The sequence below is a fragment of the Salvia miltiorrhiza genome, chromosome 6, assembly GCF_028751815.1.
Source record: "Salvia miltiorrhiza cultivar Shanhuang (shh) chromosome 6, IMPLAD_Smil_shh, whole genome shotgun sequence".
NCBI classification, from domain to species: domain Eukaryota; kingdom Viridiplantae; phylum Streptophyta; class Magnoliopsida; order Lamiales; family Lamiaceae; genus Salvia; species Salvia miltiorrhiza.
This window is the reverse complement of record NC_080392.1, coordinates 20,168,966-20,241,054: the sequence shown is the minus strand read 5'-3', so window position 1 is coordinate 20,241,054 and position 72,089 is coordinate 20,168,966. Positions and strand designations below refer to the sequence as shown.

The following is a 72,089-nucleotide window of genomic DNA, read 5'->3' as shown; positions in this document are numbered from 1 at the left end:
TAATCAAACACTTTCTTAATAATTGATTTTTAAAATACTTTACTTTTAAATTTGATAATAAGATTTTGATGCTTGTAGAATATGTTTTGATTTTTTAAAACGGTTAATAATAAACATTTATAACATAAAAAATTAAAAAAAATATAGTGTTGGGTCCCTTAGGGTTACTGAACTGGTGTATGGGGGGGTAATACACCAGTAGGCTATTTTTAAATAAAATTTGAAACTTCTTTTCTAAACTGAAGTGAGTATCAAAATTGATACTGATGTGAGTTGACTGAAGAGAACAGTAAGTTGAAGATCAGTTAAGACAGGTGTAGACTAATACTGATATTATTTCAGTAGGTTACCTTCAGTGCGAGGAACTTGTCGACACACTGATAGTTCAAGTAGGGCTTCAGTCTATTCAGTTTTAAATAATCAGAGAAGTGTTAGAAATCTTATTAACTATTCGTTAGTTAGACTGATAACACTTAGAGCGGAAACGATTTTATGAAATAGCCTTTAAATGAATCACTTTGTAAGTTCTTAGGGTTTCTCTTTTCACTTTAACAACTTCAGTATGAATAATGATTTGTGCACAGATAAGGAAAATGTAAATACTGAAATCAAGAAAGAACACAAAGAGTTTTTACGTGGTGCGAAAAAATAATTTCCTATGTCCACGGTCAATCAATCACACTGACAAGTCACTTGGCTTGTGCTTGCGGGTGCACAACAAACCTTGGTTCTGAAACTCAAGTTTCAGAGCCAACATAATGGGTTGGACTTTTCTCTTCCTTAACACGCAGTTGCTGAGACAAGACACGTCTAGCTTGTGGTGGTTAAGGTTCTCTGAGTTCAGACCGACATCTCGAACTCTCTCTCTCTATCTCAAATAATCTTTTCACTCTTGTAAAAAGGGTTCAAATCTCCAACTACTGATTACCGAGAACATGCTCTCGAGTAATCAAAACTAGGCTAAGGATAAGGAATATTTGCCTAGTAGCTTCTAAGAGAAAGTTGATATATCAGGTGAACTGATATTTAACAATGGAGGATTCTCTTCTTCGATTCAAGGATTTTGGCTAAGTGTAAACTGAGTCTTTAGTTCGGCAGAGCTTCAGCGTATGTTCTTGAATCGGTGAGGTCGAAGGTTGAATCTTGAGCCCTATTTATAGGCAAATGGAATATCCGTTAGAGGGAATCCTTCAATCTTATCTGTCGTTTGACTTGTCAATTCAAATTTGGCTCAAGTCTTTGTCCTCTATCTCATTTACGTCGAAAGAGGCATGGCTTTTCTGAGCTAGGAGATGGTGTTACAGTGCAAGGTAACACGGAAAGGGAAACTTTGTAGGTTGAAGGATGATCCACCATATCCTTGCATTTAAGGCACTATCCTTAGTATTAAATGCGGCGTGTACTGGAAGCATTGAAGTTGTCCTTTGTTAACACTGAGTGTGTTATACATAACTCCATCTGCAGTCCGCGTCTTGCACTATCAGTCCGAGGTTTCTAATCAGAACATTCCTTTCAGTTGCATTAATTGAATGCTCTTCGACTGATCAGTTGTACTGAAGAGATTTCCTGATACTTATACTTCTGTGTAGATTCTGCATTGAGTTTAGCATTTAATTCAGGTGAACTTCAGTCTTTCATTCTTCAGTCTTCACGATTTCAGTTCTTCGGTCTTCAGTTGTTGGTCTTCAGTCCTTCACACTTCAGTGCTTAGGTCTTCAGTACTTTCGTTTTCAGTCCTTGCAACTTCAGTGCTTTGGTCTTCAGCCTATACTAGAAAAATGAACTCTAACAGTTGAGTTCAGAAATAAATTCTAGTCTAGTAAAGTAAAGTCTAAGGGTTTCGGAATCATCAAAAGTAGGGTTAGGATATTTCTTCTTATTTCCCAACAGATAGTCATTTATGTTAAATGTATATCTCATTCTTATCGAAAACGAAGTTAACATTAGCTATTATGTAAACTTACGCTAAAATAACACTGATTTTGTATCTAAAATAAAACGAAATGTCTTGATTTAAAAAATACAGCAAATTTTTTTATTACAAGAATATGATTATTTATAAAATAAATTAAACATGTAAAAAAAATCGTATATTTGTGAGTTCAATGGGCTAATCCGAAATCAAATGGATTAGGATTAAAGTCGAAATATTTTAGGCCAAAAAATAAAAAAAAAAATGATTAATCCGATAAAAAAATAATTCGAAACCGAATGAGCTTATTCGAAATCGAGGAAACTAGCCCGATTAACATCCTACATAGTTATTAGACGATCAGTGTATTCAGAATCATATTCCCTCCGACCGCCAAAATTATGTTACAATTATTATATCGGGCGTCCGCCAAGATTATGTCACTTTCCTTTTAAGGCAATGGTCCCACCATCCTCTTTAATATTTTATTCTTACTAACACTCTTTATTTACAAAAAAAACTCACTCAAAATTCAATCTCAACCACACATCTCATAAAGTGATGGGACCATTTCTCCACTACATCAAAATCATCACCAATTTTATTAAATCTTGTGCCCAAGCAATTTGATATAATCTTGGCAGATAGAGGGAGTACTAAATTGTAGCATTATTAGATTAATTTTTTAACGAAAAACAAGCATCATGATTGTCTTAAAAAATTCTTTCGATGAAATCGGAGAGAGAATCTTTATAAAATCAATGTCTTTTTCAAGAGTATAATCTTTAACTACACAACATGCCTAATATCGCTCCATATTACCATTTGCATTAATTTTTATTTTAAATATTCATTAAATATTCAAAGAAATAAAAATATCGTATTTTTCGTGGATCGAGAGAGTACATAATTTCATATTAATAAAATTTTAAGATAAAATAAATAAGAAAAATATAATTTAAAAAATTAAAATATTAAAATTAACAAAAAACAGTTGAAAAAAAATATAGTTGCAAGGAAAATATTGCTCACTTCGTCCCTGAAACATCTTTCTAAAGAGCCAACACGAATTTTAATACTCCCTCAGTCCCAATATTCATGGCTCGTATTCCTTTTTGAGTCGTCCCACGTTACTTGGCTCGTTTCCTTTTTAGGTATAACTAGTACGTGCCCACTCGTGCAATGCACGACCATCATCGAAATTGGACGATAATTTAAATAAATAAATATAAATATTAAACATAAATTATATATAAGTAAATATAAATATGAATCTCAATGAAAATCAAATTATCCACAACATAATCTCAATAAAAAAATATAAAGCTGAAAACATTTGAAGTTTTAAGTTTTTGATAAATATAATTAAATAAAATTAAAATATAAATAAATATAAAATATGTTTTAAAAATTAAATAATCCACATTAATTACTCAATAAAAATATGAATTTGTAAATATAAATTTTCAATTTTGTATAAAGTGTAATAATAATTATAGTTATTAAATAATCAAAAATAAATTATTCGTTTTAAATTTATTTTTGATTATTTCTATACTATATTAAATTTAACATGTATATTAAATATTTTTTTCATGAATCAAATTTTACGATATTTAGAAAATAATTAAAATATTAAAAATATTAAAAAATTTGTTGGAGAAGAGAGAGAAAGAAGAAGAAAGAAATAGTGGGAAAAACTCTTTTCTACATATATATAATATAGATTAAATTAAGTGTTATTGGGCTGATATGTACATAGATAGATATGGGTTTGATTTTTAAAGTTATGTTTTAGTGGGTCAATAGTGTTGGTTAGTGGGATGCGCTAATGGTGTGGAGTATGTAAGTTTAATAAATTGTCATTAAATAATCAGTAAATTGTTGTTAAAAATTTAACGCTGAATAATTTGTCGTTAAACTGGCTCTTTATATAATATATAGATTAGGGAATAATTAAATGCGTAATTAACCCTAAAAACACACACCACCCTCCAATTTCATCCCACCCTCCTCTAACATCTTTCTCTCTCTCTCATGCGTCTTTTCATCCCCACCCTTATGTTGTTTGGTTTGTGGGTGAAGGGATCGGAGGCGCCGTTGGCCGTGTACGAAAAGGGTGCAATAGATCTCTGATATCTTTTTCTCTCTCAGGTGTTGCTGTTAAGTTTTTGGGCGGTTTTTGATGTTGTTGGGTTTGTCGGCGAAGGGAGGCGGCGTTAGGTGGGTGGTATCGCAGTCGGTGGGAATTAGAGGAGGCAGATGAGATGAAGGATGGTGTCGGTGGATTTGGAGATATAGAGCTTCGGCGACGGCTCTGTCAATCAGAGCAAGAGGGGAACGGGTTTTAGGATCCGATAGAGAGATAAATGAGGCGGTAGCACAGTGGTTTTCGCTGGTCGGACTGTGGGAGGAGATTAGGGAAGGGAGAGCAGAGCCGACTGTGAGAAGAGATTGGGGGAGAGAGAACAACACTTCTTAATTAAAATTAACCCTTAGGGCCTGTTTGATATGGGTTTAAAAGCAGGATAAGTTAAATTAATATGTATTTATGTAGTGTTTGATATTATGTGTTACTAATATGGTCAACTCCAGGTTTATCCCAAGACCCTAGCTTATTTTGTGGGATTAACCCACACTAATTATCCCACCTCCCCCATGGGATTAACCCACACTAATCATTCCACCCCCTCCATAGGCTACTAATTTAGGTATTTGATATGTTAATCCAACCTATTTCAATGGATACCAAACACTTTTTGGGATTAATTAGCAATGATATCAAACACCCATCTGAGATTAGAAATCATGACTAATCCACACTAAATTATCAGGATAATTTATATCCTGATTAATCCAATACTGAAAATCAAACGGGCCCCAAGTTAAGTTTGTGGAATACACATTTTACCTCTTAATTTACTCTCCTAAATACCCGTACCCAAAAGAAATGAACCATAAATATTGGAAGGGGGTAAAAGTTAAGTGTGTATTTGATGAGTGGAGAAAGGGGTCTCATAATTAGTAAAAAAATAAGGGTTAATTGCCCCTAAATACACAATCTTTCCTTAAATTCTACAATTGCACATCACCTTTAAATCCGCCCCAAAATACATCACCTTTATATTTTTTCTGTTTTTACACATGACTAAAAAAATCCTTAAGAAATAAATTAAAGTGTTAATTTATAAATTTAAATATCTTTTTAGCAGCGGAAATATAATAAAATAAAATTCTTTATTTATTTTTATAAAGAATTTTATTTTATTATATTTCCGCTGCTAAAAAGATATTTAAATTTATATTTAACACTTTAATTAGATTAGGGTGTTACCACTTCAAATGACGTGGCTTCCAGATTGGCAAAACTGTGTCGTTTTGAATGTTATGATCGTATATGTTACCATTTTATTAACGTGGACAATAATTGCATGTTCCCACACTAAGTATACTATGTATGCTTATCCCAAATTTAATATTTCAGGTAAATGACATTGGAGGCGTGTGGAGAGTTGAATGGGCGCGTCGAACCTCTTTAAAAAAAATTAAAAAAAAAATTCTTTCAAACTCATTATATTATTCATGTGGTACTTTTGATTATTGTAACTCTAAATTTCAAATTATATAGAATTCGTGTGAAATTTATTAAAATAAAAGTTTCATTTTATTTTCTTAATGCCATGACTTGTTTATTTTTTTAATTCAAGTTCTTTCTAAAAATTTATTAGAGAATTTATTTCTTTACGAAAATACTTATATATATATATATATATATGATTTTAAACTTTATAAAGAATTTTATTTTATTATATTTTCGCTGCTAAAAAGATATTTAAATTTATAAATTAACACTTTAATTTATTTCTTAAGGATTTTTTAATCATGTGCAAAAACAGATAAAATATAAAGGTGATGTATTTTGGGGCAGATTTAAAGGTGATGTGCAATTGTAGAATTCAAGGAATGGTGGTGTATTTAGGGGGGGATTTTAAAGGTGATGTGCAATTGTAGAATTCAAGGAAATGTGGTGTATTTAGGGGCAATTAACCCAAAAAATAATGATATAAAAAGTGATGATAACGATTAATGGTTCAATTAAAATGAAAAGTGGTGGATCCATTTGTAGCAATTAGTGAACTATATGAGAATTGTAAAGGTAATAGTTAGTGAAATTGTTTCTGAAAATAGTCTAAGAAGTTATTTCGGGGACGAACGAAAGTGAAAATAAAAGAAGATGTTTCAGGGACGAAGGAAGTATTACTTAAAAATATAGACGTATAATACTTCACCCGTCCACAAAAAATAAGTTCATTTTTACCATTTTGGGACGCCCACAAAAATTAGTCCTTTTTCATTTTTGAAAACTTTTTATTACATGGTTGGTCATATTCTCCACTCACAATACAATTAATTATCATTATAAACGATACTTTTTAAGTGAGACATTTTCTCTACTCACAGTACACTAATTATTTTTATTAAAACTCGTGTCGTCCTTTTTAGGATTATTTTTTATGGACAGGGAGAGTATGTTAAAATTTTAAATTATTATAACTTGTTCATTTTAATTCTATTTTTTATATATCATATATCAAATTAAAGGTCATTTTATGATCTTTCGTTCAAGACGTATATTACATATTTGATTCAAAATATAATTAAATGAGGAAAAGATAAAGAAATTTTAATTCTAAAAATTAGTGGAAGTTAATTGAGAAACTAATCACTATTAATTTGATTTTCATGTATTAATTTTAAATTTGGCATAAATTATTGTATTAATTTTTCCTTAATTTATAAAATTGACATTGAAATTGGTTTGATTACAATTTGAAAATGGAGATGCTTAGTATTTTGTTGTCTTGTCATTTTAAGATTCTAATTCATTTTTCAAGTAAATTCATTTTAGGTACTTAAATAGTTGTTTTCATGTTTGTGACTCATTCACTGATACTATTATTGAAATTTGAATAAACTTTCGTTTTCATTAAAAAGTAGGAGTATTTGTTTTCTCTGTATATCGTCCGTGTTATAAAGATTTCTGAAAATTGTGCACCACTCTATTAACATTTATACATACGAACTAATAATGTTACTTTCTTCAGACTTTAATGTAAGGGTTATAGGATTAAAGTAGTATATTTATTGTTATCTTTAATATTTTCTAAATAAAGAGCTATAGTAAAAATAATATTTAATGTCAGAACAATTAGAGGCATGGAATGATTTTTGGAACTAATTGTCAAAAACCATCTATGAACCAGAAAAATTAACTACTACATCGATAGTTCATACTCCTTTTTGGGGATGTCAATTTGGTTGATCTTATCGGATTACAGGTTATTTAAATTGAAATTTTTTTGGGTTATACATTATCGACTATAACTTTAAACTTTCGAATTAAACCAAATGCACACATAAATAGTGAGAATTATCACATATAGCCCTCTTTCATAAAAACATAAGTTTTATAGCCCTAGTTTATAATAGATAAGTTATATAGTCATTTTAGGCTTAAAAGACTATAACACCCTTTGATTTTTTTGAAACTTCGAGTGCTCGATGGTGTACTCGATGGCACCATCGTGTACACCATCGAGTAATGAAAAAAATGAAGATTTTCTACAACACTATCGAGTAATCGAAGTACTCGATGGTGTACACGATGGCACCACGAGTACTCGATGGTGTACTCGATGGTGTCATCGAGTACAAAAAAGTCAAAGGGTGTTATAGTCTTTTAAACTTAAAATGGCTATATAACTTATCTATTATAAACTAGGGCTATAAAACTTATGTTTTTATGAAAGAGGGCTATAATAAGATTTCCCTCACATAAATAAGTGATATTTTAATATCAACTTACATAATAAATATTTCATTTATCCACTAAAATTATGATATTTTTGTTATGTTTGACGTTCATCAACAATATGACACTTTCCTTTTGAAGACATAGAGGGTGTTTGGCTGAGCTTATAAGCTCCTCAAAACAGCTTATAAGCTGTTTAGGAGCTTATAAGCTCCTTCAAAGTGTTTGGCAAAATAAGCTCCCAAACAACATATAAGCTCCAAAAATAAGCTCCCCAAAAAATAAGTTCATCTACCCCAACTTATTTTTTTATAATCTCATGTTAGGTCCGGGGGGTCTCGAATAGGTGTATGGGGGGGGGGGGAATACACCTATAGGCTATTTTTATGACTATCTACAAACCTCAATCAGAGGGATCTCAGTCAGAGATAGAAGCGAAACTTTACACGCAAACAAGACACCTGTTTAACCGAAATAAGTGTTGACCAACAGGGTTGACGACTGATACTGAAAGCTCTTCAGTAAAGAGTTATCAGTTAAGTCACTGGAACTTAACTGATCCACGTAAGGGCTTCAGTCGTGTTTGCAAAGATGAAGATGATATCTCTCTTCCTTACTATCAGAGGATAGTGAGTCAGATTGATATCATACGCAGCGGAAATTAAACTTAGTTTCGAATAGCCTCGGTGGAGCAGATAGTTGGATTAAGGTTTCTCTTTTCAGTTAGTCAGCATTCAGTTTTATCAATTGAAATAACACAGTTATGAATGTAAAACTGAAAGCTGTAAATAACACAGAGACTTTTACGTGGTTCAGAAAAACTCTTTCCTACATCCACGGCTGGTTGATCAGACCAACAATCCACTCCGCAAGTGCTTCCCTGGTGCACTGCAAACCGTGAACTGAAGATAAACTCTCTCTTCAGCACCTACACACCTCGCGTAGGGTTTCCCTACCTACACACCTCGCGCAGGATTTCAGCACCTACACAGCTCGCGCAGGATTTCCTTGCTAAGCACACGTCGTGCTCAGACTTCCCTATCAGAGTTCAGAACACCTTCTGAAACTCCGAGTCACTCAAACACTCTTATGGGGAAGAGGTTTAAACGAGTGCCAACTATACTTACAAAGAACGAGTTCTTTGAAGCAAGTTTGACCTTTGGCTTCTGGGTACACAGAATATATGCCTAGGGTCTAAGAGAATGTATGTAATCAGCAGTGACTGATTTTGGCTTTGGAATTCTCTTCTTCGATTCAAGCTTTGGGCGGTTTAAGCTTTAGGCTGAGTAGCTATTTCGGCAGAGCTTCAGCTTATGTCGTTGAATCGGTGAAGATTGAAGTGATCCTCGAGCGCTATTTGTAGGAGAACTCTTGAATAGATCCGTTGGCGTAAATCGTCCTCAAGATTTCTTCCGTTGGAGAGCAATTCGAATTTGGGCTGAGGCTTCAATCTTCGAGGTTCCTTGTCTGTGTGGAAACGGCTCTCTTTGATGGACAGGAGATGTGACATCTCTGAAAAGTAACCACCAGATAGGAATGACCTCTGCAGAGATAAGATATTGAGATATCTCTGCATTTAATGCGGCTGTACTTGAGCGTACGTGGCTTCCTCTGAACGTTGGAAGATCAGTCCTAGGAGGAATGTTCAACTGATACTTGACTTTAGTATCAGTCCATGGCGCGCATTAAATAATCAGTCTTCAACTGATTCTTCAACTGATACTTCAGTTGGTAACTGCAGTCTTCAGTCTTCAGTCTTCGTTCTTCAGTCTTCAGTCTTCAGTCTTTGACACCACAACTAAACTAGAAACGAACTCTAACACTTGAGTTCAAAAACGATTCTAGTCTATTACATTTAAGTCCTATGAATTTTGGTATCATCAAAACAAGGGTTAGGATATTCCACAAGGTTCCCAACAATTTCCCCCTTTTTGATGATGCCAAAACCACACAGCAGTTCTAGACAGCAAAAAGACTGAGCTCACAGTACAAGTTCTAGACAAGGGGTGAAATCTGTTCCCCCTTAACAACAGAACCTAAATAACTTGTACTCAGAGCAAGAACGAAAACAGTTCTAAACACAGAACAGCAAGAAGACAGAAAAATAACCATAAATCATAGCCTGGACAAAGAGTCATTGTCTTCAGGGTGAGATCAATAAGAAGTTCATTTCATTAAACGGACTGATAAGCCATCAGTCTAGGTACAGAGCAAGACTTACATTGGAGTAAAAAGTAAAACATAAACATCATGGATAAACCATGGACTCCAGCAGTCTGCTTGGCTGCGCCTTGAACTTCTTGATCTTCATCTTCTGTCTTCGTGTCTTCAATGTTCCTAAGCTTGTTCCAATCTCACTTGTTTTCCGTTGAATTGAGGTCTCTTCTGAAACGTCATCCTTCTAACTTCTGGTGATCCTTTGCTGTTCCATCATCAGTCAAGAGTTAGAGGACAGGAGCAACCTCAAGAAAAGGTTTCTCTCTGACTTCTGACTTTCCCAACTTTCCCCCTTTTTGGCAACATCAAAAAGAGAGATGACGATGGAGGCTATGATCAGACGGTACCCAACTCCTAGTCTCAGAACCTCGTGAGAAGATTTGAGAACAGAGTGAGTCCGGATAAACAGAAGAGGAGGACGTCAGTGGTGGGGTGAGGAGATGAGGGAGACGGAGAAGTGAAAGAGGACAAGAAAACGTAGAAGGCGGAAGATAGAAGAAGGCTGCCTTGGAAGAAGGAGAGGGCTGCCTTATGAGGAGAAGGATCAGGTTGGTGAATTGGAAAGAAAGAGAGAAGAGTGAAGGGTGTGAGAAGGAAGAATCGAAGCGGTGGCAGCTGAGAAGATTAACACCGTCGATTCGCCGTCCCGGGGTCTGTGAAGAATAGACCCGGTGCGGCTGAAGATGTCGGCCAACAACAAGAGTGATCTCGTTGTTTGTTGCAAGCCAGGGAGGAGCATGAGATATGCGATACGGTATATCTCCTCCAGAAGCGGTGAAGCTTCTTGGCGCCAGGCATGAGAATGGAAGACACTCGCTTCGCTGGATACAAGTGAGGGTAGAGCAAACTTTGACGCCGGAGAGACGTTGTGATCCAGTGGAAGGGTCCGGTAAAGACCAAGACTATGAGCGTCATTCTTCCACTCCATGACTTTGCAGTCATAGATTTCTCCGTTAGTCGGAACAATTTTTCTGCAACTTTGGAAACAATTGAAACTTTTTCTCACAGTGAAAGCTGTGGAGAGTTGTTAGTTGATGCAGAAATACTATGAAGACAACATGGTATAAATAGACAAGATGTGAACCATGTAGAAGATGAAAAGGTTTTTCGAAAACTGTGCCTTAAATGCAATTGAAGAAAAAATTTCGCGTCCGCCGTCACTGCGAGGGACTTCAAAAGGCATCATTACATATGTCATGTCAATGAGCGTTTCAAGAAATTTTATTGCAGAGGCAAAAAGGTTGGAAGGATTTTTGGCAAAAAGATCAGGACAAGTTCAATCAAAACAGATTTTCACTTTATAAAAATCTTGTCCTATTTCGGATATTCCAATTCCAACAATTCCAATAATCAGTTAAAGTTTTTGAAAGAAACTGATCAGTTAGAGAAAAGATTTTGAACTAAAAACTTAAAGCTCTAAACTGAAATAACTGATTTTGAAAAGGTAAGCATTTTAAAATACTTACTGATCAACTGAACATAGTAGTCAGTTGATACCACGTGATCCTGGATGATTCATCAGGATGACTTCCTCTTCAGATGAGCACTTGGACTTCATTGCTTTTTACGTCGACGATCGTAGAAGCAGCAGTTGGTTGACCACCAGTCAGCATGACTGTTTGAGAAAATCTTCAAACACAGCATCACTTTTCAGGGTTGATGAGGCCAATCTTTGCACAAAGATCGTTGAACCTCTCTTCTGGAAGAGCCTTGGTCAGCAGGTCCGCTCTCTGAATAGCAGTGGGAATCCATTCCACAGAGACATTCTTCTTTTCGACATGATCACGAATGAAGTGATGTCGAATCTCAATATGTTTGACTCTGGTGTGATGAACTGGATTCTGGGAGATTGCAATAGCACTGGAGCTGTCGCAATAGATAGGAACTTCCTTTTCCTCGATCCCATAGTCCTTTAGTTGATGGACTAACCACAGGATTTGTGAGCAGCAGCTTCCGGCAGCAACATATTCAGCTTCAGTTGTAGAGGTGGCGACTGAAGTCTGTTTCTTAGAAAACCAAGAGATGAGCTTGTTGCCTAGGAATTGACATGTTCCGGAGGTTGATTTGCGATCAAGCTTGCATCCACCGAAGTCGGAGTCTGAAAATCCGGTGAGTTTGATGTCGTCCTCTGCTGGGTACCACAATCCTAAATTGGGTGTGCCCTTGAGATATCTCAGAATCCGCTTAGCTGCATCTAAATGAGCTTCCTTAGGATCTGATTGATATCTTACACAAACCCCGACTGCAAATGCGATATCTGGTCTGCTCGCAGTCAAATACAGCAAAGATCCAATGATTTCTCTGTACTTCTTCGAAGAAACAGAGCTTCCTTCTGAACCTGGATCAACTTTCTAGTTTGTGTTCATTGGGATCTTGACTGACTTCATGTGCTGAATACCGAACTTAGCTATCAGCTCCTTGGCATACTTGGACTGGCTGATCAGTATTCCTTCTTTGGTCTGCTTGACTTGCAATCCGAGAAAGAAATTCATTTCTCCCATCATGGACATTTGGAATTTGTTCTTCATGATGTCAGCAAACTTATTGCACATGTGTTCGGATTTGGATCCGAAGATTATGTCATCGACATAAATTTGAACAAGCAAGAGATCTTCTCCTTCTTTGAGAGTGAACAACGTTCTGTCCACAGATCCCTTTTTGAAGCCTTGTTCAACTAGATACTCCGAGAGAGTATCATACCACGCTCTTGGTGCTTGCTTCAACCCATAGAGCGCTTTCTTCAGCTTGTACACCTTTTTTGGTCCAGCAGCCTCAAATCCTGGAGGTTGTTCTACATAGACTTCATCTGTGAGCACTCCATTGAGAAATGCACACTTGACATCCATTTGGTGTACCTTGAAACCTTTGTGAGCTGCAAAAGCTAAGAAGAGTCTGACTGCTTCCAATCTGGCAACTGGGGCAAATGTCTCGTCGTAGTCGATTCCTTCTTCTTGACTGTATCCTTTAGCCACAAGCCTTGCTTTGTTTCTCACAACGTTTCCTTCTTCGTCTTTCTTGTTCTTGAAAATCCATTTCAAGCCAATCACCTTTGCATCGTCTGGTCGATCCACAAGCTCCCAAACAGAATTCCGGTTGAATTCATTGAGTTCTTCTAGCATTGCGATGACCCATTCTGTGGACTTCAGAGCTTCTTCAATATCCTTCGGCTCTGTAGTTGATAAGAAACAACTGGAATTCTTATCTTCGTTGATGCAGTTCTGATTGATGTCGAAGACGAGGTTGCACATAGATCTCCGAGTCTTGACGCCATCTGATGGTTCTCCAATGATGTTCTCCTTAGAGTGGAGTTCAAACCATCTTCGATATTTCTTGATTTCTTCAGGAGATGGTGGAGCTTCTTCAGTTAGAATAGCTCTGGGATGTTGAGCACTTTCTGGAGCAGGGGAGAGTTGAGCTGGGGCGGCTTCTGCGCGTTCAACTTGAACTTCAGCAACTGGAGTTCCCCCTTGACTATTGCCATCTGTATTGGCTCCAGTTTGAACTTCAGACCGTTGGTTGATCTTCTGATACTGAATCATCTCAGTATCTTCATCCTTGCCAGGTCCCCATACTAAGACAGTAGAGGACTCGTCAGTATGGATTTCAGCTTTGGAACCTTCAGTGATCTGAACATTCTTTTCAGCATCTTGTTCCCTGAAACCATCTGTAGACTCATCAAAGATCACATGAGGTGTTTCTTCTACACATAGAGTTTGAGTATTGAACACTCGATAGGCTTTGCTTGAACGTTCTGTTCCGGAGTATCCAAGGAAGACTCCTGGATCAGCCTTGCAATCGAAGGTGTTCAACCTCTTCTTATCGTTGTTGTGTATGAAACACTTAGAACCGAAAGCATGAAAGTGGGCAATCGATGGCTTTCTGTTCTTCCATAACTCGTATGGAGTTCTTCCATGTCTCTGAGTGAGGAAGGAGCGATTCTGCGTGTAGCATGCGTTGTTGACTGCTTCGGCCCAAAACTTCAAGGGGAGTTTTGACTCGGCTAGCATCGTCCTTGCTGCTTCCTTTAGAGACCGGTTTCTTCTCTCTGCAACTCCATTCTGCTGTGGAGTTCTTGCTGCAGAAGTTTGATGACTGATTCCTTGTTCATCACAATACTCACGAATGACAGTATTGAGGAACTCAGTCCCACGATCTGATCTGATGCTGATGATGTTGACTTCATTTTCAACGCTCAGTCTCTTCAACAGCTTTGGCAGTTCCTCCAGTGTCTCCTTCTTTTTGAAAAGAAAGATAACCCAGGTATATCGTGAATAATCATCCACAACTACCAAGGTGTACTTCCTACCGTTGTAGCTTCTTGGAGTGATCGGGCCAAACAGATCCATGTGAAGTAGATGCAGAATCCTTTCAGAGGAGTGTCCTGTCTTTGACTTGAATGTTGTCCGCGTCTGCTTTCCTCTGAGGCATGCTTCACATTCTTGCTTCTTCTGGAATACAATAGAAGGGAGTCCTTCTACCAGTTGATGTTTAGCAAGTTCGTTGATCGTCTTGAAGTTGAGATGGTTGAGTCTCTTGTGCCATAGCCAATTGAGCTCTGAGCTGCTTTTACTGATGAGGCACGTTTCTGGTGGGCTGTCTTCCCAAGAAACGACGTAGAGACTTCCTTGTCTGAATCCCTTCAGAACCACCTTCTTCTGATTGTTTCTAACAGTGAATTCATCCTTTTTGATTTTCACTGTGAAACCACTGTCACAAAATTGACTCACAGACAACAGATTATGTTTAAGACCAGAAACAAAGCTAACATTACTGATACTGGCGTTACCCATGTTGAGCACACCATAGCCTTTTGTTTCTCCAATCGAGTTGTCTCCGAATGCAACTTTGGATCCAGCTTTCTCAACATACTGGGATAGATATTCTTTGTAGCCCGTCATATGCTTCGAGCAGCCACTGTCCAGATACCACGTTCTGATTGAAGCTTTGGCCTCTTCCTTCTTTTTATGTTTCCTGACATTGACCTGCAAGAAAGAGTTGCTTCAGGCACCCAATCAAGCTTTGGGTCCTTCAATGTTAGTTCGAGTTCCCTTTGGAACCCAAATCTGCTTCAGAATTGGTCTGGCTGATTTCTTGCGCATTGTTGGATGTCTGATCGGTGTCGTTGGCGCTTCAGGTGGCATATGAGCATTTTTCCGTTGAGAAATCCTTTTGAAGGCCTCACTCTTGTAGCAGTTCTGTCTGGTGAGTGATTGAGGTCTTCTTTGCTCGCCGAAGTATCTTCCGTGAGATACTTTAGTCTTTGCAGACTTATGGAGATTTGTCTGACGTCCAGTGGCTTGTCGTCGAGGAAGTGGCATGGCTCGACTGGACTCAGCATTGCTTGATCTCCATGGATGTTGTTCTTTCTGAAACTGAACTGAGGATGTCAGTTTCTGACTGATATGGCCTTTCTTCCCCCTGGGTTGATGAGAAAGATTCTTCTTGGCTCCTGATGTTCCTTCCCGGATCTTTGACTGAAATCTGCTTTCCAGCCTTTTCAATATGATGATCTGGTTGGGAGCCTCCTTAGCTCGTCTGTAGCTTCGTGGAAGTGGAACATTTGATCTGGCCATCAGTCTGCGCTTGTGAACTTCATCCATATCATGATCTCTTGATTCTTCTGAGGTTGTGATTTCAGAAGGATCATTCTTAGAGATGATCATGATATCCTTTCCTTTGGCAGCTGCAACCTTTCCTCCGATGCTGTTGACCAGTCCTTTCGATGGAAAGTTGCTCATCATGGGAGACTGCATCATGCAGTTCTTGACTGTTTCTTCCAGCTTGTGATTAAGCCTTTTGATTTCATGAGAAGCTCTTTCACATTCTGAGTTGGAGATTCTGAGCTCTTCTTCCAGTCGGCTATTCTCCATGATTAGCTGATCAAGACATGTTTCATCCGGAAAGTAGATGATTGTCTGATGTTTAGCTCATTCATCATCGATCTCCTTGTCCTTTTTCTGATTCTGCTTGAGGAGATCTTCGAACATTTTCCTCAGCTGACAGTGATCAGTCAGGAGCTGATCAAACTCGTCAGTTTCAACGGATGAGCTATCTCCAGATTCTGAGTGGTCTCCTGAAAGCATCAGGAAGTTATCAGTATATGGAGTTTTCGTGAGAGATTTTACCTCTGGGCCATTCATTCCATTGTCGTGGCTGTTGTCAGCTACACTTTCTGATTCGTTGGCCATCAGGGCTCGGCTCTCATCATCTGAGCTGGAACTGTCGAAGTCGGATGATTCTGATGTGTCGTTGGAAGAGTCAGCATCATCAGCAACCATCGCTTTCTTCTTCAAAGATCTGCGATCTTTCTTTGCTTTCAGTTCCCTGCGCTCAGCTGGAGTCAGATCAGGACATTCATGCTTAAAGTGTCCTTTCTTTCTACATCCATAACATTCCAATTCTTTGATGTCGTAAGCGGCTGACTTCCTTTCTCCGCTTCGATCTGTGGAATGTCTGGAGTCCCTTTCTCTTTCTTTTCCCTTGTAGTGCTGCTTGTGGAACCTTCTGTACTTCCGGAACTTGGACCCCATCTTGTTGAATCTGTCAGTCAACAAGGCATATTGACTGAAGAAGTCCTCAGGGTTGAGTTCCGTTGGCTCCTTGATCTGCTTCTTGCCTTCTCTGGTTGAGGCCTTCAGTGCAACTCCTCTTGAGGTTGATGGACCATCTTCGTCTGATCCTCCAGCCTTCTTGTTACCAAGATTTCTCAGAAGATCGAACTCATTTGCCATGAGATCGGAGAAAAGCTTGTTTGTCGGGAGCTGACTGAATCCTGGCTTATGCTGATGAGAGACTGAGTAGATCTGCCATTCTCCTCGTGGCAGTGCTCGAAGAATCTTCAAGTTGATTTCTCGTTGAGTGTATTTGTCTTTGGAAATGGATTGAACTTCATTCAATATGAGATTGAATCTTTGTTCCATCTCCTCGACAGATTCATTCTTGAGCATGAGGAAGGAGTCGAATTTCTGACAAGCTATGGAAAGCTTATTCTCCTTGATCTCCTCAGAACCTACGCACATTCTTTCCAGAATATCCCACATCTCCTTTGCTGTCCTGCACTTGATGATCTTCATGACATACTTGTCAGGAATGGTGCCGGAGATGATGCTTTTGGCGAGGTTGTCTAGCTCATCTTGCTTCCTTTCTTCTGTGGTGAAGTCTGCCTTTGACTTGGGCTGGTCCTCATCGTAAGGTTCCTGACGGATGTCAGTAGGAACCCTTTTTACAGTTTCGGTGATAATGATTGGACCGCTGGTGATGACTTCCCACATTCTACAATGTTGGGCAATGAGGAAGCTTTCAAGCCGAAACTTCCATATGTCGTATTTTTCAATACAAAACATAGGTAGAGAAGATAATCTGCTGTGGTTAGTCTCCATCAAAAAAGAGAGAACAGGTAACAGCAGATAAAGCAAGTAGCAAGCACAAAACAATAAGAAAGAGTAAAACTTTTTCGAGACCTTTAATAAGGATCTAGTTCAAGTAGAACTAGTCAGAGACAGATAGTTCTTGCGAACAACCTGCTTTGATACCAATTGTTAGGTCCGGGGGGTCTCGAATAGGTGTATGGGGGGGAGGGAATACACCTATAGGCTATTTTTATGACTATCTACAAACCTCAATCAGAGGGATCTCAGTCAGAGATAGAAGCGAAACTTTACACGCAAACAAGACACCTGTTTAACCGAAATAAGTGTTGACCAACAGGGTTGACGACTGATACTGAAAGCTCTCCAGTAAAGAGTTATCAGTTAAGTCACTGGAACTTAACTGATCCACGTAAGGGCTTCAGTCGTGTTTGCAAAGATGAAGATGATATCTCTCTTCCTTACTATCAGAGGATAGTGAGTCAGATTGATATCATACGCAGCGGAAATTAAACTTAGTTTCGAATAGCCTCGGTGGAGCAGATAGTTGGATTAAGGTTTCTCTTTTCAGTTAGTCAGCATTCAGTTTTATCAATTGAAATAACACAGTTATGAATGTAAAACTGAAAGCTGTAAATAACACAGAGACTTTTACGTGGTTCGGAAAAACTCTTTCCTACATCCACGGCTGGTTGATCAGACCAACAATCCACTCCGCAAGTGCTTCCCTGGTGCACTGCAAACCGTGAACTAAAGATAAACTCTCTCTTCAGCACCTACACACCTCGCGTAGGGTTTCCCTACCTACACACCTCGCGCAGGATTTCAGCACCTACACAGCTCGCGCAGGATTTCCTTGCTAAGCACACGTCGTGCTCAGACTTCCCTATCAGAGTTCAGAACACCTTCTGAAACTCCGAGTCACTCAAACACTCTTATGGGGGAGAGGTTTAAACGAGTACCAACTATACTTACAAAGAACAAGTTCTTTGAAGCAAGTTTGACCTTTGGCTTCTGGTACACAGAATATATGCCTAGGGTCTAAGAGAATGTATGTAATCAGCAGTGACTGATTTTGGCTTTGGAATTCTCTTCTTCGATTCAAGCTTTGGGCGGTTTAAGCTTTAGGCTGAGTAGCTATTTCGTCAGAGCTTCAGCTTATGTCGTTGAATCGGTGAAGATTGAAGTGATCCTCGAGTGCTATTTGTAGGAGAACTCTTGAATAGATCCGTTGGCGTAAATCGTCCTCAAGATTTCTTCCGTTGAAGAGCAATTCGAATTTGGGCTGAGGCTTCAATCTTCGAGGTTCCTTGTCTGTGTGGAAACGGCTCTCTTTGATGGACAGGAGATGTGACATCTCTGAAAAGTAACCACCAGATAGGAATGACCTCTGCAGAGATAAGATATTGAGATATCTCTGCATTTAATGCGGCTGTACTTGAGCGTACGTGGCTTCCTCTGAACGTTGGAAGATCAGTCCTAGGAGGAATGTTCAACTGATACTTGACTTTAGTATCAGTCCATGGCGCGCATTAAATAATCAGTCTTCAACTGATTCTTCAACTGATACTTCAGTTGGTAACTGCAGTCTTCAGTCTTCAGTCTTCGTTCTTCAGTCTTCAGTCTTCAGTCTTTGACACCGCAACTAAACTAGAAACGAACTCTAACACTTGAGTTCAAAAACGATTATAGTCTATTACATTTAAGTCCTATGAATTTTGGTATCATCAAAACAAGGGTTAGGATATTCCACAAGGTTCCCAACATCTCACATGCAACAATCATTTTAGAAATATTTTTCAACTATAATTTATTGTTTTCATTATAAATCATTCAAGTTCATTTTTCTTCGATTTTCTCTCTCTAAAAAAATATTTTCTCTCTCTAACAAAAAAATTATCTCTCTAGCTTATAAGCTCAATTATCCAAACACTTTGACAACTTATAAGCTTTTAAAAATTACATCTTATAAGCTCTTGAAACATCTTATAAGCTTCAAGAGCTTATAAGCTCTTTAAAATAAGCTTAGCCAAACACCCTCATAATTCCACATTTTATCCTTATATTTTAACCTTAAAAATACTCCTTATTTATAAAAAAAACCTACTTTTAGCCACGCTTAATTCAACCTCGACCACTTATTTCATTTAATGACGAGACTCCTTCTCTATTACATAGAACTCACCAAATATTGCATTAAAACTTGTGCACAACTAAATTGACATAGTTTTATGGACGGAGGGAGTAATATGCAATTTTAAAGGGATAGGGAAGCACACGTTTTTTTTTTAAATGATTATCATTTTTAAATTTTTATATCTAAATATTTTATGTTGATTATTAGATTTAAAATACAGATAAGTGAAATTATAAGTATAACTTTCCATTATTTGATCAAAATATATTCCACAAACCTTTAAAAAAATACTATCTCCGTCCACAAAAAATAGTCAATTTTTGTCATTTTGGAATGTCCACAAAAATTAGTCCATTTATATTTTTGGAATGTTTCTCTCACATGGTGGACCTTGTAAACACAAATTTTATTGTATTCAATTTAATGAAATACAAAAATGTGTACAAATCCAAAATATATGGGTTGAGACGAATTTGTATGCGGGTTGCGAATCTCCACTTGATCCTCTGATTATCCTCTTCAAATGTTACTTGCAATCTTTGGAGGGAAGTACGCCTTCTTGATCTCCTTGGATTTGATTTGATGACTTGAACTTGAATTTGAATTTGATGACGTCAATCCGGAGGGCTTCCACCTTATTTCTGAATCAAACGTTGACTTTGATGAATTTGATGAAGAACGTGTTGACTTCCTTGTAGAACGCCTTGAAACTTGAGCTTTGGGCTTTATAACGTTGATGCAGAGGGCCTACGCCTTATTTCTAGATCGAGCATTGGATTTGACTTGAGCTTTTGGGTTGCTTCCACGAAGAATGCCTTGATTGTTGGAGATGACTTCGTTGTAGTGAATTACTCCTTCAATGCTTGAGCTCTCAAATGATTTGTGTGTGTTTAGCACTGATATGGGGACCCCTATTTATAGTTGTAGGAAGAGTCAGGCTTTGGGCCAAAGCCCACATGATTATGGGCTTAGGGCTGACGTGGCACGATCCTATTGGCTTTTGAAGATTGATACATATCAATATTAGATTTGACTTGCTGCCAAAGAAATTGATTTCTATATTTGAAATATGGTAATATCTTTATCAATAATATATCATATTTAATCTTGGATTTCATAAGATTCCAAAATAAACAAAGATATAAAATTAATAAAATATTTTTTATTTTTGTTAAAATTCGTGCGCCTACAAATGCCCCCTCGAGACTTGTTCATGGACGACTTGTTGTGAAAATGAACGAGTCTCGACAATTTTGAATTTATTAGATAGTTTATACTCGTATCAAGGAGTCTTTCACTTGAATTTGAATTTGTAGACATTTTATACTCGTGTCAAGGAGTCTTTCGCTTGAATTTGAATTTGTAGACATTTTATACTCGTGTCAAGGAGTCTTTCGCTTGAATTTGAATTTTTAGACATTTTATACTCGTATCAATGAGTCTTTCACTTGAATTTGAATTTGTAGACATTTTATACTCGTGTCAAGGAGCTTCTTGATAGTTTAGGCTCTTATCAAGGAGCATAATTGATAGTTTAGGCTCTTATCAAGAAGCATTTGACTTTATGAATTTCAACTTGAAGATTGGTTTGTGGTCACATTTGAAGTTTCTTCATCATCTTCACTAGGGGATTTCTTCATCATCTTCACTTGGGATTTCTTCAAGAGATTTGCCCCCATGACTTGCTTCTTCGTCTTCTTGAAAGTCGTCTGACATTTGCATGTGTAGATCATCAACTTTATTTGCGATCATGCTTAACTCCATGTCATGAGCTCTAGTAGTCAACTCTTCAAACGTATTTGGTCGAATTCCTTTTAAGATGTATTGAAGGCTCCAATGCATGCCTTGAATGCACATCTCGATTGCTGAAGCTTCAGATAGTCGATCTTTACAATTTAAGCTCAAGTCCCTCCATCGGTTGATGTAGTCGATGACTGACTCTTCTTTCCATTGTTTTGAGTTTGTAAGCTCAACTATGCTCACTGTTCTTCGAGTGCTATAGAAGCGATTGAGGAACTCCTTTTGCATTTGCCCCCAACTATCGATGGAATTTGGCTCCAAGTTAACATACCAATCAAATGCATTGTCTTTCAAGGAACAAACAAATTGCTTCACCAAGTAATCTCCATATGTTCCCGCATCATTGCATGTCTCTATAAAGTGAGCCACATGTTGCTTTGGATTGCCTTTGCCATCAAATTGTTGAAACTTTGGAGGCTGGTAGCCTATTGGCATCTTCAAGGAGTCAATCCTTGTAGTATATGACTTGCTATAAGTCCATGCTGATTTCGAGGTCCCTTCGAACTTATCTTTGATCGTTCCCATGATGAAGTCTTTGAGTTGATTGATGTGAATGAAGCCTTATTATACTAACTTTCAGAAGCAAAATAATGATGTTGAAAAATCAAATAATGAGAATTTTCAAATAATCATATGAACACTTGTTTTCGAGTCAACCTTATAGGGCTCAGGCTAATTTCAAATCAACTCTATCAGATTGTCAGACTATTTTGTTACAAGTCAATAAGGTTGAAATTTTACTGGGCTGATTTTTTTCTTCAGCCCAAACCCTTTCAAGTTACTGGATTATTCGGGTCAACCACAAGTTTTGGGCTGAATTGACATCCCTACTTCTTCCTATTCAATATATATATTTTCTTTGTACCACTTGATTTGGCCTGCTTTCATTTATGGGTTGTCTCATTCAACTTGACTTATTTTCTTTTTAATAATCAATTTTCACTACAACAAATATAAGTTCGCACACTTTTACACACTTCTACACTATAATCTTCTTCTTCTTCTAAATAACTGTATTAAAAGGAACTAGATCAAGTTAAGTATCTTTCTAATCTTATGCACACAAATTAAGAAATTTTATATAAAAAAATTAGCCTTGATAAATTATGAATCTATAATTAATAAAGAGTGATAACTATAGGTTTTAAGGTGAGTTATTAGGGGTAATAATGAAATGACCCGGGTTCGATCCCTCTTGGGAGCGAATTGGAGATTGGAGATATAAGGTGGATTTGGTGAATGGAGAGATAATGTGGTTCTTGGAGTGGATGGGGGAACTAATTACTAACATCTAACATGACTTTGCCCGATCAAAAAAAAATAAAAATAAATAATTATTGTAAATAATACTCCCTCCGTCCACGAAATGAGTACCCATATTTCCATTTTCGTCCGTCCACGAAATGAGTACCCATTTCCTTTTTTGGCAAGTGTACCCCACACAACACTTTAATTAATACACTAAAAAAGGTGGGACATTTATTCTATTCACACTACACTCAATATATTTCTTAAAACCCGTGCCGTCCACAAATGGGTACTCATTTTGTGGACGGAGGGAGTATTATTTATTATTATTGTACATTACTTATTCATATATATATATATATATATATATATATATATATGATGGATTTGAAAGAGACGGTTAATGAGAATACAGAATCTGGTTTCTGTCTATTCTTTCTTCTTCTCTTCTCTCTGCATCTTCTACTTTTTACTTTGGAATTGCTTGCTCAAGGGGATATTACAATACGTTATCAGCACGAATCTCTAGCCAACTGGGTGAACACGGAGATAGACAATAAGAAAAAATCGTATTTTTCTTGCAAGGTAATTTTTTTTTTTTCACTTCTGAATTCAACGCGATAAGGAATTTAGTTGCATAAAATGACCGAAACAAATTTAGGAAGAAAAGGAAATACAAACAAATCCGGAGAGAAAAAGTAAAAATTTACAGAATGGTGGCGTGCGTGAGAGAAAGCAAAAGAGGAAATTAGGATTGCCAGAAATTAGGACCCTAATTCGAAAAGGTTGAATTTTGAGAACTGAGAGAATATTCTTATATCTTGTGGTTTAGGTTTTCCTGTACATATAGTTAGATGTATTTTTTCTAATAATCTCGATGCTTTATTTTGGTCAATAAATGCCAAACATTAACAAAATTTTGCATTGCTTTATATGTACAATTATATAAATTCTGTTTATATTAAAAAATATATATATTTAATATGTTGGGATAGGCGTATTAATTTCTTAAGGATCTTCTCCCTACGGGATAGAAATTATTACGTCTTAAGGATCGTCTCCCAATTATAATATTTTTATTGCTTGTTATTTTTTATTTTTTATTTTTAAAATGAATTGGTTGACTAATAATTGTGTATAATTGTCTATTTTCCTATTGGTAATTGAATTTTTTTTTTCTTTTCATTATTTGTTATAGTTTGAATATGTCTGATATCAACAAAAGAGAATTCACCGAGCTTGCTCTTGATGGTGGTAACTATTTAACTTGGGCTTTGGATGTTGAAATATACCTCGCCTCATGTGATTTGAGTGACGCTATAGTTCCAGATTCTTCATGTAGCTCCGCCCAGAAGGCGAAAGCTTTGATTTTCTTGCGTCATCATTTGAATAAGGACTTAAAAAATGAGTACCTTACTGAAAAGGACCCTGTTGTACTATGGCAATCCCTGAAGGATCACTTTGATCAACAAAAGGCCATTATTCTCCCTCAGGCACAATATGATTGGCTGAATTTACGCTTTCAGGATTTCAAGTCCGTGATTGAGTACAATTCTACCTTACATCGTATTGTGTCACAGCTGAAACTCTGTAAGCAAGAAGTTACAGAGATTGATTTGATAGAGAAGACTCTATCTACTTTTCATGCCAGTAACCTTGTACTCCAGCAGCAGTACAGAGCCAAGAATTATACTAGGCATTCAGAACTCATTTCTGCTTTACTTGTAGCAGAGAAACATAATCAGCTTTTGATGAGAAACCACAATGCAAGACCAGTTGGTTCACAAGCAGTGCCTGAAGCACATGCTACCACTTATAGAGGTGGTCGAGGGAGAGGCCGAGGAAAAGCGAATTGGTCATAACGTGGTGGAAGAGGTTGGTCCTATAGAGGAGGTCGAGGTCGAGGTCGAGGTCGTGGATACAATCATATTGCTAGATTCCAAAGTCATGGAAAAGGATCTCATAAGACATCGCATCCACAAGAAGCAAGTACATCTCATCAAACTCCAGAAACACAACAAACTTGTTACAGGTGTGGGTGCGATGGTCATTGGAGTCGTACATGTCGCACCGCCAAGCACCTCGTTGAAGCATATCAAATGTTGCAAAAGAACAAGAAAGGCAAGAAAATTCGAAGTGAAATACATCATGCCAGTTTGCCTGAAGCAAATTTGGAGTTTAATGCCGATGATGATGATTTAATGCAACTTGATCTTGAAGATTATAGAGATCAAAAGTAATTTGATTTGTTGGATTATTCAGACATTTTAGGATTTTATTTATGGTTCGCGTTTTATTTGCAAACTGTTAGTAATTTAGTTTGTTTTTGTGTGTTTGCAATACTTAAAATTCTATTATTATTGTGACCTATTTGCTATCTTTATTTGCTATTTTCTTGATTTATATATTTTTTTTTTTACTTCTTTGCTTTTAGAATGTCAAACTCAAACTTGCAACTCATGGAGAATGAAAGTACATTGTGTCTAGTGGATAGTGCCACAACACATACTATACTTACTGATAGAAAATATTTTCAAACTCTTACTGAAAAAAGGGGGAGCGTCACTACAATTGCAAATGACAATATCCTTATTGTCGGCTCTGGAAGAGCTTCTCTTATACTCCCCATGGGTACAGAATTAATTATCAATGATGCACTTTTGTATCCACAATCAAAACGTACCCTTCTTAGTTTTAAAGACATCCGACTAAACGGTTTTCACATTGAAACTGAAACCGATAACAATAGTGAATTTCTTCTCATCACTCAGAATGTTGGATGTAGGAAACAAATTCTTGAGAAGTTCCATTCTTTCTCCTCTGGGTTGTATTATACTCATATTAAATCTAACAATCATGTTGCGTTAAGCATAAAATTTAAAGACCCAAAATCTTTTATATTATGGCATGAACGATTGGGTCATCCTGGGCATAATATGATACGTCGGATTATTACTAATGCTATTGGGCACAATATACAAACAAAAGATCTATCACCTTCAAATGAATTTGTTTGTGAAGCATGTGCAAAAGGTAAGCTTATAGTACGACCTTCTCGTACCAAAGTGAAATTAGAATCTCCTTCTTTTCTTGAACGAATTCAAGGAGATATATGTGGACCAATTCACCCAGCGTCCGGACCATTTCAATATTTTATGGTCCTGATTGATGCTTCTACTCGATGGACTTATGTATGCTTATTATCTACTCGCAATAAAGCATTTGCAAAGCTTATTGCCAAAATAATTGAATTAAGAGCTCAATTTCCTGATTACCCAATAAAGTTCATTCGAATGGACAACGCTGGTGAATTCACATCAAAATCTTTTGATGAATATTGTATGTCATTGGGTATCAAAGTGGAGCATCCTGTTCCATATGTCCACACACAAAATGGTCTAGCTGAATCATTGATCAAACGTTTAAAACTAGTAGCTAGACCATTGCTACAAAAATCAAACTTACCTATTACTTGTTGGGGTCATGCGATTTTGCATGCTGCAAATTTGCTCCAAATCCGACCAACTGCATATCATGAATATTCCCCAATACAATTAGTACGTGGTAAAGAACCAAACATTTCCCATCTGCGAATATTTGGTTGTGGAGTTTATACTCCAATAGCGCCACCAAAACGTACCACAATGGGCCCTCAGCGTAAGCTAGGTATATACGTGGGTTATGAATCTCCATCTATAATTAAATTTCTTGAACCCATGACTGGGGATCAATTTACTGCCCGGTACGCTGACTGTATTTTTGATGAAGATCATTTCCCAACATTAGGGGGAGACAAAAGCCCAACTTCAACACAATGTCGAGAAATTTCATGGAATGAAAAGAATCTTCACTATTTAGATCCACGTACTAATGAATCTGAACTGGAAGTTCAAAGGATAATTAACTTGCAATATTTAGCAAGTAATTTGCCAGATGCATTTACTGATCATAAAGGAGTGACAAAATCTCATATTCCTGCTATGAATGCACCACAAAGGATTGAAGTTCCATATGGACAAAATAAATCAGCTGATAATCCCGAACGCCAGAAGCGTGGGAGACCTATTGGTGCTAAAGATAAAAATCCCCGCAAAGCAAAATCAAATAAGAATATGATATCACTCCAACAACCTCTTGAAGAGGATCATCCTGTAGATGATAATCCTAGTACTTCTAAAAGTGCACTAACTAATACTGGGATTGCGGAACAACCAGATCATAATATAATGGGAATTGATAAAAATCTGGTTGATGTCAACATTGAAGTTGCTATGAACTTTATAAATACGGGAGAAACTTATAATAGAAATGTTATTGTAATAGACGATGTATTTGTCTCAACAATTGCATGTACTATTTCAAATGATAATCTGGATCCAGAACCAAAAACAGTAGCACAGTGCCGGAAGCGCTCTGATTGGTTGAAATGGAAGGAAGCAATTGAGGCAGAGTATAACTCGCTAAAGAAAAGAAAAGTTCTTGGTACTATAATACTTATACCCGACAATGTTGAACCATTGGGATATAGATGGGTATTTGTACGAAAGAGAGATGAGAACAATGAGGTGGCAAGATATAAAGCGAGATTAGTAGCTCAAGGGTTTTCGCAGAGACCTGGAATTGATTTTGATCAAACATATTCTCCTGTTTTAGATGGCATAACATTCCGCTATTTGATATCTCTGGCATCATCAATGAATTTAGAAATGCAGTTAATGGACGTCGTGACTGCATATTTATATGGGTCACTAGACGCTGATATCTATATGAAAATCCCTGAAGGATTCAAAATTCCTCATATGAAGGAAAATGAAACTCGTGACATGTATTGTGTGAAATTAGAAAAATCGTTGTACGGTTTAAAACAGTCGGGAAAGATGTGGTATAACCGACTTAGTGAATTCCTCTTGAAGAAGGAATATGTGAATAATGATATATGCCCTTGTGTGTTCATTAAAAGATCACAAAATGGTTTTTGTATCATTTCTGTTTATGTTGATGATATAAATATAATTGGAACACGCAAAGAGGTTGAAGAAGCTCGTTCATGCTTAAAGATGGAGTTTGAAATGAAAGACTTGGGTAAAACCAAGTTTTGTCTCGGCCTGCAGATCGAGCATCTCCCTGAAGGAATTCTCGTACACCAGTCAACTTATGTGAGTAAGATTTTAGAGAAATTCTATATGGATAAATCACATCCACTTAGCACACCTATGGTTGTCCGATCACTAGAAGTAGATAAGGACCCATTTAGACCTAAAGAAGATAATGAGGATATTTTAGGACCAGAAGTTCCTTATTTGAGTGCAATTGGAGCACTACTTTATCTCGCAAATTGCACAAGGCCTGACATAGCATTTGCGGTTAACTTGCTAGCAAGATTCAATGCTTCTCCTACACGAAGACATTGGAATGGTGTTAAACACATACTTCGTTATCTTCAAGGTACAAAAGATCTTGGTTTGTTCTATCCAAGAAACCAAGACATGACATTGGTAGGCTATGCGGATGCTGGTTATTTATCTGATCCCCATAATGCTAAATCTCAGACTGGTTATGTTTTCCTCTGTGGTGGTACAACTATATCTTGGAGATCTGTTAAACAGACTCTAGTTACTACATCCTCAAACCACTCAGAGATTATCGCTTTACATGAGACCGCTAAAGAATGTGCATGGTTAAGATCATTGATACAACATATTCGCGGATCTTGTGGTATTGCAGATGATAAATCTCCCACTGTCCTATATGAGGACAATGCTGCTTGTGTTGCACAAATGGATAGCGGGTACATTAAAGGAAATTTAACAAAACATATATTACCTAAATTCTTTTACCCGCATGAGCTCCAGAAGAGCGGCGAAATTAAAATAAATAAAATTCGCTCTTGTGATAATCTGGCAGATTTATTCACAAAATCCCTTCCTACGTCAACTTTTGAAAAACATGTTCATAATATTGGAATGCGTAGGCTTAGTAGATTATTAGTTTGAGGGGGAGCGAATTCATTATACCTTGAAGGTGTATTTTTGTTGTACTCTTTTTTCCTTACTAAGTTTTTCCCATTGGGTTTTCTTAGTTAAGGTTTTTAATGAGGCAACAAATGCAACACAAAGTTATACATATCACATGTACTCTTTTCTTTGACTGTTTTTTCCCACAGGGTTTTTCAGCGAGAGAGACATGAACATAATCAAGTAATGTCCAAGGGGGAGTATTGTAAATAATATTATTTATTATTATTGTACATTACTTATTCATATATATATATATATATATATGATGGATTTGAAAGAGACGGTTAATGAGAATACAGAATCTGGTTTCTGTCTATTCTTTCTTCTTCTCTTCTCTCTGCATCTTCTACTTTTTACTTTGGAATTGCTTGCTCAAGGGGATATTACAATAATAATAATAATAATAATAATAATAATAATAATAATAATAATAATAATAATAATAATGTTTGAAAAAAGTCTAAAAAGGATACTTATGTTAAAAAAAAGCTAAAATTATTCAAAACGACATTTGAATAGAAGATTCAAGAGAATATTTATAAATAGAGTTTATTGAGGTTGGGATAAAAGATCCCGATTCCCGACCATATCAAAAGATAATTGTCTTTCAAGGGTGCATTCAGATATGAGATTGAGATTAATTAACAGATTAAATGGGCCCTAAATTATCCAAAATAAACTATTATATATAAGAGAGGCCAACACTCATAACGCATGATTAATCTTAGGGTGATTCTATTCATAGCCCCCGTTTTACTCTCCATAGCTTCCTATCTAATAAATAATAAAAAATATTTATGAATTTACTATTTTATCTCATACCCCCAAAAAATGATAGATTTATATATATACAATGAAGAACGAAGCACAGAAATACAAGTTCCCCTCCGGTGACAATTCATCGATTTCAGTTTACAATTTCGATTCCAAAAATATTCATTCGTGAAAATTTATGAAAATTCTACAAAAAGTTCATTTTAAATATTCCCAAAAAAATTGGGTTACTCTGTTTCACCGTTTGAGAGGTTGGGGAAATCTTCTGCATCTTACACCCCCATCAATTTCTTGATACATGAAAATCTTGATTCCAAAAATTTGGGGGATGAATCGATCTTTCTCTCTGTTTTTTAAAAAAAGGTGAAGAGACTTCAACATCTTTGAATCGGAGGCTTTCCTAAAAAAAAAAAAAATCTTTGAATTGGAGGATACCGTACTAGGACCTAGGGAAAAAGAAAGGGGTTATTGCCAGAAAATACATATACTTTGTCAATTTTCTGGTTATATCATGACTTTATAATTTGGCCAAAAAATACATCAATTTTCAATTTAATTGCAATTATAACATGACTTTATAGTCTGGCCAGAAAATACACCAAATTTCAATTTATTCTCAATTATAACAAGACCTTATTTAGATTATTTTTCATCATAGATGTATTAATATGTATTGTATTTATATTAAATTTTTATATATAAAATATTTTTAATTGATTGATTAATTTTTATAAAAATTAAGTTAGATTATTAATTATTTCATAATATATATATATATATGTATATATATATGTATGTATGTTTAAGCCATCAATATAATATCTTGTTTATATATATATATATATATATATATATATATATATATTTGATTTTAATATTCTATTAATTTATTATATATATAATAAGTATTTATTTATTTAAATTGTGAAATTATAAAATATTAGGACCAATTAAAAAAATTACGTACATATATAATAGAAACTATGTTAAAAAGTAAATAATATTATATATTATTTACATATAGATGTATATTTATCAAATATATATGTATTTATATATAGTATATTGTGAGATGAAAAGAAAATTAAAAATATTTAATGTATTAAACTTGATATTATTATATCATGTTATAATTGAGAATAAATTGAAACTTGGTGTATTTTTTGGCCAAACTATAAAGTCATGTTATAATTGCTATTAAATTGAAAATTGATGTATTTTCTGGCCAAATTATAAGGTCATATATAAACCAGAAAATTGACAAAGTATATGTATTTTCTGGCAATAACCCCAAAAAGAAAATCTAAGTTCATCTTCAACAATGGGATTAATCTGCACTCTCAAAAGTAGGGGTGTAAACAAATCAAGCCGCTCGCGAACTATTCGGAGCTCGGCTCGAAAAAAGCTCGTTCAAGTTCGTTTAAAAAAGCTCGATAAATAAACAAATCAAACTTGAGTTTAGTAGTATTCGGCTCGTTAGCTCGTGAACATGTTCGTCAAGTGATTCAGCTTGAAAAATATAACTTATTAGTATATACAACTTATATTTATCCACTAAAATTAATAATGATTGTATTAAATCTCTAATTAATTTTATTTGTCATAAGAAAATAATTAATATATTTATTATTTTAAATAAAATAATTTATTTTTAAAATAAAATAATCAATATTTTAAATATAAATATAAATTTAGAAAGTTTGTATAGGCTTGTGAGCCACTCGCGAACCTCAAAGTATTCAGTAAGTAAAGTTCGAAATTCGATTCGATACTAAACAAATCAAACTTGAGCACACCACTATTCGGTTCGGCTCGGTTCGATTACACCCCTACTCACAAGTGATCGGCCATCTCCGAAATCTCTATTAACAATTAATTGGCGGTGGGTTAGCAAATTGGGAGAGGAAAGTGAAGACAACTTTCTAAGTGCTAATTAATTATTTTGATTTTTGAAGACAACTTCTGCATCTCGAAAAGAGATAACAAATTATTTTGATTTTCTTTTGTGTTACCAATCAAAGGAGAGGTATGAATCAAATCACTTTTATTTGGAGTTATGGGTAAAATAGTACATTTATAAATAATTTTTATTATTTATTAAATGAAAGGCTATGAAGAGTAAAAATGAAGCTATGAATAGAATCACCCTTAATCTTACATTGCATTGCACCGAAATTAAGTCACAAGCAAGTCCATTTAATCGAACAACATCATAATATACCATGAAACTAGATTTGTCTGATCCATCAAACCAAACACCACCTAAATGTTTCAGGTTGTACCAATAATCCACATTACCTTTCATAAAATAAAATAAAATAAAGCCCTAATGGAGAGACTGTTACTTGCACTAATGCTGCTTCTGCTTCATCGGAATTCCACAATTGCATTGATCCCTTTGCAAGTCGCACTAAAACTGAAGTATCAAAGATAAATACAAGACTCCTATCAATATATAGCAGTGCTACATAATCTCTATTACAATATGCAGTTTATTTTTCTTTCTTATGATCAAACCTAAAACAACACTAGCAAATTTGCGAGCATCATCATTCCCCTTGGAAAAACAGATGAGAGAAACTTACAGCACTAGTTTGTGGCTTCAATTTGCTGAAGACAAAGCATAGTAGAACCTCATAACTTCCCCTTGACATCAGTCTTCTTCATCTTCTTCAGAGAATCGAACAACGAAGGACTTTCTTGGTTGCTTGATGACTTCGCGAATGGATTAGATGGGCGACTAGAACATGGTTTATCAACCTTTGTGGCCTTGGTTGCTTCTCTAGGATTGTGTACTCCATTAGCGTTCACTTTCTCCGTCACCTTCAAGTCCATAGTTCTTCCTAGTGTCATAGTTTTACTTTCTTCATTCTTTCCATTTCTGTCCTTGGTAGGCTCTTCAGAGTTTCGTGGTCTTACATTGGATGTGGAAGGCAATATGTGGGCGGGAGATACAACTGCAGCTTCTGCTGCTCTATTGATTTCTGCAGTAAAGAACTTTGTAGATGCAACTTCTGTTTTAAGAGAACCACTGTACTTGGACTTGCTGTCAGGGAGTGCCGTGTTCCCATCCCTTTCACTGAGCAACTTTTCCTGTATTGATGCATGTGAGAAAATAAGAAAATGAAAAAAATCGGATAATTGGAGAAACCATCTCGAGTTATGTTTGGACTTGGAGGACCTTAGCTGGGAATTCAAATCTCACCTCCACTATACCATTGAAACGCTCAGCCAAACTTGGTAGCTTTAATGCAGTAACAAGTTTTATGGCTCCTCTAACTGATTTTTCAAGTGAAAGAAGTTTTACAAGTTCAGTGGCTCTGACTGGTTTGTCACCTGGAAAAGAAAATAAGAAAAATTGGTTGAACTATTAATCGTTATTACTTACATCTCAAGCAATGGAGATGATGGAAAGCAAAAACGAGTTCATACAAGATGTGCGTCTAGTTGCAGAATTACTTACTGTTGCAGCAGGACGCAATGAGCCTCAAGATGCATCTGTCAAGGGCAGTTTCAACATTGAAAGCCTCATCGTCAAGTAAGGTTGTATCAAGACCAGAAGCTGCTCTTTCTTCTATACTTCTCTGGATCTGAATATACCCACATTGATAACTCAGCATCACAGAAAGAAAACAAAGCAATATATAAAGTTTTATTCATCTCCTCACAGAATGCAAACTTAGATGATTTTACAATTCAATCAGCATCTTTACGAATTTGCAAAACATATTGAAAAAACTATTGAATACTACTATAAACATTGAGTATACAGCCAAAATAGCTGAATTTACTGAATTTAGAAAACATACCCATGAGAGATGCATGTTGCTCATCATAAATTCATTCTCAAGGCTGTCTGCACCGAGGTCTGAAGCAGCAAGTGGGAATGACAGGTCTAGCAAGGTCAGGACTGGCTTGGGAGTGGACTAAAGAAGCCACGTTCGAAGATGAAAGGCTTAGTACTAAGACAAATTGATATGGTTAGAAGTAAGCACAGCACTAATGAATTGCTATACCTGCGGGAAGGTTTCAGGCAACTTGCAAACAATGCAAAATAACTTGCTTGCATTCAGGCCAGCAACCCAATAATTTTCCTCAGACTTCTTTATTTTGCTGGCACTGACAATTAAAGGAGTTTTAGCTATTTATGCTGAAAGGCATGTTTTATAAAAATTTATGCAGAAAACTTTTATACCTGAAAAGTGGTAACCAAGTACCACCAAATTGACTTGTAAAGACTCTCAAGATACCCTACACATATGATAATTCTAAGAGCAACATACACAAGAACCATATTTGTAAACAATTAGACTTGGACTGAAAGATATGCACCTTAGAGTCAAAAGAGCTCAGTTGACCTTCCTCACTGAAACCAAACCATGTTAAGTTAGACCCAGGAGTCAATGGAAGCCGTCCTCTTAAAGGCTGTGATCCATGACAAATGTTGAAGACTCTAAATTCAAGGATCTGCAAAGAGAATTTTACAATATACAATCAAATACCTTTTGCCCTACTTCAAAACAAAACTGTGCTTCTTGCAACATAATCTATTGCAAAATCAACTTAGGCATTAAGCAGAGTATCACCATACCAAGTTCAGCCAAATCGGCCTGACTAGGCACCTCTAGGCAACCAATATTCATTTATTCCTACAGAAAAGATGACATGTCTGATTTTCATTTTAACTTGACCAGAAGAAAAGCCATATTTGGCTTGGGATGGGCTATGAAAAGCAAGAGTCACTTAAATAACATAAACCTCAAGAAGTATAAGTAGTTGGCCGCTAGGCAGCCTAGGTGCAAGGCAGGGGGGGCTATCGCCTAGTGATGTTTGCAATGAGCACAGGAAGAAACTCAAAGTGACCTGAGCATTAGATCCAGTCCAACTTTGAGCTTACATGTCATATAATCCATAATTTTGCTGAAGATAAAGGAATCTCCTTCGTAACTGAAACTTAGATGATAATAACAAATCCAACATTACATCTGTCATGCTTAGATTATTCAATTATGATTGGAGACTAGTTACAACTTATTTACAATATTACCACACTCATAACACATCAAAAAGTGGACTCCTTTCCAATATCTCAACTTATTCCCAAAATTATCCATTAAAAGGTGGGTCCCTTTCTCCACTCATAACACATCAAAAAGTGGGCTCCTTTCCAAAATCTCAACTTATTCCCAAATTTATCCATCAAAAAGTGGGTCCCTTTCTCCACTCATAACACACTTACCTAACATTTATTAAAATTTGTGCCAATAAAAACAATGCACTCTTAAGGGACAGAGGGAGCAATTGCTAACTAAAAATCACGACAATGTGCCGTGTTAACTGAAGAAAAGTCAGTCCTTAGCCACAAGAAGTAACGTATCCTCTAGATTCCTAGAACTAACTTTTGTTGTAGATGATGATGGATTGAGGTGATTTATAAACATATACATGATATCTAAAAACTTCGAGAATACCTGTTCATCTGTGGGCAGAGGAGGAGAAATATGTGTTACAACTGCCAGTTCATCTTTGTAGCCAGCAGCTGTAACCACTGGTCCATCAAGAGAGAGAATGTACCTCTGACATAAGATAATTAAATCAGATTGTCATAAAGCAAACAAAGTATAGGGAAATCACATGGAAAAAAAATGATTCCCAGTAATATATTCCTTAGTAGAAGCTCGAATTTAATAAAACAAACTTAACATACCTGCAATCCACCCTCAGTAAAGATACGGAGAGAATTAAGGTTTGTGATAGCAGCAACCCAACCACTTCCAAGTGCTATTGCTCTAACTTCTTCCCCCTCAAACCGCATAGACCACTAAGTTTGCATGAGGGAAATCAGAATTAGCCATATATAAACACATATTTTTAATTTCTTAGCTCAAGGACTAATTAATACATTTTTGTGTATATTCCTTCTGGTAATTACACGACGATATCAGCCCATAAAAACAAAGATAAAGTGATTACCTCACTGTTATTTGCCCAGCTACTGAAGGGACGATACATAAGCGTACTCATATTCTTGTCACCTTTGCATGGATTCGCAAATACACTGCCCTTCTCATTTAGAGAAGCCATCGTAAAACCAAAATAATCGGTCATCGCAGAAACACGTGGACCACTGTTGGTATCATGGAAATCTATCTGCAGTTAGATTATGTAAACAGTTAGTCATAGGATCATAAGTAAATCTCGTTGATTGGTAAATCAGTATTTTCAAGCTTGATCTTTCCTTAACAAGTATATGTTCAAAGTACAACTAAAAGAAAGTATGTTCAAAGTAGCACTTGATAAGTGACTTGGTGTTTGTTTTTTATATACATCAACTCTGATTGACTTCAGGTGTTCAACTAAGAAACTTCAAAAGTCAATGCAACAGAATAATGCACCAAGTCTTTGGTTTTGGTATTAAATCCAAGCCATGTTTTCTCAATTTGGCTTCCTAGTCTTTCTTCTGAAAATGAAAATAGCATTATATATAATATGGTTTTCAGGAAAACTGCAAAACTATTGATCGGAGGAAAAGAATACAAGGATAACAGGATACCTCTATATGTGAATATCCTTCATGTTCCATTGTGGTTATACTCCCAAGCATATTGTAGCACAAAAAGTGCCTCTTTCCAGGCTGTGCAGGTGTAGCTCCAGGCTGAAAAGCTTCTTGCATTTTAGGCCCTGCAGTTACCATCGTATTTCTAGATCCACTCTTTCCAGAGAGGTTTTCTTTATGACCGTAAAAAGCCTTCTTACGAATTTCAACTTTAGGAACAGTTTCCAGCTCATCATTAAAATCTTCTTCCCAGCCATCATAATTAGAGTGCTTTCGGAATCTTTTTCTGCTAAGTGGCTCAAATTCGCCATGGCTATCTTCATTAAGATCACTCAAATTACCTGATGCACAAGGTTCTTCTTCCTCGTCAAACAAGAGGAGGCCATTGTTGTTTTTGGAGCATAAGCCAGGAATATCTTCAGTTGGAGATTTCATTGTCGACGGTACAGCTGATTCCCACACACCATACTTCCCCTTAACATCAATAACTGCCAATGCATTTCCCTCAGGCTTCCATGCCATGCAAGATATGCATTCACTAAATTTTTGCCTCTCAATGTCCTGTTTCTTATCCACATCCCAAATAAGAATTTGCTTGTCTAAACCAGAAGTAGCAATATATTTCCCATTAGGCGACCATGATAAGAAGCAAACAGGTTCTACGTGATCACCACTAAGAGAAAAAAGTTTCTCAGCGGTGTCCCTGTCGTACATTACCACATTATTTTTCAGACCTGGTACTGCTAGCAATTCTCCATCTGGACTCCATGCAAGTATGTTCATTACTGAGACATCCGTACCATTGTTGGGAGCAATAGCCTTAAGGACATGAAGTGTACTCCCAGATTGAAGCTCCCAGAAAATGACAGTCCCAATTGAATCAAGTGAAGCTAAGTATTCAGTTTTAGGATCAAAAGCTAGGCTAGTGACAGATCCTTTATGCCCTTTAAGTACTCTTGCAATGGTTCCATCAATATTATTGACAAGTTTGATGCCCTCATCATCACCAGCAGCAGCCAAAATTGTTCCCGACTTATTGAAAGCAACAGCACGAATTGGCAGTGTGAATCTAGTGATATTAGTCTCAAAGTCTCCGCCTACAGAAGTACAATTACAAATCCTTTTAATTAACATACTGACAAATACAAAAGTTCGGATTTTGAGATTTAACAAATCAAGGACGAGATCAAAGATGAAATAGCAGTTTTTCAATTAAGCCTTTCAAAATCTAAAAGATTCCAAAATCCCAATTTCCGTATTCCATGTATCACCTACCAAATATTTCCCACTCAGAAATGAGCAAGTAATTCCAAAAAACAGCTCCACACACTCAATCGCACAAAATACTAGCACCCCCCCCCCCCCCCCCCGCGCACACACATACACTAAAAGTATGGAAAAAAATACCGGGAAATTTATATAACTTGACAGAGTGGTCAAGAGAGCCAGAAGCTAGGCAGGTGGAATTAGGGCTGAGGGCCAACGCCGTGACTCCCTCGCGGTGGTTGCGAAGAAACTTGGGCGCATTGGAAGGCGCGGAGGCGTCGTGGATGCAGATGGCGTTGTCGGAGGAGGAGGCGGTGACGATGTGGCCTGCGTCGGCAGCCCACAGAATGGAGCACACAGAGGTCTGGGCGTCGTCGGCAGCCGTGTGGGCTTCTCGGAGCTTCATCGTCCGGATCTTCATGTTTCCTCTTTGTTGGGAGGCAGAGGCAAGTATGTTGTGAATGTGGGAAATGGAAATGGCGGTATATAGATTTGGCGGAATTGGCGGGGTTGTGATTCAGTTTTTTTGGTTTTTGGCGGCAACTTTGCTGGATGGTGACTCGCCAATTCGCTCGCTCACAACCCGGTTTAAAGTTAAACAAAGGATAATTAAGTCCGAGAAATTGTGATTGTGAGGGAAGTAACCAAATGGGGAAAATTTATATGCTATCTACGCTCTTCTGGTTGATGTTTGCCACGTGTTTCGAGCTTCTTTTTTTTTTGAGTTGGGGCTAGGGGTGAACAGAAACCGAACCGACAGTCAAAACCGAACCGAACCGAACCCTATTGGTGCGGTTTGGTGCCTATTCTACTGGTGGTCGGTTCGGTTCGGTTTCTAAAAATGAAAACCGAAAATTTTCGGTTCAGTTTCGGTGCTGTGTTTTTGGTTCGGTTTTGCACCGAACCGAACCGACTAATATTAATATTATATTAAATATTTATATTTTACAATAGATATTTAACTTTGTAAAGAAAAAACCCTAAATCCTATTCCTAACATCTGCTGCGCCGCATCACTTTCAGAAATCAGAATTCTCAACTCTCCTCCTCCTCCATTTCGCACGTCCTTCTCTTCCCTACCAGCGTCGTCCGCCCATCGCCTTCGCCTCTTCGGCTCTTCCGGCCTCCAGCGGCGCCGTCCACCAGGCACCGTCTGTGTTTCTCATCACCATGAATTTATTTGTGTGCGTGTGGCGGAGAAATCAGAGGGAGAAGAGGGGCTGAGGAAAAGGGGGGTCAGGCGGCGGCTGCCCTCATCGGGGAAGGGTGCAGCGCCGCCGTTGACTATTTTGTGTGCGTGTGGCGGAAGGGAGTACCAGCCGCTACCTTCGTGAGTTGTGTGTTTGTGAGTCAGAGTGGTCGAGGGAGATGTGGGGTGTCAGTTGGTGGAGCAAGAGACGAAGCCGGAGGGCCGACAACGGTGTCGCCGGCGCCTGCGTGCGTTGTGTGCGTGTATGGTGAGAACAGAGAGAGAGACGAGATTAAATGGAGGGAGGCGCAGCCATAATTTTGTGAATTGAGAAGAGATAGGTTTTTCCAATTTGTGGCAGCCCAAATCGTGGTCGGTTCGGTGAACCGAACCGAAACCGACGGTTTTTCCAGTTCGGTTTCGGTTCGGTTTTGGGACTATGATTGGTGCGGTTCGGTGCCCAATTTGAGCATCGGTTCGGTTTTCAGTTTTGGGTTTTTGGTTCGGTTTTGCACCGAACCGAACCGATGCTCACCCCTAGTTGGGGCATAGAATCCGATAATTGCATGTTATCCAATGTTTCGGCAACATAGTAAACTGGGCTGACACGTGTACATTTTTCGATGCCAATATTTAAATTTATGTTTAGTGGCAATAAAACGAGACTTTCGGAATATTTTCTTTATTTTCTTTTCCACAAATTATTAGCTCATTCATTGTCAACCAGCTTCATTATTCTACGAATTCTAAGTTTCATTGTTCTGATATCAAAATCGAATTCTAAGCTCCATCCGTTCCATGAATTCTAAGTTCCAAATGTAAAGTTGCACATTTTTGCCAATTTTGTGTTTTTTTTAAATAATTTTCTTCATTATTATGCTTGCATGAATATGATAATATCATGTTTTTTTAGTGTTAGGTCCGGAGGGTCTCGAATAGGTGTATGAGGGGGGGGGAGAAATACACCTATAGGCTATTTTTTACTTTTAAAAGAGTCCAAACGAAACGTCAAACACAAATTCACACAACCTGTTTACTGAAAAGAGTTTTGACCAAAACAGGGTTGACGTCTGATACTGAATACTCTTCAGTAAGGAGATATCAGTTAAATCAAAGAACTTAACTGATACACGTAAGGCTTCAGTCGAGTTTGATAAACAGAGATGTTATGAATCTTACTGACTATCAGAAGATAGATCAGTTAGACTGATAACACACGCAGCGGAAAACCTTTGTTTCGTAATAGCCTGTGAGTTAAACACGTTGTCAGTCTTTAGGTTTCTCTTTGCTATTAATCAGTTTTCACTTTAAGGAAGGCAACAGCACAAGTAAGAAAGTAAATACTGAAAGTTATAAATAACACAAAGATTTTTACGTGGTTCGAAAAATACTTCCTACATTTACGATCGATTGATCAGACCAACAACTTCACTGGGCAAGTGCTTACGGGTGCACTGCAAACCGATGCTCGTGCTTACGGGTGCACAGCAAACCTGAACATGTGCTTGCGGGTGCACACAACCGAAACAACTGAAGATCCAATCTTCAGTACCAACACACCTTGGAAAAATGGAAAGGTGTAGGAGAAAGGGGGCGGTGCATGACTTAGGGAGGGAGGGTGGTGGTAGGGGTGATGGCTGTACCGCAATAATTTTCAGGGGTGTGGGGGCAGCTCCGTTAAAGAACAAAAATTTTGGGGTGAGGGTGCATTCTGTTGAAGAACATAACTGGGGAAGGGGAGGGGGGAATGGTGAATGATGGTGAATTGGGGGGTGTGATCTGTTCAAGAAACTGGGGTTGGTGTAAAGCGGCTGACGGTGTAAGATTCTTCACTGTTGGGGGGTTGTTCAAGAAAGTGTTCAAAGAACATAATTTATTTTGGGTAAATATCACTTTAAACCTCAAACTATTTTCCCACTATCAATTATATCCTGAACTATTGAAAATAATTTTTTAAACCTTGAACTATCAATTTTGTATTAATTGTACCATTCGTCCATTGTTTTTTTGCTCTAAAAATTTGACATGGCTCGCTGGATGCCACGATCTAGTTAGAATTATTCTATTTTTGACCTACATTATATAAAACGACGTGATTATATGTCCTACTAATTACAAATTCAAAGGGTGAAAAATGGGTGAAGGGTGCAATTGATACAAAACTGATAGTTCAAAGTTTATAAAATCATTTTCAATAATTCAAGATATAATTGATAGTGGAAAAATTGTTTGGAGTTTAAAATGATATTTACCCATTTATTTTGGGGTTATTAGCACCTAAATACACCAACTTTTGGGGGTAGTTTGGTTTTGCACATGAACTTTAAAAAGTGTAAAAAAATACATTAACTTTATTGTTGTAGCAATTTTATTACAAATTCAAAATATTAGATATTCGAACTCCATAAAATTCTTACGATTTACGGGTTTAGAGCAGGGTCGGCCCTGCTGTGTTTTCTGTGGGGCAATTGCCCTGGGCCCCCAATTTTTGGGGGCCCCATAATATTGGCCCAATAGTGTTAATACCCTAGTTAAAAAAAATAAAAAAATTACTAAACCCATTTTGTGCAGATGCTGCGCAGCCCATGCCCAACAAGTAGAATTTTTTTTTTATTTAACTAACGGAAAGAAAAAAAAAACGGTCTTCTTCTCTTCTCACTGCACTCTCTCTCAACGCTCTATCATTCTCAAAGCAGCGCTGCACTCTCTCTCTCTCTCTCTCTGCTCCCGGCTCTCAATTCTCTCTGACGTCATCACTCTCCGTTGTCCGCTCTCGATTCTCTCCGTTCGACGGTTGTTCACTGTTCAGTTCCAGTGAGGCAGAGGCGCGGCTGCGACTGTGCGTGGCGTGGCTGCGCGGTTCCGCTGTCGGTGCTCGCCTGTGCTCGTGCGGGCGGCGGCGGTCGCCGAGCGAGTTCTGCTCGTCGGTTCTAACTTCTACGGCAGAAGCGAGAAGGGCCGCATAATTTAATTATAAGTGTGTTGTTCTAATTTTCATTATAATTGCTTAATTTGATTTTGAAATTGTTGTGCATAAAATTGTTTTGGAGTTGTCTAAATTTGTTAATTGTTATTGTTGCTTTGCATATAGAAATTTATTGTGAGAATTATGTTGCCTATAAAATATGCATCGGGTAGTAAAAAAAGAAATAAAAGAAAAAGAATTGATGAGGTGATTAAAACTAAAAAAGGAGTCATTCATAAGTTTCTTACACCTAGTTCTAGTTCTTCGGTGAAAGAAGTTGATGTGATTGAAAATGAAAAGGTTGATGCTATTATTGAAAATGAAAATGAGAATGATGAGAATAAGAATGAGAATGATGCTTTGCATATAGAAATTGATTATGTTGCTTTGAATATATTTGATCCAAGAACTTGGGATAATATTGATAATAAAACTAGAGATATCTTGATAGAGAAAGGTCCCCTAAGAGAGTATAATCTCACATTCCCTGTAGATGAACTCGGTAGACATTTTGCATATTCTCATTATACTAGAAAATTACCAAATGGTGAGAATCAAGATAGAAAATGGTTAGTGTATTCAAAAGATGTAAACAAAGTATATTGCTTTTGTTGCAAATTATTTAAATCATGTCAAAGTAAAAGTTTGATAGGAAATGAAGGATTCAACAATTGGAAACATATACATGATAGACTCAAAACACATGAGAATAGTGTTGAGCATATTAATAATATGAGGACTTGGATTGATTTGCATATTAGATTGAAACGCAATCAAACAATTGATAAAGATTTACAAATACACATTAAGAAAGAGAAAGAACATTGGAAACAAGTTTTAGTTAGAATTATTGTCGTTGTGAAATGTCTTGCTACACGTAATTTGGCTTTTCGTGGGGATAATGAGAAAATTTATCAAAATAAATAAATAATAATGGTAATTTTTTGGGTTTAGTTGAATTGATTGCAGAATTTGATTTGGTAATGCAAGAGCACTTAAGACGTGTCCAGAATAAGGAAATTCACTATCATTACCTTAGTCATAAGATTCAAAATGAGTTGATTTCAACATTAGCCTCTAAAGTTAAAAATGATATAGTAAAAAAAATAAAAGAGGCTAAGTATTATTCAGTGACACTTGATTGTACTTCAGATATAAGTCATAATGAGCAAATGACTTTAGTAATTCGATGTGTTGATATGACTAGTTCTCAAATAATGATAAAGGAATACTTCATAGAATTTATAAGTGTGGATGATACATCGGGATTAGCTCTTTTTAATGAAATACAAGTTGCTTTAGAAGCACTTGAGCTTGATATTGATGATGTGAGGGGACAAGGTTACGACAATGGTTCCAATATGAAAGGAAAATATCAAGGTGTGCAAAAGAGGTTTCTTGAAATTAATCCTAGAGCATTTTATATGCCATGTGCTTGTCATTCTCTTAATTTAACAATATGTGATATGGCTAGTTTTTGTGTTAAAGCGGTTTCTTTTTTTGGAGTTGTGCAACGTTTGTATACTTTATTTGCAAGTTCTACAAAAAGATGGAAAATTTTACAGGATCACCTTCATCAATTTACTTTGAAGTCCTTATCAACAACAAGATGGGAAAGTCATATTAATAGTGTTACTGCTATAATAACTCAACCTAATGAGATAAGAGATGCTCTATTTGAACTAGCAAGAGTTAGTGATGATGCTAAAACTAGGAGTGAAGCCGAGTCTTTGGCGACTAATGAACTTGAGAATTTTGAGTTTTTGTTGGGTATGACTATATGGCATAATATATTGAACAAAACAAATTTGATTAGCAAAAAACTACAATCTAAAGATATGCAAATTGATGTTGCAATAGTTATCTTGAAAGGTTTGATTTCTTATTTTGAAAAATATAGAGATGATGGTTTTCAATCGGCCTTGACATTAGCTAAGGAACTTGCATCTAAGATGGAAATTGACCCCATTTTTCCACCAAAACGTATGATTCGTAGGAAGAAACAATTTGATGAAAGTTGTCAAGAAGAGATTCCATTATCTGATGAAGAGTCTTTTAGGATCAATTATTTTCTTGTTATAGTGGATATTGCTATTTTATCTTTAAAGACTAGATTTGAACAATTGACAATTTTTGAAGATATTTTTGGCTTTTTGTTTCCTCATAAGATGTTATCTTTATGGGATAGTGATAAATTGCATAAGTGTTGTGTTAAGCTGCAAGATGCCCTGAAACATAATGATAAATTTGACACTGATGCTGAAGATTTATATTCTGAATTGCAAATGCTACAAATGTGTTTATCACCTGAAACAAAGTCGCTTGGTGAGGTTCTTGAATTTGTTAAAGTTTCAGATTGCTTTCCTAATATTTCTATTGCATATAGAATATTGTTAACTATACCAGTTACTGTAGCTTTAGCAGAAAGAAGTTTTTCAAAATTAAAATTGATAAAATCATATTTACGTTCTACTATGTCTCAAGAAAGGTTGAATGGATTAGCGGTTTTGTGCATTGAACATGAAGCATTAGAAAAGCTTGATCTTAAAGAAATTATTGATGATTTTGCTTCTCAAAATGCTAGAAGATCTAAGTTATTTTTGTAATTATTTCATCATTGTTTTCTAGTTTATTGCACTTTATAGTTAATATTATAGGGGCTCATTTTTTCCTTTTCGCCTAGGGCCCCTGAAATGTCAGGGCCGACCCTGGTTTAGAGATATGTTATACGATGTCTTTTAGAGATGTCGTATACGATATCACAAATTCAATTTTTGCTCAAATTAAAGCTGACGTGTCAAGTCGAAATATTGATGTGTATTCATAGGACGTTTTAAAAAATGACATCGTATAGAACATCTCTAAAAGATAACGTATAAGACATCTCTAAACTCGTAAATCATAAATTTTTTATAGAGTTCGAATATCTAATATTTGAATTTGTGATAAAATTACTACAATATTAAAGTTTATGTATTTTTTACACCTTTCAAAGTTCACGCACAAAACAAAACTACCTCCAAAGATGGTGTATTTAGACTACTACCATCGGTGACACTCACATGAGTGTCACCGCATAAGACAAACAAATGGAATTACTAATTTAAATGGAAATTGGAGCAAATTTGGTGACTTTGGGCTGTTCACCGCATTTGAGGCGTGAGAAAGTCATGCTTATGTGGCACCCTTTCATTGGGTGCCACTTAATTAAATATATAATTTTAAATATTATTTTTTAATAGTTTATTGTAATATAAAAAAATTAAAAATTAGGAAAAAAATTCTATATATAGACTTCAATTTTTTTTCATCAACACCACTTCAGTATCCTCATTTTCTCAGCAATCTTTCAATAGCCTTATTTTCTATCTAGATTTTTTCTTCATTTTGAAGCCATGGATCCAAATGACCCTAATTATTATTCAACTTTTGGATCTTTTTTTCACCCTCAAAATTTTTCAAATCCAGAAGATGTTCAAAATTCTCAGTACTACGAGAATTCTCAATTTTCTCCACACCTCAACCAAATTTCTACCCCTCACGAACATCCCATTTCACAAAATATCTCTCAGAATTTATTTCAAGATGTCGAACACCCAAAGAAAAATCAGAAAGCTGCAAAAAATGTAGCTTGGTGCGTGAAAGAAGATGTAGCGCTTATGTCTTCTTGGATCTGCGTTAGCGAAGATAAGCAAAAAGGAAAAAATCAAAGAGGGGCGACGATGTGGGAACGTGTGCAGAATATGTATCATGAAGCTCAAAAAGAAAATCCAGATGAGATCGGCCCAAGGAATATCGAATTAATGAAAGGTCGTTTTAAACGACTTAATGAAAATGCAAACAAGTGGATTGCTGCTTGCAAAGAAGCAAATGCTAGAAAAAGAAGTGGAATGAGCCAGAAAGATATAGAGATGGAAGCTCACTCAATTTATGAAGCAGGTGGCAGTAAATTCCAAGACTTGGTTGTTTTCAATAATGTTATGAGTAAATATCCGAAGTGGAACTTAGCAATCAATGAAGTGGGTGATGATCAAGAAAGTGGTGGCAGCACAAAAAGGTCTAATACTTCTGAAGATGGTGATTACTTTATCCCGTCCAATCCAGAAACTCCAACTACTAGCGAATCTACTATGTCTCGTCCTACAGGTAGAGATAAAGCTAAAAGGAAAGGAAAAGGTAAGGCAATGGCATATGAATCAAATGAAATGTATGAAAAAATCTGTGCATTGAGACTTAGTAGAGACCATGAAAATGAGTTAATGACTACTAAAATTGTATTGGAACGTGAAAAGCTTAAAATGAATTCTCTGAAGATGGAAAAGAAAATGTTGGTCGCATTGTTGGCGAAGGACCATTTGTCTGCAGAAGAGGAAGAGATGAAAAGCCACCTCATTGCCATTTTATTTCCGATGTAGTTTTGCAATTATGTAATTTTAATTTATGTTTCAATGGTGTAATTTTAATTTATGTTATTTCAATTCTGCATTGCTCTATGTAATTTGTTTGAATTTTCAATCCAACTGTTGAACATGCAAGTGTCTCTGACACTCTTCACGTGATAGTCCATCATAATTGTCCTGCCATTTCACATCTCGATGTCCATAACATTTTTCCTCCTTTTAACATGCAAATGTCTATCACACATTTTCTGACATTTCACATGCACACTTTAATCTCTGCCATTCACATGCACACTTTAATCTCTATCATTCACATGCACACTTAATAATTGTCCTGCCATTTCACATGCATCAAAATGTCTCAACAACGACAAATAAATGGTTCACATGCACATGTCAAACAACTTAAATTAAATTTTATCACTGCATTTATTTTTCTATATAACATACCTCATATCCAGTACCTAACTCATTCTAAAGCTAAAATGTCTTCTTCATCTTCATCTTCAGATGAATGGGAAGAACGACGTTATCAACAAAATCGTCAAATTGATCGCATTATTGACGATATGCTCATAAACAATCACAATCTTATTTTAGGAACTTCTTCTTCCACCACTAAAAAAAGGTATATTGTGATAGGGAACGTGAAGTTGGTGAGCAACGTTTGATGAGTGATTATTTTGTCCCTAATCCAACGTATACTTCAGAGCTCTTCCGGCGTAGATTTCGCATGCAAAAATCATTGTTCCTTCGTATAATAGATGTTGTTACTGCTAACTCATTTTAATTTTGTTTTACTCGTGTAATTTTTGTTGTATGATCAAGTAAATTTTAAATTTTATTTTTTTCTCTATTATTTTAATTTTTAAAATATATTTAAAAATTATTGTGACTAATATAAGAATAAAAATAAAACAAAATAAAAAAGATATTTAGGTCATGTGAGTGTCACTAATGGAAGTAGATTTAAGATAAAGGTTGGGTTGTGTATGTGGAAGAGAGAGAAATGAATATTTTAATTGAAGGTTGGGTTGAAGGAAAGTCACTGATGTGGATAGTCTTAGAGGCCAATAACCCTTTCTTTTTTGGGTGTAGACAAAAACAGTCTTTCTTTTTAAAAAAAATTATTTATTTAATTCCAACTACCCAGTGTAAAAAAAGGAAGGATTTTATGACAAACTAACAAATCAAGGTTCCCATTAAGAATGAGAAGTAAGATTCTTAGTTAAGAAATCATGCCATGACTTTGCACTGATTGATTGTCGCACAGTCTCCTAGTGCATTAATGTTACTCGTAGCCACTCATCAGTTGCTAGTACACGTCTATTACAAAAAAGACCAAGTCTTAAACTTCTACCTTTGGAGTAATAAACCATGAAAAAAAATCAGCAAATACAATAATAGACAAAGCCTAAATAAAGCTTCATAGGCCTCTGTGTTTCTACCTGACCAACTTGCTTCACCAACTCCATTTATAATGTTAGTAAAAATTGGAGGTAGGTAGCCACCTACCACCTCCACCATTTGCCACCTACCACCATGAGTGCCACCTACCACCATGAATTTGCCTATAAATACCTTCTTCCACAACATTGCAAAGACACACCAAAAACACAACCAAAGCATTCTCTAGTTAGAGAGATAGAAAGATAGAGAGAAAAATCTTGTGAGAGAAAACTTCAGTGTGGAAGTTATACACGAGTGATAAAAGTGAGTTGAGAGATAGCCTCTGCGTAGGCAGATACAAAATACAGTGTGGTATTTTTGTTGTACTCCTCATTTTGAGATTCTCTAATATATTGGGGTGGGTCCGTGGACGTAGGCAGTTTGGCCGAACCACGTTAAATATCGGTGTCATTATTTTTCCCGTCTTAGATAATTTATATCTTTGATATTGCTTTCGATTTGATAATGGGCGGAATTATTTGTGTATATTTCCCAACAACTGGTATCAGAGCCACGTTTGTGGCGGTCTGATAATTTTCTTGTGATGTTACTATTCATTGTGAATAGTGATTTCGTTGTGAACAGTGATTGTTCTTTTGTAATTCTTAGTATGCTCTGTGGTTGCAGTAATTACTGAACCTCCACATCAAAAAAGAATTACTTTGAGAAAATTATCTTGTTTATCAATTGGGAGCAGTTACGATGGGCGACGGAAAGATTACGATTGAGAAGTTCGATGGTACGGATTTCGGTTTCTGGAAGATGCAGATCGAGGATTATCTTTATGGAAAAGATCTACATCAGCCCCTCAAAGAAAAACCAGATAAGATGGATCCGGACGAGTGGGAGCTGCTGGACAGAAAGGCGATGAGTGCAATACGTTTATCGCTGTCCAGGAACGTTGCCTACCACACGACTGGAGCAAAGTCAACAAAGGAGATGTTGGCGATTCTGGCGGAGATGTACCAGAAACCATCAACTGCAAACAAAGTACATTTGATGAGACGATTGTTCAATCTAAAAATGTCCGAGAGCACACCAGTGCAGAATCATTTGAACGAGTTCAATATGATCACCACACAGCTGAGCTCGGTGGAGATCGAGTTTGATGATGAAGTTCGTGCCCTAATATTGCTATCTTCTTTGCCAGAAAGTTGGGCCGGAACAGTGACAGCAGTTAGCGCTTCATCGGCAAAGGCAAAGTTGCGCTTTGACGAAGTAAGAGATCTGATGATCAGCGAGGAGATTCGCAGGAAAGAATCTCCATCTACTTCAGGGTCAGGGACTGCACTGAACACGGAATATCGAGGAAGATCGAAAGGAAGGCAGAACAGGGGAAGGTCAAAGTCCAGAGGAAAGAGCCAATCCAGGACGGATAAGGGTTCAATCCAGTGCTGGAACTGTGAAGAGTTCGGGCACTTTAAGAATCAGTGTAAAGCGCCACCGAAGAAAAAGGATCACAAAAAGACAGCGAACGCAGCCACAACAGAAGATGTAGGCGAGGCGTTGGTCCTGAGCGTGACCAGTCCGATGGAGTCGTGGGTGCTGGATTCTGGAGCGTCTTTCCATTCATGCAGTAATGAAGATATAATTGAAAATTATGTCTCTGGCGATTTTGGACAGGTGTATCTTGCTGATGATGAGCCCCTGAAAATCGTGGGAAAGGGAGATGTGCGAGTTGTGACATCCAACGGATCCGAGTTGAAGCTGAATCAAGTCAGACATATTCCTGGACTGAAAAGGAACTTACTTTCAATTGGGCAGCTTGATGCAGAGGGCTACACAGTGACATTTGGCTGCAGTAATTGGAAGATAATCAAGGGAGCTATGATTATAGCTCGTGGAAAGAAGGAGGGCACGTTGTATATGACAACTAACTCCAAAGATTGCATTGATCTTGCAGGAGGAGTGAACAATGCAGATTTGTGGCATTGTCGGCTTGGCCACATGAGCGAAAAGGGGATGAAGATAATGTGTTCGAAGGGTAGGCTGCCTGGCCTGGAAACTGTTGAAGTTGGCCTGTGCGAGGATTGCGTGTTCGGAAAGCAGAAAAGGGCAAGCTTCTCGAGAGGCGACAGAACCTTGAAGACGCAGAAGCTGGAGCTGGTCCATAGTGATCTATGGGGACCGGCGCCTGTAAAATCCCTTGGTGGCTCAGAATACTACATAACCTTCATTGATGATTCCACTCGAAAGGTATGGGTTTATTTTCTTAAAAATAAATCCGATGCATTTGATACTTTCAGGAAGTGGAAAGCCCTTGTAGAAACTGAAACAAGGCTGAAAGTAAAGTGTCTACGATCCGACAATGGAGGAGAATATGAACTTAAGGAGTTCAAAGACTACTGTGCTGAGAATGGGATTCGCATGGAGAAAACCGTGAGAGGAACTCCCCAGCAGAATGGTGTAGCAGAACGGATGAACAGAACACTAAATGAGCGAGCAAGATGCATGAGGCTGAAAAGTGGGTTGCCTAAGATGTTTTGGGCAGATGCAGTTAACACAGCTGCATACCTAATCAATAGAGGTCCATCAGTTCCATTGGAGTTTCGGATACCTGAGGAAGAATGGATAGGAAAAGAGGTAAACCTATCTTTTCTACGCATCTTTGGATGTGTTGCTTATGCTCATATTGATCATGTTAATAGAAGCAAGTTAGATGCTAAATCTCTTAAGTGTACGTTCATTGGTTATGGTGGAGACGAGTTCGGTTATAGGCTCTGGGATGAGCAGAACCGAAAGGTTATTCGAAGTAGAGATGTGGTTTTCAATGAACAGGTGTTGTACAAGGAAAGAGTGAAAGCATCTAGCCCTGGCAATTCTGATTCCCAAATAGTCGAGTTAGACATCTCAAACTCGAGTGGGAGCAAGGAGAGCCAGAATTTTGAAGAGGTTCCAGATGAGGAGCCAAGAACCCCACCACCAAGCAATCCGCTGCCAAGACCGGTTAGAGAGCGACGTGCACCTGATAGGTACTCGCCCTCTAACTTTTATTTACTACTTACTGATGGTGGTGAGCCTGAATGCTATGCAGAGGCAGATACTGGTAGTAATAAGCGGATGTGGAGAGTTGCTATGGATGATGAGATTGCATCTCTTATCCTAAACGGCACTTGGGAACTTGTAGAGCTCCCGAAGGGGAAGAAGGCATTGCATTGCAAGTGGATCTATCGAATCAAGATTGAAGCTGATGGTAGCAAACGCTACAAGGCAAGGCTGGTTGTCAAAGGGTTTGAGCAACGATACGGTATTGATTATACCGATATTTTTACTCCTGTTGTGAAACTGACCACTATTCGTTTAGTGTTGAGCATGGTAGTTGCAGAAAACTTGTTGTTACATCAGATGGATGTAAAGACAGCGTTCCTTCATGGTGATTTGGAGGAAAACTTGTACATGACACAGCCCGAGGGATTCGTGGTGAAAGGAAAAGAAAATCTTGTGTGCAAGTTGAAAAAGAGCTTGTATAGCCTGAAGCAAGCTCCGAAGCAGTGGTATAAGAAGTTTGACAGTTTTATGTTGGAGATTGGCTACGCGAGATGCCACGCTGATCATTGTTGCTACTACAAGAGGTTCGACAAAAGTTATCTTATCCTTTTGCTATACGTTGACGATATGTTGATCGCAGGAGCTGATGCAAAGGAAATGGATAAGTTGAAGAAGCAATTGTCTGAACGATTCTCCATGAAAGATCTTGGAGAGGCCAATCAGATTCTTGGCATGAGGATCAAAAGAGACAAGGCGGCAGGAAAGTTGTATCTTTCACAAGCCAACTACATTGAGAAGGTATTGGAAAGATTTAACATGCAGAATTCGAAGCCGGTGAACATCCCGTTGGGTTGTCACTTCAAGCTGTCGAAGAAGGAGTCGCCATGTACAAAGGAGGAACGTGCCGAGATGATAAAAGTTCCTTATGCATCAGCAATAGGCAGCATTATGTACGCCATGGTGTGTACAAGGCCAGATATTGCGCATGCAGTGAGAGTAGTAAGCCGATTCATGGGTGATCCGGGCAAGCAACATTGGGAAGCAGTCAAGTGGATTCTTCGTTACTTAAGAGGTACCACGGACAAAGCTTTATGTTTTGATGGCAAGAGTGCCAAGTTGGTTGGCTATGTTGATGCAGATTTGGCATCAAATGACCTGGAAGGTCGGAAGAGTACAACCGGGTATGTATTTACTTTTGGTGGTACTGCTATTTCTTGGTCTTCTAAGTTGCAGAAGATTGTCACGTTGTCTACTACGGAAGCTGAGTATGTAGCCGTGACGGAAGCAAGCAAGGAGATGGTATGGTTGCAGAATTTCTTGGGAGAACTTGGGAAGAAGCATGAGAATAGTACACTATTTAGTGACAGTCAAAGTGCTATTTTCTTGGCTAAGAATCCAGCGTTTCACTCAAGGACAAAGCACATTGAGTTGAAGTATCACTACATCCGTCACCTGCTGGAGATGAAGATCTTACAACTTGAGAAGATCCAGGGAAGCAAGAACTCAGCCGATATGTTTACAAAGGCAGTAACCATTGATAAATTGAAGTTGTGCTCAGCTTCAATTGGTTTGTTAGAATAACAAAGACAGAAAGGCTGCTGCGTTGATCAAGGTGTGAAGACAGATTGAAATCAGTCTTCAAGTGGGAGATTGTTAGTAAAAATTGGAGGTAGGTAGCCACCTACCACCTCCACCATTTGCCACCTACCACCATGAGTGCCACCTACCACCATGAATTTGCCTATAAATACCTTCTTCCACAACATTGCAAAGACACACCAAAAACACAACCAAAGCATTCTCTAGTTAGAGAGATAGAAAGATAGAGAGAAAAATCTTGTGAGAGAAAACTTCAGTGTGGAAGTTATACACGAGTGATAAAAGTGAGTTGAGAGATAGCCTCTACGTAGGCAGATACAAAATACAGTGTGGTATTTTTGTTGTACTCCTCATTTTGAGATTCTCTAATATATTGGGGTGGGTCCGTGGACGTAGGCAGTTTGGCCGAACCACGTTAAATATCGGTGTCATTATTTTTCCCGTCTTAGATAATTTATATCTTTGATATTGCTTTCGATTTGATAATGGGCGGAATTATTTGTGTATATTTCCCAACATATAAGAGGGCGAGTTCCAATTCCAGTTGACCACACAATCATGCCATACATATTTCACCGCCATTCTTAACTTGTTTAGGGGAAATTTCTTTATGTTACCTTCACAACCATTGCCCCAGTTTTTAAAACAATTTCATCTCTCTGAATTTTTCATCTTGAGCCAATGATTCATCTCCTCCACAAGTATATATCTATGCTTACGAGAAACCCAGTTATTACATACGAAAGCAAGCTAAGTGTGGGTGGCACGAAAAAAGAGAGTCAACGAACCTCAACAAGACCTGCTCTGTTAACCAACTCTGCCTGGGTACTGGTAAAAGTTCTACTGGTACAGGCAAGCTTGTTAATGAACAAAAAACTGTTTCTATCCATAAATAATACTGCATAGTCTATTTATGAGCCCGTACAAGATATGCATTTCATCAGGGCAATGAACTCATGTATTAGGGCATCATGGATATCTCGAACAATGAAGTTCCAAGATAGTGATACCTATATCAATTAACTACAAGTTGAAAGGAATATAGTACTATTCAACTACCTTTGGTAGAGAATGAAATTAGAGTTTTAACTTGAAAATTTTCCCAGATGTATCCTACAGTAGGCCAATACACGCATATTTGGGTGGCTAAAGGCATCTACTTAAAATGTTATGCAGATCACTATACTAATCAAAATATTGAAGCAGAGTACCATATTTACAAGAATTCTACTTCAAAAATATGTTCAGAATATGGTCTGTAGCTTCAACAAGTGTTACTTTAACGGAATCTTTAACCTTGGGATATAATTTGACTAGATCTTCATTAACATATTCATGAAGCTCTGCTGCAAACTCCACACCAGTTGGACCTCCACCAACAACGAAAAAATGAAGATTTTTTTTATTTTTTCTTCATCACTTAGACTAGGCAAACTTGCCCTAAAGTTGTGATAAAAAAATTATCACAATTATTTCATGTTTTATCTTTTTGCCTCTAAAAAAAACTCTCTTTTCCACTAGCAAATACTTCCTGTTTACCGTTTCCACTCTAAAATAACTTTTTAGCTTTTTTATACTCCTGTTTCATTTTTGTTATTTTCGTTTTCTTATTTTTTTTCTTCTAAAATTTGTAATTTAATAATGATAAATATTTAATACATATTAAATTAAAAGTTATGATAAGTGCTTTAATTTATACTCCTTGATAAAAATGTTATAGAAATTAAAAGTCTCAAACTTATTTTATTTTTATCTATTGATTTTATTTTATTTATTAAACTATATGCAAATAAATAGTTTTGTACATCTTAGAATATTATATGATACATAATGATACTCATTATCATTTATAATTGCTTTTGATATTTGATGATTTATATATTTATACACATTATCAGTTAAAATTAATTAATTGGTATTATAAAAATAAAAAATTCAAATATTTTCAAATTCATATTTGCATTAACTTATATTTAAATTATGTTTAATATGTAGTGTGTGTGTGTGTCTATATATATATATATATATATATATATATATATATATATATATAATATTTAAATATCATTCAATTTCGATGTTGGTCGTGCATCGCACGAGCGGGCATACTAGTTTTAATTGAAGGTTGGGTCGAAGGAAAGTCACTGATGTGGATAGTCTTAGAGGCCAATAACCCTTTCTTTTTTGGGTGTAGACAAAAAAAGTCTTTCTTTTTAAAAAAAATTATTTATTTAAATTTATAAGGTTAAAATTGTAATATACGAATTTAATCTATAGTTATATCTTTGCAACCAAACACGAATATTAATTATCTTAGTATTATAATTATATTTTACCTACCAAACACCTATAAATAATAACAATCTCACCTAATCCATATTATTTATTTGAATTTTATTTATCACCTATTATCTCAGCTTATATACCACACACACCCTAAGAGCACCATGGCTCAGGCAAGTACGCAAGTGCATCTATAACAAGAATTTCAGCAGCGTAACTATCAAAATAATAAGCTATGAAGCTCAAAGCAAGAAACTCAGAAATAATAAGCTATATAAAACAGTCGTATAGTTGTAAGGTCCTTCACTTGCCTGGAATGCTTAAGATTCTACTGGAAGCAGAGTAGAGTTCATGTCACAGTTGTAAAGTTCCCTGCTAGGCAGCCACCTTTGGCCATCGCCACCCTTGTCCCAAATTACTTAATATCATTACTATAGCATAGGATAACATCACTAAAACATTAATGAAATTGCAGGATAGGTGAAATTAACATGAGATGCTACAAAAGATTTTTTTCCAAAGTTTAGAGCAGTAATTTAGTTTGATGACCAATTCTCTAACAAACAAGAAACTCTTACAATTTCACATGTTTCCACAGACAGCAAATAGCAGAGAAAGAATTCATGTATCTAAAAGATCCGCATGCAATGGTGAAGGAGGCTTACCATTCCAGTGCCATAATGTGTTTGATGTGCTGATCTGTCAATGGAGATACTTTCCATAGTTGTGCATTTCAACAATTTAGTGATAATGCAAAATGCTCGAATCGGAGATAATTCCAAGTAGGATAATGAGAGGTACGCAATCAACCAACTGAAGAAATTAAAATCAAGTTACTGTGCCAAAAGATGGAAACCCTCCTCTAGTCAAGATCTTCAATCTTATAGTGATTGGGAGAAATATCTTCATAATTGTTTTTTCTTTTTTGCTTTGGTTATACTTTTTCTTTAGGACTCCCACCAAAAACACATCTTCGCATGGCAAGACCACAAGGAACAACACATATAACCCAGATTTTGTTACAAAATCTACCAACGAACCAGCTTCTTTAACAAAATTAGATGCATCAAACACAATAAAGCTACCAGAGCATGGTGCACCTTCTTTAACAAAATTAGATGCATCAAGCACAATAAAGCTACCAGAGCATGGTTGCACGGTATAGCTCCGAAGTCAGTATGTAAAGCTGAAACAGCACATGATGCCCTTAGGAAGTGATGGGGAGGCTATGCTACCAAAAGAAAAGAAATGTCACTGAGAAATTAAGCATGCTTTCGCAGTCATACACAGATGGGGAAAAAACACAAACAAAAACACAACAAAACAAAACAAAACAAATAGCTCAAAAGTTGTCTGTCTACAAAATAAGATCAGTAGCTTAAAACTAATCAAAATTATGTCCAGCGGCAACAGCTTGGCATCTTGACCACAGAATTATGTCCAGCAGTAGCTTAAAACTAACCAAACTACTTGGTCACAAAAATCAATTATTGACTTCATTAGATTAACCATTGCCAGCCATCCTTGGGTGCTAGGTTATCAAAAGTTCAACCGGGTTCATTTAAATAATGTTATTTTAGTATTGTAAAATCATAAAGGAAGATGTCAATATATGGTAAAACAGGTTGGCATCACAGATAAAAGCAGGGTAAATGTTTATGATAAACAACCTGAAGTTATAAGTTATAACATCACAAATGCATGATCATTATTTCATTAAAAACAATGATGATCAATTGCTCAAGGCCTATGTTGTCATTCCACGATTTATTCGGACTACTGCAAAAACTAGTTAGGTTCTCAACTTAGTACTGCATAACTTCACCAGAGAATGATTGAATTATGATATAACATTTCATGTTACCAAGAATCAGCAAAACTTCATGTCTCGAATGCATCATATTTAGACAATAAACACAGAATGATACTCACTCTTTAGCAAACTTAAAAATTGACAAATCAGTAAGTAAGAGAATGTCAAATACATTCCAGCCCAGGATGACAGTAATAAAATAAGACATGAGATAAAATATTCAACAAATTTAAAAGATTGCAACAATATACTCTCAAGTATTTTAGGTGTAAGGCAAACCAAGTTATACAACACTCCCTACCTATCAAAAGAATAGTGAAACTCTTTACCCAACAAAAAATCTCCCTAATTAACATCAAGGATGATGATTATTACCATTAACTGTGGACTCAGGAACCACCAAAACAGTCTTCTGCATTTCAACACTCCTCACTTCCTGAATCCCAGTTTCGTCATCCTCATCATCCGATTCCAAAGTGAACTGCGAATTATCCAGCTGCATATCCCCACCATCTCCAACTCCAAGGGGCTTATACCGCATAAAATCCCGATTAATGCTATACGTCTTACAGAACAACGAGTATACCCCAGCAGCTATAGTGATCAGAAGAGCCAAATGGCAGTTAAACTGCAGCGTTGCAATGGCACGCCCACGATGATATTCAGGGTGCCCTTTGCACTTAATGGTATAATTCCCCCTACTCCTAGCGTGCAAAGCACACCCATTAGCAATCAAATTGGAGTAAAACGAAAATCCCATTTGCAGAGTCCACATCCCCTGTAAGACTAGCCCGACACCTCGGCCCAGCTTTGGATAATTCGATTTCGATCCCTTCAATTCAAGTATGGTGGAAAATAGACACACAGAAATGGGCACTAAAATTAGGTCATAATAGCGATTTTCAATTCCACTGGGATCCTTATTTTGCGTGTAAAACAACAGGAATTCCTCTCCAAAGGCGAACATATAGATTACATTGAGTAACTTTGAAGGAAATCGAAACGACTCTATGATGCTCGACAAAATGCCTAAACCAGAATATAAGAGAAAAAGCAAAGCGATTGCGATTACTTCCAACTGTAAGACGAAACCCATGCTATCTTTGGAACTAGCGGCATCGGACAGAGACATCAAAGAGTTGACGATGAAAAGGACCGACACAATGGAGATCAGCAGAAACGTTACCGTCGAAAGAAACGACGTCGTTGCCGGCGCAGGCCGACGAATATTCGGCGGGTGCGGGATTTCTTTGAGAGAAACGGCGGCGGAGGCGAGTGATTCCAACCCGCCGATGAGAATTAAGGCGGCGCCGGCGACAGTGTAGGTGAATAGTCCCATTGTTTGACTTTTTCTATGTGAAAAGTGATCTCAAGGAAGAAGAATCGAAGAGACTAGAAAATGAATCTGGATTTGGATATGTATATCGGGTCAACGAAACGGATCCCTGGTTGGTTCTAACACGGAGCCGCCGATGAAGCCCAAACGGGAGAGATGATAATCCCAAATAGCTCTGACCACGCGACTTCCATTATCAAACTGAAACTGCATGTGATTCATTTCATCCATCTTTAAAAAAACAAAAAAACAAACAAGAATTGTTTAAAAATTCAATGTTCAAACTTCGATTTTAGGGTGCGAGTATTTTGATGGATAAATTTATCATTGAAAAATAAGAGATATCAAAAATTTAAGTCTTTAAATGTCTCATTTCTTTTCCAATATTTGACTTTTCTTCCTTATTTTCACTTCAAAGATGGATAATATTATCTTTCATTTTTTAGTGGATAATATTATCTATCTTTAAAGTGTAAAATAAAGAATGAAAATTTGTGAACTTCACACTTTTGTATCAAATGTTGAAAAATAAATGACATATTTAAAGAAAAAAAAATTTATTATCATTTCTTTTCTAATCATAAATTTATCCATCAAAGTAAAAGCTCACTTAAATTAATATCTATATATAGGAAAGATTTCAAATAAAAATTAGTTCTATTATGATAAATAAAAATTAATCACATTCCTTTATTTATTTCGGTATTTGTTTCTTTAATCATTCTTATTATTTCATTACCAACTTTCGAGTCCATATATTCTCGAAAAAAAAACAAAACTTTCGAGTCCATATTATTTTTGTAAAATCACTCCTCACAAATTCAAAAATTCTGAATTTGTTGCTATCTCGTAAAATCAAATTCCACGCATCTGGGAACAATAATAGATATTCATGGTATGTATTTTTTATAAATTTTTGTATGGTTTTTTAATTCTTAGATTTGCATTAATTTTTTGTTGTAGTTGTTTTTTTTATATATTATTATTAGTATGGTTGCAAATGTAGTATCTTTATGCTCTACATTTTATATAGAGGCCCGAGTTTTTAAATACCAAAAATTAAAAAAGATAACTCTTTTAGCCTCAACTTAAAAACAACTCTTTTGTATACCAAAATCAGTTAAAAGACTAAAAGACCCTTACATTATATCATTAAAGAAAAGCAAAAAAAAATAAAAAGCTCAAGTCACTTTCTTTCGGTCCTCTCTCCACCCTCCACCCCCAAATTCAAATTCTCTCTCTCCCAACTCACGACACGCTCACGACCGGCGCCACCTCACGATCGAATTCCAGGCACGACGTCGAGATGGGCGACCGCGACCGGAACGACGACGACTCGGTGTCGGCGACAAGCTCCGAAGAGGAGGAGCGTCTCGCACATCCTACTCCTCCGGTGAGTGAGCCCTAATTTTCGCCCAATTTTGCCTCCCTTGAAAAATTGGAGCCTAAATTCATTGTTAAATGCATGTATATGTGTTATAATGCTTTGAGAATCATGTTTAGTTGGTAAATAGCTAGAGTTTGTTGAGATTTGTTGAAAACAACTTGAGAATTTTGGTGTTTTTTGTGAATTTTTCGGCTGAAATTGGGGGAACGATCGTGGATGGACACGACGGGGGTTGGGGCAGGGTGGGCACGACGACAGGGGCCTGAGGCGGGGTGGGCACGAAGGGGGCTTGGGGCGGGGTAGGCACGACGTGGGTCTCGTCGTCGGATTCACGATGGCAGGCTCCCCATCGTGGGCACGATGGCGCCGTCGAGGTCACGACGATGGCCCACGATGGCGTCCATCGTGGTCACGACGGGGGCTTGGGGCGGGGTGGGCACGACGGGGGTTTGGGGCGGGGTAGGCACGACGGGGGTCTCGTCGTCGGATTCACGATGGCAGGCTCCCCATCGTGGGCACGATGGCGCCGTCGAGGTCACGACGATGGCCCACGATGGCGTCCATCGTGGTCACGACGGGGGCTTGGGGCGGGGTGGGCACGACGGGGGTTTGGGGCGGGGTGGCACGACGGCGGGTCTCGTCGTCGGATTCACGATGACAGGCTCCCATCGTGGGCACGATGGCGCCGTCGAGGTCACGACCATGGCCACGATGGCGGCCATCGTGGTCACGATGGGAGCCTCCCATCGTGATCTCGACAGTCCGCCTCCCCCGCTTCGTTTTTTTTTTTTTTATTGTTGTATTATTTGTTTCAAATACATGATTATCTTTCTAATTTGTTTTTAATACATTGATTTTGTAGATTAATTGTGATTGGAAAAGGCTACATTGATCTACGTGACCCGTGGAGTTAATCTTTATATGAGGGCCGATATATTGAAGGAGGTCAAGAGTGTTTTACTTGATAAAGGCGGTCCGTTGGCTCTAGAGAGATTTAAAGAAAGCGTAGTAGGACGGTTGATTGATATCAAGAGAAACCATAGTGCAAGTAATGCTCTACATCACTTGCTAGCTCGTCAATTGAAAGGTAGTGATATACCATGTGACGAGTCTTGGTTTCAAGTTGGTGGACAGACCATTCGATTTAGGCCGACGGAGTATGCCCTTGTCACGGGACTTCACTTTGGCAACAGTGATTTTGATCCATATGCAAAACACAAGCCTCCACGGAATGGTATATTCAATCGATTCTTCAATGGTGTATCCACGAAGGTGCATGTGTTGCGCAAGAGATTCAATGAGAGAGCCTTGGCAAGGATGTGGAAGACTATTTGAAGGCTGCCAATCTTTTGGTGTACTATCTATTCCTCCTATGTCGGGATAATCCAGTGATCGAGGATTGGGCATGGACATTAGTTGAGGATTTTGAGCGTTGGGATGCCTTTCCATGGGGCTCATACACGTATGGCGCATTGTCTTACTACATAGACACTGTTGGGATTGCCCCGGACCAAGCTGAAAAAGATTACCACTTTTATGGTCCGGTTTGGGCCTTACAAATTTGGTCGTACGAGGCCGTTCCAGATTTGGGAAGCCAATGTGGCTTTCGAGAGCGCGAGGAGATATTGCCTCGTTGTTTGAGATGGAGCACTCGACAGATGAGGAAGATTGATTTTGCAACTTTTTTAGAGAAGCGGGTACGTTTTATCTTTTTATTATATAATTTTTTATATTAAAATTCGAATTCTAATATTGTGCATGTTATATTGTTTTGTAGCGGCCGGTATATCCTGTGTTGGAAGCTACATCTAGTGAGTTAGATGAGTACTATATGATGAGCTTCGACAATGGGGATATGTTTGATGTTCGTTTCACGGCTCCTGTACGCGTTGCCTCAAGATATGAGACAACATTGAAGGCCCCTGTACAGAAAGCACGACGCGGGACGAAGCGCCCCCGACAGAGCACTCCACTTCTCACTCCAACAGAGGGGGGAGAGAGAGCTAGAGTGTGTTGTGTGCACGGACGACCTTGCCCAGACAACGAAGGGGGCACTGACAGGGGGCATGATATCGAGGACAGATTGAGGGCAGTTATCGATGATAGATTGAGGGCAGTTTTGACTGATGATTCTGATACAGGCTTTCTTGCTGTATTGAGAGCAGTTATCGATGACAGATTGAGGGCAGTTTCCGGCCGGAGGCGTTCTAGGAGTCCTCCACTCTTTCGGGAAGAGGATGTTATCTCCCGCCACTCTCAGAGTCGCTCCCGCCAGCCACAGCCTCAGCATGTCGCTGCCGATGAGGCCTTTTCTTTGCAGCCTCAGCACGTCCCCACCGAGGTCGGTACTTCTTTGCAGCCTCAGCACGTCCCCACCGAGGTCGGTACTTCTTTGCAGCCTCAGCATGCCCCCACCGAGGAGCCTATTGCTTTTCAGCCTCAGGACATACCCACCGAGGAGGTTACTGCTTTTCAGCCTCAGGACATACCCACCGAGACCAGTGCTTCTTGGGAGCCTCAGCACGCCCCCAACGAGGCCGGTACTCCTTTGCAGCCCCAGCATGCCCCCGCCGATGAGGTTACTGCTTTTCAGCCTCAGGACATACCCACCGAGACCAGTGCTTCTTCGGAGCCTCAGCACGTCCCCAACGAGGCCGGTACTCCTTTGCAGCCCCAGCATGCCCCCGCCGATGAGGCTACTGCTTTGCAACAGTTTACCAACCTCTTCAAGTCTGTGGTACCTGTGTCGCACTCTCCTATCAAGGGAGCCTCTTACCAGACCTATATCCCATATGATAAGGTTTGTACCTTACATTCTCCTGACAAGGCCAAGAAAGCGTCTAAGCCACATGATAAGGTACAAACACCTGAGCCTAGTGTTGATTTGGATGATTTCGAGGAGTTTGGGGAGGATGAGGATGAGGACACGGGCGATAAGAGTTTGGGGCCTCGAGAGCGTAGACCGTCTGCTGCTGTTCGGACTCCTTTTAAGGGTCAAAGTCCGTCTACTGCTGAGGTATTGAGGACTCAGTACAGAAAATTCAGAATTAGTGGACCTAATTCCATTGCAGTTGTGACTGAGACAGAAGCTCCTTTAAATCAAGAGTTCTTCGATGATGTTGAGAATACTGACATGGACTTCACCCAAGATGTAAGTTTTAATTCATAATTTGTATTGTGTTATGTACATCCTTAACTAACCTCAAAGTTTATGCTTCACAGGTCATAGACCAATACGCGCTTTTTATTCGCACACGTCTTGGGATAGCCAAAGAAAAAAGCATGTCTACTACTTTAGTAGTAGGCACTGATTTTTATGTAAGTTTTACTATGATCCTTCATTTGTGATTCTTGTTTTCCTATCATTATTATTGAACTTGTATCTTGCAACTTTTTGTAGGTTGTATTGCATGCCGAGCTTACCCGACTGCATCCAAAGGATCCCAATTTTAAGAAGGTGAATGGAAAGCCAACATATCCCAAATGGACTTTACCTGAAGGACTCGAACGCTTGGTTAAAGGGCTAGATACGACAAATTCAACTCCGTGGTGGAATGTAGATTTTGTAAGTATAGTATACTAGTGTAATTTGCATTTGGTATTCTTATTGGTTTATTAAACTATAAGTTATATTTTTTTTCAACAGATTGTTGCAATTTGTCTTGTGGGCAAAAATCACTGGGTCACTGTGCGAATTCGACTTGTTGATTGGAAGGTCGAGTTGTATGACTCATTGTCACACCTGTTTGATGAAGGCAAGGCTTCTGTGCGCGACGATGAGATGAAGCCCATTACTCGTCTCATGCCTCGTCTATTAGAGCTCTCCGGTTATTGGGAGAACACAACTCGGATAAAGAGAGAAGACGAGATGGAGCTTCGTAAGATGCCGAGTAGTGCCCAGTTCGCCCAGGTCGACAACCACAGTTGCGGCCCTTTCGCTTGCATGTATCTTGATCGTTTAGTTGCCACTCCTGACAAAAAGCTGAGACATTCGGAACAAATCACCGAAAAATATATCAAGAAGTATAGGTGGATTGTAGGATCTAGAATATTTTGTCTCACTCAAATTTGAAACATATTGAGACTTATTTTGAGATTTATTGAGACATATTTCATGTTATTTGCTTTTAATTTGGTATGTTGTTCACTTTATTTGATGTTGATTTTTGTATATTGCCATCGTATGTTATTGGTAATGGTGACTACCGTGAAGGTGAGATGGGCTGCCGTGATCACGATGGGGCCTTCCCATCGTGAGCACGATGTGAAGCTCCCATCGTGTCCTGCCCTCCCGTCGTCACCCTCCCGTCGTGTCCTTCCCGTCGTGTCCTTCCCTCCCGTCGTGACCCTCCCGTCGTGTCCTTCCCATCGTGTCCTTCCCTCCCGTCGTGACCCTCCCGTCGTGTCCTTCCCATCGTGTCCTACCCTCCCGTCGTGTTCCCCTTCCCCTCCCCAAACGACCGTGCCCACGACGGCCACCTTCGTGTCCAACCATCGTGCCCACGATGGTTGGACACGATGGCCATCATGGGCAACCATCGTGATCACGATGGTTGGACACGAACGCGCCCACGATCGTGCCCACGATGTCTTACTCACGACTATGGCCACGATGGCTTGTGGTAGTCATCGTGTGGTTATTAAAATCATTCAATTTCGAATTTAAATACGATTACTGACTTGTTTAGTGTATTATATTATGTTTAAAATCATATTTTATCACTCAACCTTTGTTTCTAATCAAAATTAAACTATTTGAGGTTATATACATTGAGATCTACAAATATCTAGTTTGAAAATACTTATAAGATTTCATAGAATGTATTATAGTTTGATAACACATTTTACACAAACAATAGAATTATGTGTTTTACGATAAAATTTTCAATAAACTATGTATTAAAATGTTTTTTAGAAGATATATATCATGTTGAATGTTAAATAATCGAATATAACATCATAAATTTCAAGAAATAAACATCACACGATAAAAAAAATGTCGTGGCCACGTTCGTGGCCGACCATCGTGCCCACGATGGTTGGACACGATGGCTATCGTGTCCAACCGTCGTGGGCACGATGGTCGGCCACGAACGCGCCCACGATCGTGCACACGATGTCTTACTCACGACCATGGACACGATGGCTTGTGGTAGTCATCGTGTGGTTATTAAAATCATTCAATTTCAAATTTAAATACGATTATTGACTTGTTAGTGTATTATATTATGTTTAAAATCATATTTTATCACTCAACCTTTGTTTCTAATCAAAATTAAACTATTTGAGGTTATATACATTGAGATCTACAAAATATCTAGTTTGAAAATACTTATAAGATTTCATAGAATGTATTATAGTTTGATAACATATTTTACACAAACAATAGAATTATGCTAACACGATCGGCATTCATTATGCTAACACACCATACATTCTTTATTCCAATCATACCAACAATTCTAAAATAATTTAATCATCCTCTTCAATATAAAAAATTCCACGGAGCAAGAAAAACATCGGTTCTCCGTGCCACTGGTACGCAAGATAGCCTCCATCAGCCTACAACAAAAAAGGTTTACTTAACATTATGTGAAATTATAGAAATTAGTATATGTAATACAATGTTTGTATCATACCGCACTATACGCCTGCAACTGTTCGACGCTGATTTCCATTGTGTTATGCATGGGATCTCATTTCACACTGGGATCCTCAAGGAGGTTTCCAAATTTGAAAAATCGGTCCCTCAACTGGTTTATCTTAGCCTGGTAAAAATTAAGCTGGTGATGTATATCAAATTCACAGTTCATACCTTGACAAAGTCTGCGTTGTCGACCATCTTGCAGATGTTCGGGATTGCCATCCCACTGTCCGCAGTCGACCATCTTCAATAGCCTTGTGAGAAATTTGTACTCTATTTGAGCCGTCCACTTGTAATCACCCCTATCGGCGGGGTACCACATATCACGTTGAAGGAAATCTATGGTATTGAGATAATTCATTTTGTAACAAAACGAAGTTATGAAATTAACTCAAAATGCTTTGTGATATGAGACCTCCTCATCCCCTCATCCCTTAAATAGAGTACGAGAATGAGTTATATACAATTGCACCCGTGACTTTCGAGTTGTCATTCCAAAAAAATTATACACTATTGCACTCGTGAGTGGCATGGGCACATCCCTTGCCATCGTGGACCACGATCGTGTCCATCGTGCTCACGATGGCACGATCGTGGGGTCATGCCGTGAACACGATGGTGCTCCACGATGGCAGCGACCGTGTCCACGATCTTTGACGCCGTGAAATCGTACACTTTATTCGAAAAACATGTGGGACATAATTGATTCGTCTCATTAATTATGCTTTCCCGTGAGTTTGAACACATTTTCCGAAAAATGCACCCGTGACTAGTTGTCATTCAAAATAGTTAAACACTATTGCGCCCGTGACCACCATGGGCACACATGGATTGCCATCGTGGGCCACGATCGTGCCCACGATCGTGTCCATCGTGTCCCACGATGGTACGATCGTGGCCCACGATCGTGTGCACGATGGTACGATCGTGCCCACGATCGTGTCCCTCGTGCCCACGATGGCTACCATCGTGCCTACAATGATCACGGGTGCAATAGTATTACTCTCTATTTAATGGGATCAAACCCCCACTCCTCATATCACTAAACCTTTTAAGTTATTTTCATAACTTTTTTTTTCCGCACAAAATGAATTATCTAAACACTCTAGATTGGCTTCAACGTGAAATGTGGTTCACCGATGATCCAAGGAACGAATGGACCCAGGATATGGAGTATTACTTCCTACTAAAGCTGATGAGGATGGTTGACAATGAGGTTTGGGATGGTAGTCCACAGCATTTGGAAATCGACCGCGCTCGTCGCCTTACTGAAAAAATGAATGCCTACTTTGATGTGAATCATAGTAGACATTTTTACGCCGTTAAGATTCACACGCTGAGGTCCCGATATCTTTTATTTCGGCAACTCATTAAGGATGAAAATGTGAAATGGGATCCCTTGCATAACGACATTCGAATAAGCGACGAGGACTTTACCTACTTATGTTCGGTATGATTTCTCTATTATTGTATTACATATCGTTATTTCTAATAAGTTTACATAATTTTAAGTAAAACGTTTTTGCTTTTTGTTGTTGTAGGTTGATCAAAGGTATGCTGCGTACCGATTCCACGGAGACCCGTTTTTTTTCTTACTCCGTGGAGTTTTTTATCGTCAGGACGATTAAATCTTTTTAGTTGTAGATTGATAGGGGTGAGCATTCGGGCGGGTTGGGTTGAAACCGAACCGAAATACCCAACCCGAAACCCAAACCGCCTAAAAAATTTCGAACCAAACCAAACCGTTTGACTGGTCAAAACCGAACCAAACCGAACCGTAAATTTTTGGTTCGGTTCGGTTCGGTTTGGCGAAAACCGTTTCCTATTACTAAAAATCCATTGCAAGCCAAGGCCAAAAAAATTGAAAAAAAAATCATCAGGTGCCACAAATTCAAGAGACATGAATTCAGTTGAAAAAATGGAAAAGAGGTGTTGGGGCCATACATCAGGTGCCACAAATTCAAAAGGCACGATTTCACAATTGAAAAATTCAATGAAAATTAAACTATAATGAAGAGGGCACAAATCTGGAATGCATAAACTGGTCGCAATCCTCAGATTCAGAGCTTGATCGATTCGCGGCGAGGCTGGGGCTCGGCGATTACTTCGCAGCGAGGCTGGGGCTGGACGACGACTTCGCGGTGAGGTTGGGGCTGGGCGACTACTTCTCGGCGAGGCTGGGGCCTGGGCGACGACTTCGTGGTGAGGCTGGGGCCTGGGGGCGGCAAGGCTCGGCGCAGAAGGGGTGGCGCCGGCGAGGCGGCGGGTGTGGGTAGGAGGAAAGGGTGCGGCAGAAATAGGGAAAGAGAAAGGGTGAGAAGCCCTAGAACTAAAATCTGGAATTTGAAAATTAATTGAAACCTAAAACCTTATTGTTTATTTATTTATTTAATAATTAATTATTTTAAAAATATATAATATATTATATTAATATTTAATTCGGGCGGGTTCGGTTTCAAAACCGAACCGTTTTTCTAAAACCGAACCCGAACCCGAATTTTACGGTTTATAAATTTTCAAACCGAACCGAACCATTTTACTTACAAAAACCGAACCAAACCGCCCGATTTGATTCGGTTTGGTTCGGTTTGGCGGTTTCGGTTCGGTTTTGCTCACCCCTATAGATTGATGTTTATTTGTGTTGTTTTTGTTGTTGTAAATTGATGTTTTTGTTGTTGTAAATTATCGTTTTAATATGCCTTACTCACGGAGACCCAATGAATGTCACGATGACAGATTCGTTCCCACCGTGATCACGATGGCAGCCTCCCATCGTGAGCACGATGGGAGGCTCTTATCGTGATCACGATGGCAGCCTCCCATCGTGATCACGGTGGGAGGCTCCTATCGTGATCACGATGGCAGCCTCCCATCGTGATCACGGTGGGAGGCTCCTATCGTGATCACGATAGCAGCCTCCCATCGTGATCACGATGGGAGGCTGCCATCGTGATCACGGCAGACTGTGTTAAAAACACCAACATCCACTATCAAAAACTCAATTGATACAAAAAACGGATAAAATTCATACTAAATGAACATTAAAATAGATATTGGACACAAAGTTCGTTCTAAGAAGTGACAAAAAGTTTAACAACTTACATTTATTCACGGAGGGGCATTGGACATGCTCTAATATCATGACCCTCTTCTCCACAATTGCTACATCTTTTTTTCTTCCGACGTCTCTGGGTCGGTTGTGCTTCCTCCGTATCATGAGATGGTTCATCTGTGGCATGAGAAGGATCCTGAGAAGTTTCCTCAAACTCTGCTTCTTGAAATGGAACATTCAAATCCACCCCACCCACAGGGATAGATATTGTGCATTTTTTTCTATTGTGTCCCGTTCCATTACACCTAGAGCACACTTGACGCCGTCGTGAGGGTAGTCCTTCAACTGTTGACCGAGTACGACTCATCTTTGGACGCCCAGACTGACGTAGAGTCTCCGGATCGGGCGGACTACAATAGATTGATAAGACATCTCCTGGCACATTCCATTCACTCGGATGTGGTATTGGACTAACATGTTCGGCATAAGTTTGTGTCAACTCATATTGTTTGAAATATTTGTGTACGAAATCGTACACATTCAAACCATTGCCCGCCCACCTAATAAAACAATATAATTTCGGCTTAAAAACAGATTAAAAAGTAATTAAAAAGTAAATAAATTTTACATACCTTATAGCGGCAACCGCATGCTTGCATGGAATTTTATCCTCATCAAACTCTCGACACTCACAAGTCCAATTCTGAAGATCGACTTGATATTGTTGATCATCCTCTTCAACTTTATACACAAGTCCGGTGGTGGCTCGAACAGTAAGAGAGAGACTTGCTTGCACAGAATTAGATAGCTTGTTGAACGTAGACACCGTTAACACATGATCTCTCGATTCAGACGATGTACGTCGCTCGTCAAACCAATCCTCCAAAAGTGTGCGAAACGATTCAAGTAAAGAGCACACTGGTAAACGCCTAGCCCACCACAACCGAGAGTTAAACGATTCCGCTGCATTAGACGTCATAAATCCATAGCGTTGCACCGGACACTTTGACCTAGCCCACCTCTCCGGTCCAATTTGAGAAAGTCGTCGGTGAGCTCCATCCGGACTAGCGTCGTGCAGCAATGAAAATTTTTTTTCGAACACTTCGTGACGATAAGAATATGCTGCTTCATAGAAGACTGTGGCCACTGTCTTCCCATAGGGCGTTAGATTCTTCAACAGATGGTGATAACACAGTCCATGGAATGCATTTGGATACACGGCTTGAACTGCATTCCGAATGCTTTTATGTTGGTCACTCAGAATTAATAAATCTTCTGGAGGATTGTAACACCGCCGTAGATTGTAGAGAAAATAAGTCCACGACTCATCGTTCTCTATTGGTCCGAGGCTAATTGCTAGAGGAAACACTTGATCGTTCCCATCCTTTGTCACAACAACAAATAACACTCCTCTGTTCTTTCCCTTCAAGTGGGTTCCGTCTATTACAATCACCGGTCGAAGATACTGCTCAAAAGCCCGAATACTTTGCCCGAGGGCAACAAACATGTGGCAGAACACTCCCTCACGAGTCGTCTGCAAATCATAAACAGTCCCTGGATTACGTTGTTTCAATAGATAAAGATATGATGGAAGCCTCACATATGACATATTGAAGTCACCATACGTTCTCTCTATCGCCTGCTGCCTAGTTCTGACTGCGAAGCAATATAGCATTTGAACGCCATACTTACTACGCATCTCAGCAATCATCTCCTTTGGCCTCAAAACAACCTTCTCATCGATTAATTTTTTGGCAAAATAATATGCAGCCACCTCGCCACTCACAGACCGTGCTGTAGTAGCACGATTCAAATCCGCCTGACATGTGTGATCCAATGTCAACTTAGTAATTCTCCAAAGAGTTGCAGCCTCTACTGCACATAATCTAAAAGTGCAGTTCTTCCTACCACTCTTGCATATGTACACTGCACGAGAATCTGTAGAACGATCGGTTGCAAACTCTAGATAGTGCTCCAAATGATAAATTCCTATAGCTATCCTCAACTCTACTTTGGATCGAAATATAGCCCCTACCTCGAGCAGTCCGTAGGCTATTGGATGATACTCTTCCCACCCCAACTGTAATATACTTTCAATGTGCGGAAATGGAATATCCCAATCGCGCGAGCCATGTTCATGCTCAACATAGCTTGCAGTCTGATAATCCGATGAAAAATGTCGCAACTCATTGCGACGATCTTCCACATCGTCTTCAGATGTAGACTCTGCTTCATCTTCCTCATAATCCTCATCGAATACCTCTTCATCATCTTCCTCATGATACGGCATTCTTTGATCAAGATGTACAACCGAGGTACATCCTCTCATAGTGTTGCGGCTCACATTACTATCGGGGCCGGAAGAACCGCCTTTCTCAATCACATAAACTTCTGGATCCTCTCTAGGATCTGCTAACCATCGAAGCAACTCCATATCTCCCCTCAATAGAACTTTTGCTTTAATACCATTGATGTTTGTGACGTACCATAACGTATATTCGGTCTCATTTCGATCTCCCAAACCCTCTCTAATAAGATCCACGAGGTTAGCACGATTAATTGTACCGAAATCGATATACGCAACAAAGAATTCCCCATCTATATATGTTGATCACTCCCAACGACCGCCATGATGTATCATAATACGTCGCCCCGACATCTGAAATTAACAAAATGTAATATAAACAGTCAGAAAACCATTAAAAGTACCTTAAAACATGGACTGTCAACCCCACGATCGCAGCACACCATCATGATCACGATGGCACTCACGATCGTGGCCACGATCGTGGACACGATCGTGGCCACGATCGTGAGTGCCATCGTGACAACGATGGTGTGCTTCGAACATGTGGGCTAAACCCTAAACCCTAATAACATGACGTCGAAACATAAACTCTAATGTGTGACCTATTTGAAACAAAATAAACAATATTCATGATCAACATATATACTTCCATGAGATCAAAACGTTCAAACAACGAAACAATCATAAAAGCCATTTTTAGAATGTTTTTTCACGTTTTTTTTTCATATTTCATGCTTGTGAGTAGTAGACGGAGGAACAAAACATACATACCTTTATATGAAGCGAGATGAACGAAGGAACGTCGCCTCTTGTTGTTTTCTTCTTCCTTTATGGTTGATCTTTGGATTTCTTTGATTAGGGTGTAGGTTTTAATTCGTGGTTCTTTTTGTTTCGTTCTTTGGTTTTAATTCGTGGTTTTGGATTTCTTTCGTTCTTACAACAACTACAAGCTTCCACAATTATTATCACCAACAACCTCTTCATCACAAAAGTTATTCCTAGTCTCAACCGAAAAGATTCACCAAATCTGCACTTCATTAATGACATTCCGGAGTTCACGGCGTCGTGACCACGTTCGAGCCATTTATCGTGAGCTTCCATCGTCCCCTCGGCCCATCGTGGCCATCGTGCCCACGGGCAATTGGCCTCGACCGTCGTGGGCACGACCGCGCGCTCGCGGGGTGGGCACGTCGGGGGCCTCGTCGTCCGGCGTGGGCACGATGGGGGCCTCGTCGTCCGAGGTGGACACGATGGACGGGTTGGGCACGATGGCTCGCGTGCCCACGATGGGCACGATGGTCGTGTCCACCATCGTGCCCACGTTGGACACGACGGCTCGCGTGTACACGATGGTCGGCGACACCATCGTGATCACGATGGACACGACGGTCGTGTCCACGATCGTCGCCATCGTGGACACGGGTTTGACTTTGGCTTCGAGTGGTGGGGACCGTAAGGGGTATTTTAGTCCTTTCACAGATTTTGGTATACAAAAGAGTTAGTTTTAAAGAGGAGCTAAAAAAGTTATATTTTTTAATTTTTGGTATTTGTTTATTAGTTTCCTCTTTTATATATCCCATAGTTAATTGTACACTTTGCCCTGCTTCTATTGTATGTGTCGATGTTTAATTGGCAAGATTTTTTTTTTTCGTTTAATTGTACAGTTTGTCATAGTTTTCGAATGTGATTTTTATTTTCAAGTACTGTTACTGTATTTTTGAAATTTGGCATGGACTAGGGATAATAGATTCTCTGCATTTACGTTCCCTACAATGTAATCTACATTGCCCTCTTGTGCAAGTTTCTTATAAATAATGGGTTGGGATAGACTGTGAATATTAGAGGCTATGCGTGTTTGTGATAGAATGTAATTTATATTAGAAAATATGTATTCATATTGAAGATTGGAACTTAATATTTAATCCTTCATCCCTTTTTTTTTTTTTGAGGGAATTTGACCCTTCATCTTAAAAATATAAATTTTGATCATTTTTTATAATTTCGAATTATATTATCTTTAATTTGAGCAGGCCGGATCGGGTTGGCGCATGGGTTGGACACGGGTTCGGATAGTACTTTTAGTACTAATGTTATAATTTGTGCCAAAAGTATCAAATTATTTAGAACAAAAAAAAATACCAAGTAATTTGGTACTTTTGACACTAATATTGTCATTAGTGCCAAAACTACCAAATTGTTTAAAAAAAATATTATGTTGGTACTTTTGGCACTAATATTCTCATTTGTTCCAAATAATTTGGTATTTTTGGCACAATTATAACATTAGTTTCAAAAGTACTCTCTGAACCCGCGCGCCAAACCTGATTCGGTCCACCTGTAGGCAATTAAAATTTATGGCCAATTAAATCGTGCCATGTGGAAATTATAAATTAAATATTAAATTATATATTTTATTTTATATTTTGGAATTAAATTAAATATAATTTCAAGATTAAATAGATATATAATTGATATTTAATTATATAAATTTATTGGCCAACCAGAAACTGCCATGTGTCAAATTCTGCATAAAAGGAAATAAATCAAAATGATACAATAAGATCATGCCA

The 72,089-nt window shown here is 38.0% G+C and overlaps 3 protein-coding genes across 7 annotated transcripts; 1 reads left to right on the top strand and 2 right to left on the bottom strand.

Annotated features, from left to right (window-relative positions):
* The first annotated feature begins 23,698 nt into the window (after nt 1-23,698).
* Nucleotides 23,699-24,355, top strand: LOC130990625 (uncharacterized). The gene has a single exon (XM_057914846.1). The coding sequence runs from the start codon at nt 23,699-23,701 to the stop codon at nt 24,353-24,355; it is 657 nt and encodes a 218-aa protein (XP_057770829.1).
* A 7,295-nt stretch (nt 24,356-31,650) lies between these two features.
* On the bottom strand, nt 31,651-37,712 carry LOC130987394 (protein ENHANCER OF LHP1 1). Of its 2 annotated transcripts, XM_057910914.1 has the most exons (13): nt 37,248-37,712; nt 35,838-36,937; nt 35,258-35,434; nt 34,992-35,105; nt 34,756-34,860; nt 33,617-33,751; nt 33,480-33,535; nt 33,301-33,403; nt 33,094-33,210; nt 32,748-32,874; nt 32,490-32,620; nt 31,870-32,377; nt 31,651-31,700 (listed from the first exon to the last, which is right to left on the bottom strand). In XM_057910914.1, the coding sequence occupies exons 1-12, from the start codon at nt 37,525-37,527 to the stop codon at nt 31,919-31,921; spliced, it is 2,904 nt and encodes a 967-aa protein (XP_057766897.1). In that variant the 5' UTR covers nt 37,528-37,712; the 3' UTR covers nt 31,651-31,700; nt 31,870-31,918. The 2 variants fall into 2 exon arrangements, with proteins under 2 accessions (XP_057766897.1, XP_057766895.1); XM_057910912.1 differs by having other exon boundaries at nt 31,651-32,377.
* A 16,517-nt stretch (nt 37,713-54,229) lies between these two features.
* Nucleotides 54,230-57,371, bottom strand: LOC130987393 (uncharacterized). 4 transcript variants are annotated; one of them, XR_009089715.1, is made up of 3 exons: nt 56,168-57,371; nt 54,645-54,792; nt 54,230-54,383 (listed from the first exon to the last, which is right to left on the bottom strand). XR_009089715.1 is itself a non-coding variant. In XM_057910910.1 (2 exons), the coding sequence occupies exons 1-2, from the start codon at nt 57,129-57,131 to the stop codon at nt 54,355-54,357; spliced, it is 993 nt and encodes a 330-aa protein (XP_057766893.1). In that variant the 5' UTR covers nt 57,132-57,371; the 3' UTR covers nt 54,230-54,354. The 4 variants fall into 4 exon arrangements, 2 of the variants coding, with proteins under 2 accessions (XP_057766893.1, XP_057766894.1); XR_009089714.1 differs by lacking the exons at nt 54,230-54,383; nt 54,645-54,792 and adding exons at nt 54,884-55,022; nt 55,080-55,205; XM_057910910.1 differs by lacking the exon at nt 54,645-54,792.
* Between the last annotated feature and the right edge of the window lie 14,718 nt (nt 57,372-72,089).

Bases quoted from the DNA above. Each gene is read 5' to 3' on its own strand.
- LOC130990625 (XM_057914846.1), top strand. From the start codon at position 23,699: ATGTCTGATATCAACAAAAGAGAATTCACCGAGCTTGCTCTTGATGGT.
- LOC130987394 (XM_057910912.1), bottom strand. From the start codon at position 37,527: ATGAAGATCCGGACGATGAAGCTCCGAGAAGCCCACACGGCTGCCGAC. The intron at 35,435-35,837 runs GTATCCTGTTAT...ATCTAACTGCAG, and splicing joins AAGGATATTCACATATAGAG to ATAGATTTCCATGATACCAA. The intron at 35,106-35,257 runs GTAATCACTTTA...ATGCAAACTTAG, and splicing joins GCTGGGCAAATAACAGTGAG to TGGTCTATGCGGTTTGAGGG.
- LOC130987393 (XM_057910910.1), bottom strand. From the start codon at position 57,131: ATGGGACTATTCACCTACACTGTCGCCGGCGCCGCCTTAATTCTCATC. The intron at 54,384-56,167 runs GTAATAATCATC...ATTTGGGACAAG, and splicing joins TCCTGAGTCCACAGTTAATG to GGTGGCGATGGCCAAAGGTG.